Genomic DNA, 72,089 nt, shown 5'->3' with positions numbered 1-72,089 from the left:
CATTGCCATTCAGTAGAGAAGATGGAGCCAGGGCACCTCAGAGAAACATTTCTGTGGCATTAAAGATGACTTGCCAGAATAAGAGGAGCACCCAGACATTCACAAGATGGTAGTGCATGAGTGCTTTGGGGAAATACTCACCAGGCAAAGGTCATGTGGCAGGTGGTATGTTCTTGATCTAGGTCTGAATCTCTAACATTGGCATTTTGGAATGCTTCTGTATGCAGGGCACCATGCTTTCTAGCTTCATGGGTTTAGCAAGTTGTTTAATTCCTCTAAGCTCTTGGTAGGTTATAGAGGCTGTCTTAGAAAGTGTTGAATGCAAGGCACTGACGAATGGAAACAATAAATGCTCACTATAGCACTTTTAACTACTCACAAACAGTGTTGGCCTTGAGAAAGATGAAGTAGCACCGCAACTCCCTAACCAGAATGGCAAAGACAAAAAGATCACGTTTTAGAAATGACCTCTAGTATAACTAGGGTCAGATGATCTACTAAAGACTCAGGATACCAAGAAGGAAATAAATAGGGAACAGCAGCAATAATATCAATAGAAACAACCTCCAAATGTGGCTTTTGATTAAATATTCCATTATTTATCCAGTTTGGGTGATATCTGCGGAGACTGTGACTAAGGCTGGACATTTGAGTTACTTGAAGCAATTCAGCCCCACTTTAAGATGACACTTCAGGTTTGTAATTGACATCCACAGAGGTGAAAAAGGCTCAGCTAGTCACTTTGCCAATCAGTGGAGAACTCTCAGTGTTAACTAAGTTCTGGTTCCAGTTTTGTCTAGTGTACAAACTTCCTTCCAATAGAAAACAGTACCCTGAAACTAGAGAAACCTACAAGGAAGAGAAATTATTTACCTGCCTACATATGTCTTTTTATTATGATATAAAAAATACAGATGAGCTACAGTTAGACTATATGAAAAAACAGATTTGATTCTCAATCTATAATCACTTTCCTAGGATGATGGATCCCAGAAACAATGAGCCCCACCTTGGCCATTATTGATACTTTTCTTACCTATATCCTTGTTTTCCAACTTTGGACAACCTAAAAGTCAAATGTAGTCTCTGAAGTTCTTGTGACATATCTCAGTGAGAAAAGTTACCATTTAAGTTTGAGGACTGAGATTTAAGTCCCAGACTTATATTTCAAAAGCTGGACATGGGGATGCTTGGAGTCTCACTGCTGGGGAAGCCAGGACTGAGGCTATCTGGAGCTCACTGACTCACCCATCATATCTTATTTGGTGAGTTTCAAGCCAAAAATACTTCTCAAAAGTCATCCTGCCTGGTGCCAGAAAAAAAATAAGGCTCATCTCTGGTGGCCTCCACACACATTCATGTTGAGTTTTCTGGATATCTTATAGGATACTCTAAATGAATGAGTCCTCTTTCAGACTCCTTCATTCAGGGTACCCTGAAGGTTAGCATCCTTCAAGCAAGGCATTCTTGAAGATGTCCTCTTTTTATTTTCAACTGTGAAGGATTTCCATTCCTCTGCCTGCCTATTAATAAATGGTGTTTTCTTTTATCTGAATGGTCTTCATTGATCTCATGATCTGACTCTTCTTACCAAGTTTTACCTTTTCATGGTTCTAATCTCTTCAATGCCAGCAACATCAGATGGGGTATGAGTCTTCAAAACATGATCCTTTGGAGGGTGTTTCATACCCAAGCTATAACAATGTCTAGTCAAAAAAAGGTGCACGAGTGGAAGTCTTGTTTGGTTTTACAGAAAGCTGTTCTTCTGCAATAATGGACAGGCTTGTTTGGTTTTACAGAAGTTCTTTCCTCTACGTTAGACGCTGATTGTCAGTGGATTCATGTCTTCTTCATTCTTTTTCTCCTTCCTCTAGAGAATATTTGATAGAGTCTAAGGATATAGCATTGTTTTGGAATCTGAAGGTTGGGGGTAGATTGAATATCCTATCTAAACAGGACAGCTCCCCAAACTCTGAAGTTATCTGGCTTCAAGTTCAATAGAGTCAAGTCAATGCCCTATCATATACTTCTAACATCAGCTTAGTCTTGGTTGTGGCAACCCCTTCTCAGCTTTTGACTTGCTTTTCTCATCACTATAAAACGCAAAGTGATGCTAAATGATTACATCACTTTAGAGCTTGGAGAAAACCTTGTGCTGTGCATGTGGCAGCTGGGAATCTTTGGAAAAGCTGTTCTGTCACTTTGAAAGCTCCAGCACTCCTTAGCTGTAAAGTGAAGCATTTCAGTCTTTATGTGGTTGAGAGTGTGTGGGGATTGAGGCCCTTAAACACCTTATATAAGGTACAGTTTAATAGGCTGTCGATCATATTTACACCTTCTTCCTTTCTCCCTTTGGGACAGATGCCATAACATCCTCTTTTAATTTTAGAAAGTATAATAATGTGGAAATTTTTCTATAAACATTAGAATCAAATAAAATCATAAACTCCAGTTCTAACTAGGTAACAAGAAATAGAGTTTAAAAACTCACAGGGTGAAATTATAACGTAACTGAAATTGAGCAGGCCTCCAGCTTGTCTCATTAAATGGCACCAAACTCTGTAGCAGACTTCAGGGAGATAAGTCATGGCTATGTCATCAGACACCAGTGCAGAAAGAACAGAAAAACTTCATCAGAGGACAAGAAGGGCAAAGTTAAGTGGATTCTTGAAATGAGCTCAGTTCCTGTAGAGGGACAACAGAAACTACCCATTCATTTGGAAACCACAAAGAATTATTTCACTGAGAGAAATCAGTCTATATAATTTATGAATCTCCTTTTTTTATTCCTCTGCTTAGACAACAGAAACAGATGATATTGGATCCATTTTCATCTCTAGCTGAGCTAAGAATGTGATCAAAGGTGGAGGAACCTAATGAAAGCAATAGGAGATTGTTTATAATCCGCCAAGGGCTCAGACTCCTAGCTGAGACTGCTTCAATGTGAAAGCTATTTCTAAACACTCTAAGAAATGTATTTAGAAGAATTATTCTCTGGTAATGAAATACGACCATGTCCGCCCATTTCTATACTCCAATTTACTTTATTTTCTTTCCACTTTCTCTTTCTATTTGATAATCTATTAAGTCCAACTAATGCTACCCGTGTGTGTATGAATGTGGGGTCATCAACTGCAATGTGGGAAATACATTGTGGCTACACCCTAAAGAAGACTGATTCTAAATTGTTCCTCAGTTACTGGTGAGGCATTGAAAGATCCTTTTTCTGATCTTATGCAGGCCTGGTGCAGACAACATGCCCATTGTAAGCTCATGAGTGTAACATTCTTGGCATGTCCAGGGGAGAGCATCTCATGGCAGACTTCACGCTACTGACTCTTACATTCTTTCTGCTTCCTTGTCCTCCACGATGCTCCCTGAGCCATGGATCTCAGTGGATTGATAAAGATGTAGCATTTAGGGCTAAATAATAAGGGACACTTGATATTCTCAGCACTTTGGCTAGTTATGAGTTTCTGAATTGACTGTTGTCCACAGTGAAAAGAGGTTTTTCTAGCCAAGGTTGAGGACAGGCCAGCTCTGTGGGAATAAACACAAAGATATCTAGAAGACACTTTTCAATAGGTCTATCAGGCAAAGGTACAATAGTACGTTCTACCCTAGGTCCTCTACCTCACCATCCATGAACTATAAAGAGAAATGACTTTTGTATATATAAGTACATACATAAATATTTACATCAACTGGACCAGAATATGTTGTCCATATATTATCACTTTAATGCCTAACCCTTTATTACAATGAAAACTGAATAAATTACTTTTAACTCTTTCTAAATTGAGATTATTGGATTATTTCTGATTTGTATTTACTACAAACAGCAAGAGGTGGACATTCTTCTGTATTGCTATAGTTTGATTTCTTTCTGAGACAGGGTCTTTCTGTGTGTCTCTGGCTAGTCTGGCATTTACTGTCTTTCTGTCTCAGCATCTTGAAAGACTTGCCTTACAGGTGAGAACTGCCTCATATGTCTGAGATGTACAAGCTGGTGGAAAGCTGGTAGAGGGCCTCAGGAATCTTTGCTTCCAGTGTTGGTAATTCACCACTATCCCTTCCCATCCCAAGTTAAAGAACTTGATTCTGGTCAGTTTAATATGGTGGGCTACAAATGTGTGTTAGGGTTTGCTATTGTTGTTGTTGTGGTGGTGGTGGTGGTAGTGTTTTATTTTGTTTGTTTCAATGGACACAAGCTAGAGTCTGGTAAGAATAGGGGAACCTCAGCTAAGAAAGTACCTTTATCAGACAAGTCTTTAGGCAAGTCTGTGGGGTCATTTTTCTTGATTAATGATCTATGTGGGAGTGTCCAGTCCATTATAAGGGGTGCCACTCCTGGGCAGGTGGTTCTGGGGTATATAAAAAATCAGGTTGAGAAATCCACAGGAAGAAAGGCAGTAAGCAGCATTCCTCCATGGCCTCCGATTGAGTTCCTACCTCCATATTCTTGATTAAGTTCCTGTCTCTTTTTCTCTTCATGACATTAAACTGCAAACTAAGACAAGGCCTTTTCCCAAGGTTGCCTTTGGTCATGATGCTTATTACAGCAACAGAGAAGCCAACTGACAGGACACCCTTTTGACCATTACATTATTAAAGGTTCTGACCTGTCTATCTAACACTCTGATTTTTCTCTCTAGGGTACATGTGAGTTATTTACTTTTTTTGTTATTTTTTTTTTTTGTACTTGTGAGTGTGTGTGTATGTGTCTTGGTGAGTGAATACCCTGTGTATGGATGCCCAAAAGGGCTGAAAGAAGGCATCAGATTCTTTGGAGCTGAAGTTACAATGTAGTAGGTAGGAAGCTACCTACCGAAGGCACGGAGAAAGGGTGTGAGTTCTCTGGAACAGCAGCAGGCACTTTGATGCCCCAAGTCATCTCTCTACTCCCAGTGTGCATGCTTTGCAAAAAAAGAAATAAAAGGTTTACTTCATCTGAAGGGAAGCCAGTGTGTTCACTTTGCATGCTTTCTTAAGCCAAGATGCCTGCTAGCACGTTCCATGGGACACAGGAAGGAGTCACTCAGTGCAGCTATCCATACATGACCTTATAACCTGTCCATAAACTGATCCAGATCCTGACAGCAACCAGTGACTGAGCCCAGATGCAGACGTGCCTTCGCAGGACACCACTCACTCCGCTCATACTCTGTGTAGCCCTGTGAGACACAGCTGAGCAAGAGACCCAGAGAAACTACATCCAGATTCCTCAGCCACAGACACATGGAGATAAATGTCTGTTGTTCAAAGACCGTGTTCTGGTCTAATTTGTTACAAAACACCAGGTAACAAGTGCAAACAACAAACAATTAAATAGAGTAATTAGAAAATGTAGACACACGAATCTACAGAAGAGTGGGTTGTGAAGGGGTGTGTGGTGTATATTGTGTTTGTTGGTGTGTGTATGTGTATGTGTGCATCTGTGCATCGGCATGTATGTACAGAAAGCAGAAGCTCATACTAGGTGTCTGCTTTAATTATTGTCTGCTTCATTTTTTGAGACACAGTTTCACACTGAACCTAACTATGTCAATTTAAGTAGACTGGTTGGCCAGTGAGTCCCCAAGATCCATACCTCTCCCTTCCCAGTGACTGGATTGCAGACAAATTCCACCACACTTGATCTTTTGCACAAATGTTGAAAATTTGAGTTTAAGTCCTCATGAATGTGAAGCAAACTACTAACTAACTAAACTATCTCAACACTGTGCTGACTGAGCTATCTCAACACTGTGCTGACTGAGCTATCTCAACACTGTTCTGACTGAGCTATCTCAACACTGTGCTGACTGAGCTATCTCAACACTGTGCTGACTGAGCTATCTCAACACTGTGCTGACTGAGCTATCTCAACACTGTGCTGACTGATATATCTCAACACTGCTGACTGAGATATCTCAACACTGTGCTGACTGAGCTATCTCAACACTGTGCTGACTGAGCTATCTCAACACTGTTCTGACTGAGCTATCTCAACACTGTGCTGACTGAGCTATCTCAACACTGTGCTGACTGAGCTATCTCAACACCACTGTGCTGATCGAGCTATCTTAATACTCTCCCCGAGGACTGAGCTATCTCCCCAGCACTTAACTGTTAAGATAAACACCTTTAATTGAGGCTGATGGAGAATCAGAAAATTCTCATTCACTTATTCAAGATTGTTTTTTATTAAGTGTTTTCCTTTGTACTAGGTACAGTGCAGGGCTCAGGGTCCACAATAATGAAGATCAAATCAAAACAAAACATAAACCCAAACCAAACTAACCAACCATCCAAGTAACCATCCCTTCAAACAAACAACCTTAAACCACCACCACCACCACCACTACCACCACCACAACAACAGCAACAACAAAAACTAAGTAAACCCCCCCCCAAAAAAAAAAACAAACCTAAAATAAAACAAGCTTCCTCCCTTGCTTATTTTCTAGAGGAGAGAAAACAAAGACCAAAACACTAAATAGATAAACTCTAGTAGATACAGGCAGCAGCAGAGGGGAGAGACAGAGACAGAGGGAAACAGAGAGACAGAAAGACTGAGACAGACACACAGAGACACAGAGCTTGCAAATAGGAAGACTGTGTGGGCTTCTCAATGTTGGTGGTCAACATGGGCTTCTCACTAGCTTCCTGTCACCTTAGGGCTGTTTCCTAAAGTTCCATGACTTTCCACAGACGCAGAGGGGCACAAGATCCAGCTCTCAGTTCTGCTGTGCTCACTGGCACCCTACTCCCTAACCCCACAGTGGCAACAGGAGGTGGCTTAGCCCAACAAAGGCAGCATATTGGTTCAGGGTTCTGCAGCACCTAGCGAAGGAATGATGGATGCTGTGGTGGAAGGGGGACCAGCTTTGATGTGCGTGGCCTGGTTTGATTAATGAGCAGCTCTGCCGGGAGGCTACACTGGGAGTAAATTACTCTTTTCAGAAATGGCTGGATCGGCACTATTGTACTAATTATTTCACAAGCTTGGGGTCACTTCCAAATTCCCTGACACACACAAGGGAACAAACACCCGGGCTAACAGAAGCCGACAGAGCTCTAATTAAAGCAGAAATTGTTTGTGACTCTCTCCTTCTTCCCTCCGCCCCACAAGGCTGTCTCCCAGAGGAGAAGGCTGTCAAGTATTTCCTTCTTGCCCCAAGCCTGGCCTAGTATAGACCCCTGAGTTTCAGGAAACAGTATGAAGCCCCCCTAGGGTGCATGCGTGTGCTGAGCATTGACAGAAACAGATCCAAAGTGGGTTGTTGTTTTACCCCAATTTTATGGGGAGGTATAACACTAGTAGTTTGCTCATTCATCCCCTTGCTCATTCACTAATTCATCTCCTCACTCATTTACTCACTCATTCACTCACTCATTTACTAACTCAGTCCTTTGTTTACTTGCTTCACACTTTCTAGATACATTTTATGCATTGATCATTGAACAGGGAGGGCCTTGGCCTTCCAAAGCTTACAGCCTGTTAAGGGATACTGACCTGGACCAGAGAGTGACAAGAATAAACAGAAAGTGACATAAATAAATGTAAAGCAATGGTGAGCAGTGTCATACAGCGAGGACAGTAGATCTGAGGATGTGTCCTGGAGGATTTGACTCCGGCAGGGTCTTCAACCCTTGGAAGGTTTCAGAGCTAAGGGTCAACTAAATGACAGGTCTGGATTCTGTGGTCTAGATGCAGTAACATTGTGGGCACAAAGAAAGGAAGTACGACCAGGACTCCAGAATAGTAGCAGATTGATCTGGGTTTAGGCTTCTCTCTCTCTCTCTCTCTCTCTCTCTCTCTCTCTCTCTCTCTCTCTCTCTCTGTGTGTGTGTGTGTGTGTGTGTGTGAGTGTCCTGGGATGCATGCTTTTCTCTTGAGTTTCTTACCCAAAAAATGAGGACAAAATTTTTTAGTTTTTTAACTTAATTGAAAGATAATTGATTTATTTTTATTAGTATATAAATAATGTACTATATTATGAGACAGCATATACATCATTTGCATTTTCCTTATGCCTTGTTCCCTCTTTCTCATCTATCTTATCCTTCCTGTACCTTTTGACTTGGTCTCTTATTTACTTCTATTTTGGTACCCTTATGTTTTGTGCTACATAGATGTTCATATATTATACATGTAACATGTTATATATATCGCATACAAGTTACTTAGAATATATAATGTAAATATGAAATGTATTATATGTATTGTTTATATGTATATAGTGTATGTTTACATATGAGTAAAAAACCATGAGGTACTTGTCTCTCCATAATCTTCCCCTGTTCTCTTGTCTGTTACACTCTTCTTCCCCTAGTGAGTCCCCTTTTAACTGTCATGTGAAGGAGGTTCATTTAGCTCATGGTATTAGAGAACACAGTTCATCTTGAGGGGGAAGGACTGTCACATGGGGCAGTGAGAAACTTGTGGTATAAGTTGTTCATCTCTTAGAAGATTGGGAAAGATTGGGACTCTCTCCTTCTTCCCTCCATCCACAAGAGCAAGGACAAAGCTTATCCTGGATGGTGTGGCAGCCTGTCCTATATCTGTTCTCTTCCTTGATTTAGTTAGGAGTTCTGTACCTCTCCCCAGCAGCCTGGAGATGCCACAATGAACAAGAGATGGTTATGGAAGGGAGGTAGCACAGGAACATGGCTCTGGAGCCTTAAATTCCAAGTAAGGGACCAGTTGTCACCATGATGGCCTTGTGTTATTTTCTCCTTTCTTCCAGACTCACTGCTGAGCCCCAAGCTTCATAAGAGCCACCTTTGAGCTTCCATGACCTCTTGATCTTCCCCCAGATTCTCTCCAGCCCAAGCCCCAGGAACTGTGCTCCAAATATATTTTGTTACTGAGTCTCTCTCCCCCAGGAAGCCATTTTGCCTCTTAATCACCTCTAGGGGCAAAACCAGATTAGGAGTCTGATCATTGCAATGGATCTCCAAGGTTGCTTATAAGAATCTTGTGGTGTTCTTTAGTGTCGCCCACCCAGCTGACTCCCATACAGTGCTGACCTTACTTAGAGAGATTGGACATCTTTAGGGTAATAGGGTGGTATAGATAAAAGCTTCAATGTTCATATCATTTATTTGACTTCTCTTTCTAAGATGGCTAGTGTATATCTGAAGATAATCTTTAAATTTCTTATACCTAATCAACAACAGTCATATACTTTACATTTTTTTTTATATTGAATCATTTTGATACACCTTCTGGAAGGTGTGGCTACCGTCACTCTGCAAGCAAATGACTCAGTAGCTGGAAGTGTTGACAAGAGAGCACAGAGCTCTTCAATGTGTGTTGGAGCTGTAAATGAGCCCTTTGATGGGGCTTCTTATTTTTCTATCAGATCATGAACTACCATGTTCATTTTAGTTTAGAACTGATACCTTATCACACATCAAATGGCTACTCTGTGTAAGATTATGTCAAATAGGTTTCATGAGTTAATTTTTTTAAAATTAAGTTTTATTTATGTATGTGTATACGTCTCTTTGTGTTTGCAGGTGATCATAGAGGCCAAAAGAGGGCACTAGAGCTCTTAGAGACAACATTACATGCCTTTAGAAGCTGCTTTATATTGGTACTAGGAACAGAACTCAGGTCCTCTAAAAAATTTCATGTGCTCTTAATCACAGAGCCATCTCTACACTGCCCTCTCTGTAAACAATAACTACAATTCTCTCTGCACTGCGAAAACAGAGAGTAAGATGGATTCTGTAGTTGACCAAAATTACAAGCTAGTCAGTGGAGGAGATGGGATTTACATTCCAAGAATCATGAACTAGAACCATATTTTCTTATACATGTTTAACCTTTCACCTTTTATATGACAAAGAATAACAGGTTCATTCTTTTGTGTAGCACAATATCATTTGTGTGTGTGTGTATTTACATGTCTGTAGGAGCATGTGCATGTGTGAGTATGTGTGCATGCTTATACATACATGCATGTGGAGGCCTAGAGGTGGATGTCAGGTGCAGTACTCAATTCTTCTTCATCCTCCGCATCGATCCAAGGTCTTTTGGTGAACCCAGACTCATCTATTTCATTAGTCTAGTTTGGTAGCTTCCCTAGGATCTCCGTCTCTGTCTCCTGAGAACTGAGATATGGGCAGGATGCCACATCTTCCTGGCATTTATGTGGGTGCTAAGAGCTGAACTCAATCTTTGTGATTGTGCTTCAAGCCTCACCAACTCTATTTCAGCTCCAAAGACTTCCTTAGAAGGAGTTCACATGCTTCACTTAGTTTCCTCTCTTCTCCTTTCCTCTCCTTTCCTTTCCTTTCCTTTCCTTTCCTTTCCTTTCCTTTCCTCTCCTCTCCTCTCCTCTCCTTTCCTTTCCTTTCCTTTCCTTTCCTTTCCTTTCCTTTCCTTTCCTTTCCTCTCCTCTCCTCTCCTCTCCTCTCCTCTCCTCTCCTCTCCTCTCCTCTCCTTTCCTTTCCTTTCCTTTCCTTTTTTCTCTCCGCTTTTCTCATCTCCTCTCCTCTCTTCTCCTCTCCTCTCCTCTCCTCTCCTCTCCTCTCCTCTCCTCTCCTCTCCTCTCCTCTCCTCTCTTCTCCTCTCCTCTCCACTCCTCTCCTTTCCTTTGGGGGCTGGGCATGATTCCACTGCAGACTTCTTTGCACAGTTGGGGAAGAGTTCACTAAATGAGAAAATCAATAATGCACACAGATGGCTCTGGTGATGTTTATGCTATTTAAAAGAACAAACTATTCTAAAGCACCTGGGATTCATTCTTTCCCATAGAAAAGAAGAAAAACAGGGGGGAATTACAGGTCATTTTTATCTATTCACTGAAGTTGACTCCCTAAAAGGCAATCATTCAGTGTTTATGTTGGCTCTATCTGCAATTCCCCACACCTTCACAAATGCCAATTAAGAAAGGTTTACTATACTTCAATTTCTAGTAAATAGAGTATGTATGAGCACTAGAACTTTTCCAATAAATATCTATTGAGTGTCTACTATGTGTCACTAGGCCAGGGACTGGGATGAGGAAAAACAGAAGCCAATATGGCAAATGCTAATAACACACTTGTCTTTTGCTAGGATCTTGAAGAAGGAGATTATTTAATCTTTCAGAGGTCTGGCAGGTGAGTCTGCAGCTTTACAGACATGGAGACTGTGAACCAAAAAATATATTTACTTTAAAATTACTTACTTTCCTTCTCTGCCCCCTCTCCTTCCCCCTCCCCCTCCCCTTCTTCCTCCTCCTCCTCCCCCTACCCCCTCCCCCTCCTCCTCCTCCTCCTCCCCTCCCTCTCCTTCTCCTCCTCCTCCTCCTCCTCTTCCTCCTCCTCCTCCTCCTCCTCCTCCTCCTCCTCCTCCTCCTCCTCCTCTTCTTCTTCTTCTTCTTCTTCTTCTTCTTCTTCTTCTTCTTCGTCTTCCAAATGCATATGTATGCACATATATGTCTTCAGAGTCCAGAACAGGATATCTGATCCCTTAGTGCTAGAGTTAGAGGCATTTGTAATCTGCTCTGTGGGAACTCTGTGGGTGCTCAACACAGCTATCTTCTGTGCCATCTCTCGAGGCCCAAGCTGATATAATTATGATAAGAAAAAGTAGGGTGTCATAGACAGCCTTATAAAAATGTCAAAAATATAGTCTTTGCTTGGAAAGTGTTTTCCTATCAGGGAGAAAGGCAGGGCTGGGAGACATGGCAGTCAGCAAAGCTCTTGACTTGTAAGCACAAGAACCTGTGTAAAAGAAAGTCAGAAGTAGTGACATGAGCTTGTAATCTCAACTCTGGGACCCGAAGAAAGACAGATTCCCTCAGTTCTCTGGACAGCCAGGCTAGCCTAATCAGTGAGCTCAAGGGAAAATGAGAGATACTTTGCCTCAAAGACAAGGTAGACAGCTTTTGGAAAACTCATGCCTTAGCTTGTCCCCTGTACTCCACATGTGGGTGCACTTGAGCTCATTCACACACACACACACACACACACACACACACACACACACACACTAATCTGCTCCTACAGGAACATGTACATACACTTTTACCTGCAGAGAATGAGATTTTAGTAAGTTTCTGAAGGTAAGAGAATCCCACTGTTTTTGACAATAAGGGTAGAGGATATTGTGCTGACTGAAACAAGCCAGTCATGTAAGGACAATATTCTACTGACAGGTGATACCTGAGACAGTCAAATCCATAACTGAGAGAAGATGTCAGCCAACCATGTTTTGGGAAAGAGAATAGTATATTAGAACTGTCCAGAAAAACAAACCAATAAAAGAGACAAGATAGTTTGACTTGTGGAATTTTAGAAGAATCTTAAGATGTGCTATCCTAAGACAGAGACCCAGGAGAGCCTGCTTCAGCTTTCCAGTTCAAAACCAAAGGCCCGAGGATCAATCTGAGGGCAGGAGATGGATGTTCCAAGTCAGGAGGAGGGCACAAATTCATCAGTTCTCTGTGTAATGGTGAATCTTAATTGTTAACTTGTTGGGAGTTAGCATCACCATGAAAACAAATCTTTGGTCATACTTATGAGAGTTTATCCAGTTTTTAGTTGAGGTGGGGAGATCTCTTGTTATTGTGAGTGACACCATGCCACCATGAAAGTGACCCAGGCACTGGAATTGATCTTTCTCTGCTTCTGGACTGGACAACATAGCCAGCTGCACTCTGCTCCTGCCTCCAAGACTTTGTGACCACAGGGCCCCTCTAGTTGTGAGTCTCACACACACCTTCTTTGTTTTCTTGAGGATAACTTGCATTGATGGAACAGCTAGCTCATTCTCTGCTTCTTTGCTTTAGTTTGATCCTCTGGCAATTGAAATGTTCATGATCACACAATAGAGGAAGCATTTCACTCAGTGTCAGTCACAGGTCTAATCCGTTCCCCCCAAACATCCTCCTAGGCACACATAAGCATAATGTTTAGCCAGAGGTAAGGACAGCCTTGGCTCAGTCAAGCAACCACAGCTAATCAACCATCTTGAGTGGAGGGACTAACGGTTGGCATAAGGTTTTAGGTGAGTCTCATAAGTAAATTCTAGAGACCTTTCAGAAGGCATTGTCCCCAAAGCTGCCAGTCTTTCACTGTGTACTTATACAGGTGTTAAGTGGGTGGATATCCTGTGAAGTGTTCTTACAACAATAAATCACACTGGAAACAAAACAGAGCAGAAAAAATAAAACCCCCCAAACAAAACCAAAAGAAAAACCATTTTAACTGTGCAGAGGAGGGCTGGCAGGGGAGAGGTTTCAATGCCTATCAAATGCCTGCTTCTCATGCAGACCCTTGTCCTTCCACTGCTTGCTAAGCCTCTGGGCAAAGATGACAGAGAGCTGGTGCTGAGGGAAACCTAAGGGCTTTATTTTAAGACCTTCTGTCAGGAAAGGCCTTTGGAACAAATTCAACCACTCAACTGCATTCCTGAAGGTCAAGCAGAGAGACATGATCTGCCGGATTTCAAGAAAAACCTTTAAAAACTAAAAAGGGGTTGAGGAAAACAAACGCTTTCTGAGAGATCATTCTTTTTCTGTTTTTGCTGCACAACAGGACAAGATGAGAGAAAGTTCTGGTAGGAAGGAATTAAAGGGAGACAAGCAACCCTTCCCCCACCACAGTGACTGCAGACACCATTATTATATCGAGCGGAGGCTCTTAGACGGGGCCATATAATTGATTATTAATGTTGAGATTTATTTCAATAAATGCTGCCATTTCTGAGCAGCTGTTTCATGTCACAGCAAAGCAGCACGCAGAGTTGCTGGTTGTAGCCCGTCCTTTGTCTTTCCCTTTGATACATTGGGGTTGTTTTTTGGTGTGATGCTTGTGGAGGAAGATATGAAGAGGTTTGGCAGAGAGGACTGGGTAGGTACAGGGATAGGGCAAAGGCAGGGATCAGTCAAAGGCAAGGATGGAGCAGAGGCAGGGATGAAACAGAGGTGGGGATGGGATAGAGGCAGGGGTGGGACAGAGGCAGGGATGAGTCAGAGGCAGGGATGAATCAGAGGCAGGGATGAGTCAGAGGCAGGGATGGGACAGAGGTGGGGATGAGTTGGAGGCAGGGATGAGACAGAGGCATAGATGGGACAGGGACAGGGATGGGACAGAGGCAGAGTGCATCAATCATCATGTCCCTGCCCTCTGAGCCCAAAGACAGTGACCATATTGTTGCCCCCAATGGATTGGACTATGATACCATCCATGTACGCTGACTGGAAGCACTACTCTGAATTTCAAATATTATGTTCCCAATTTTGAAGATTCCAGGAATTCTCCTGTGATAAAGGTTTGGCTCTAACCTTGTTAACAGGCTAAGCTCCTGATGGAATGGCCTTATCAGAAGGTCAGGAGGTTCTGAGAGGAGGAGATGCATTGGTGGAGGAAGAAGGGTGCTGGGCTATGTAGCAGGGTTCTTCCCCACTTCTCTTATTCTTGCTTGCCATGATGTGATCAGTTTTGTGTGCCACAAAATTTTGCCCTGGAATTCTTCCTCACCCCAGGCTCCTTAGTGTCTCTGAAGAATAGTGGTTGGAATCAATGAAGGAAAATGTTTGAATGTAGGAGTGGATGGGCAAAGAGTGAAAGTGAAGCTTGATTCAACCCTGAGAGCTGCCTTTATTAGCGAGGGCTGATGGCAGCCCTATTGTCCTGGTCAGCTTTCTATCACTGTGATGAGCACCATCACTAGGAGTAATTTGGAAGGGAAAAGGTTTATTCCAGTTTACAGCATTACAGCTTACAGTTCACTATGGAAGGAAGGTAGCCCAGGAACTCCAGACAGGAACCTGGAGGCAGGAATGGAAAGAGATGTCATGGTGGACGTCTTACTCCTCATGACTTGCTCAATCTGCTTTCTCATGTACCCTGGTACCAGGGAAAGCACTACCCATAGTTGCCTGGCCCCTCTACATCAATCATTAGTCAAGGAAATGTCCCAGGGGAAATGCCCAATCTGGTGGGGCATTTGCTGAGTTCAGATTCCCTTTGTCCAAATGACTCCAGCTTGTGTCACACACACAAACCATGTACAGATCACTGTAAGACCCATGGGGTAACTGTTTGGAACACGCAGCAGACCCCACTTCTCCACAGTCATGGATCATGGAAGTATGAGATGAAGGTCTTGGAGGTGTTGAGTCTTCCTCAGAAGGCATCTCCTTTCTGGGTTCTTCACATCGCTGGCCTGTTTTGTGTGTTTGTGGATTAGAGTGTGATCCTGAGCCTGTCATTTACCTTTAAGATGTCTGTGACTATCCTGCATCCAAATACTCTCACTTTTCTCTTTTTACGTTTTTTGAGAATTTCACACATGTCTACAATGAAACACTACTAGACACACTGCCTCCTTGCATATCTCTAGCTGCCGCTGTGTCCCCTGATCATGATGCCACCTACCCTTCCTTTTGCTTTTAACTTAAAATTCCGTGTCATACTTTTAGGGCATGTCTTAATTCCTCAAAAATACTCTCTCTCTTTGTTTAGTCATTTTTATGAAAAATAAAAATATTTTTTGTGTGTTTATTATTGTTTTCATAAAGAGGCTAGTTTTTCTTTACTTATAACCTGGTAAGAGATGTAAGATGATATTTTTCATTTATCGTTTGAAAAATTTTATACATGTGTGTGATTTATGTTTATCACATGCACATCCCTTTAGCCTTTATCTCCCTGGGTACTCTCCCTGTCCAACACTCCACCCTCCCAAGTTCATGCCTGCTATTTCACAGGGGTGTTTTTCTTCTTCTTCCAATGCCAGGCACAGAGGAGTCCTATTGAATATCTTAGGGACTCAGAAGAAATCACCTTGAGGCATATTGTAGAGGAAGGCAGAAGTGGGGAAACTGGATCATAGATCGAGTTCTTGGCATGAAAGGAGATGTCAGAGGACCTAGGGCACCCACACCCATGACAAAGGAAGCGGTTCAGGTTCTGGAAGAATGCAAGTTATAAAAAATCCAAACTGAACCTTGGCTGCACTATAGGAGGGAAATGGGGATACAGAATGATGGGTGGAGACAACCAGAACATTCTCTTCACCCCTCCTGGAGTGAGCTGGAGGCTGACTGTCTTACTGGTCTGCTAGGTTTCCTCCTTTGCTCTTTCTCCCCCCCAGCCCCTTTCACACCCTTCTCCCAGATGTTCTTTATTAAAAGGAGACACTATTGCTTGCTGGGAGTTAATCTTAAGCCTTGGAGGAGGAGGAGGAGAAGGAGAGGAGAGGAAGAGAAGGAGGAGGAAGAGGAGGAGGAGGAGGAAGAGGAGGAGGAGGGGGAGGAGGAGGAGAAAGGAGAAAAGAGGAGGAGGAGGAGGGAAGAGGAGGAGGAGGGGAAGGAGGAGGAAAGAGGAGAAAGAGGAGTAAGAGGAGGAGAAAGATATTGGAATCCAGAGCTTTTTATTCCAGGAGAACAAAAGGATAAAATATGAATGCCTGCCACAGAAGTTCACAGGATTTAAGCAAGGAGCAACTAGACCCTAAAATTTAGACCTCAGAGCAAAGAAGTGGGGAGTCTGAACTCGAAGGCTGTCACAGCCAGCCTAAGAGTTTCAGTCATATCTTGTTAGGCCTATTCTGACTCCTCTGATCACACCAGCGTCTCCACAGGATGAGTCAGAAATGCAGGTACTGTGAGTTTAAGATTAGGACAGCCCTGGAGAGGTCTGCTCGCTTATGACCTGCTTAGCTGCTCCCAACACTTACAAAATAATTTCCCCTTTTATGTGAAGGCAGAAGGGTTTCTTCACCCCCAACCCCGAAGCTGGTGTTCTGCCTTTTAATTTTTTTTTCTCTCCCACCGAATAAAATCCTCAGTGTAGTGCCTGCCTGTGTGTGTAATCAGATCTGAACAGGCTGTGCTCAGAGCTGCATCCCAGGATGCATTGTGCAGGCACCACCGCAGAGCAAGCGCGCGGAAACTTTGGGAAGTAATGATGTTTGGAACACCAGCGGGCTCCCGGGGGTCAACCCCTAACTGAGTTCTTCCTGCCCTTCATGCAGCCCCTATTCCCCCCAAAAGAAGTCTGGCTTATTTACCATTTTAGAAAGTTAGACCTTTTCAAAGAGCTGCCCCAGGCAAAACAGCCTTTCTTTCCCATCTCTCTGAAACTAATGACTCTTCTCCGAAAGTTTTGACAGTGAGAGCTGTTCCGACAGCTGAGGGAGTTTGTTGGGAGCCGAGCTGGCGAGCAGCCCATAGAAATAGCTTGGCAGTGTGTTCCGGACTCCAGAATGCAACAAGTTCTGCATTCTGCAAAAGGAATGTCGGAGCTCAGCTCTGAGCAGGGAAATCCCCGGACTGGGGTCGTGTTCTTGAAGTTAGATGATGGTTTCGGCAGCAGTTTAGTCTCCAGGCTCCTGAAATACTTGAATCACTATCACAATAATAATCAGGATGATAATGATGCTTGAGAATTACAAGAAGGTGAGAAACGAGTTTTTCCAAGATTAGCATATGCGAGCTGCACAAAAGGGTTTCATTACATCTCCAAACAGGAATATAATGTACTTTGGTCATACTCTCCTTGTCTCTTACTAGTTTTCATCTCCCTCCCTTATCTTCTGACATTCTTGGCACCATATGTTTTAGTACTGTGCCCTTCTTTTCCTCTATCTTTACATATGAAAGTAAGTAAGCATCCACAGGTATCTTTGCTAATTTCATGTAACTTAGTAGTATCCAGTTTCCTTCATACAGAGTATTTTAGTAAATTCGTTTTATTTTTAAAGTATCCACAAGCACACCACCATTTAAAAAAATTTCAAATTATTTGCATTTGTGTGTGCCTGGAAGAGCTGTATGGGTCTATAAGTGTCTGTCTAATTCCCTGTGGCTGGAGTTACAGATGTTTGTGACTTGCCTGATGTGATGCTGAGAACTGAAGGCAGGTCCTCTGCAAGAGCAGTATGTGTCCACTTAACTGTTGAGCGGAGTAAAGCCTTGTGTCTTGCCAGCAAGGAAATCCTAGGGTGATGTCATTTCGGTTCACCTTTATCTTCGGGGACAGTGTGCAAGTTACTTAGGGTCTGACCCTCCAGAATCTTTGCAATATTATCGACATTACACATTGTTAGTGGTTCTTGAGGAGTCCCAGATTGCATTGGGATGGGGATCTGCATCTTGGTGTTAATAAAGTCTGTGACCTTTTCCCATGGGCAAGGTGATGTCTACACAGGTGGGTCAAAAGAATGGTGAAATTGTAATTATGACCCTAGTAGTTTATTTCACACAAACCCCCAAAACAACAACAAAAAATAAAAACAAAAAAACCCCAATAGACAAAATAAAAACAAACAAACAAACAAAACGCCCAAAGCTGGTGGAGACAAGTCATAGTTTTTCTTATTTGGGGACATGAGTCTGGAGCAAGACCATAATGCAGGTTAAGCAATGAAACTGGTTCATGCTAAAGATCTTTGCCATAGGAACTGGAGATACCATTGAAGAAGACAAACTTCTAGGTAACACACCAGATTCACCAAATCAGGACACTTGGGTTTTAAGAGGATAAGGTTACATCAATACACATGTTCATGGTGTTTAAAAGTGAATTTATCCCACCTGTGATTCTTTTTTTTTAAAAAAAAGATTTATTTATTTTATGTATGAGTACACTGTCACTCTTCAGACACACCAGAAGAAGGCATCAGATCCCATTACAGATGGGTGTGAGCCACCATGTGGTTGCTGGGAATTGAACTCAGGACCTCTGGAAGAGCAGTCAGTGCTCTTAACCACTGAGCCATCTCTCCAGCCCCCACCTGTGATTCTTAAATCGGTTTCAAATAGGGATGGTGGAGCAGCAAGGAAGAAGGAGTGAAGAGAAATCATATGTATCGTTGTTGTCTGTAGCAACTGTGACTAAATATCTGACAAGAAGTAGCTTAAGGGAGGAAGGGCTTGTTTTGATTCACGATATCAGCAGGGAGCAGATAAGGCGGGTGGGCTGATGTGAGGTGACTAGTCTCACAGCATTTGTGGTCAGGAAGCTTTGGTGAACAGTTGGTGAATAGGTAATGAAGGGTGGCAATGAAACTGAAAAGTGTCATCCTTAGTGACCACTTCTCCTGTCAGCAAGGCTCCGCCCCTTAAAGGCTCCATAGTGCTTAATAGGACCAACCAGCTGTGGATCGGTTGTTCCAACACGCAAGCTTTTGGGGGACATTTCATATTGAAACCACGACGCTAAGTCTGTTGTAAACCTGCCTTTTCGCAGCTCCTGTGGAAGTCCCTGTGTGGGTGTCATGAATTCAAGCCCGTCTGGCATTTGGGGACATTAGAATCAGGACAGTGGGTAGCTAGCTCCTCAGCACTGCTTGGTCGGTTTGACATCTCTCTTGACATCTCATTATTGAGAAGCCACTGAAGCTGCTAAAAGAAACTGCTTTGCGCATGCGCAAGATGTCAGTGTGCTCTGTGGTCTGGTAGAAACTAATGCTGAATGTAATTTATAGAACACAGCTTCCCCGGATTCCCCTTTCTCCACCTGCTTCCTCAACTCTTTCTCTTGAAACAGTATTTTACGTTTGCTAATTGATTTGTAGTTTCACTATAGACAACGGAACCTACTGTGACTTTTGCCTTAGGTAAGCTTATACCGATGGTGCAGAATAAGGCGTGCATTGGTTTTCTCCGTGTCTGCATAGAGCTTGGGTGCATTTCTGCTCAGCTTTTTCCTGGCTGCAGTTAGGCAGCCACTAGGCTGTATGGTCACCTGGAAGTTCAGGAAGGGATGTATTTTCAAGCCCACTTATATAAGTTGCTGCCAGAGACTTGTAGCTTTAGGAAGTATGGTGCATATTGGCTCCGTGACACCCTCAAGTCCAGAAGCTCTCTGTAGTTTTCTTGATGGACCACTTTTTACCAGTGCTTTCCAACATGCCTGTATGTGTTTTTGATGCCAGGAGAAGGCTGTATTGTCTATTATGTTGGAACCATTTACTCTATCTCACTTAAAAATTAACATAAAATAATAAGTTTCACTATTTATATTACTTTACTCTTATTCATCCTCCTTCTTTATATCTCCCCCCTATTCTCTTTCTCTTCACTGGCTCATCCCTGTCCTCCCATAGAAAGATTGTATGTCAACATGATCCAGAGACACTTGTATATCAGTCCACGTCTACTTCTGTCCTGTTCATGACAGCTAGGAAATAGAGCCAGCCTAGCAATCTATCAGCATATACTGGATTAAAATGTGGTATATACACACAGTGGGATTTTATTTAATTGTGCAACATATATATACCTATAATATAAAATAATCCACAGGATGGCATTCTAACTCTTTTGTCTTAAAAGGTAGCCTGATTAAGCCATATTTTATTTTATTTTTTTAAAACCAAAAAATATTTTTATTGGGGCTGGAGAAATGGCTCTGTGGTTAAGAGCACTGGCTGCTCTCCCAGAGGATCTGGGTTCAATTCCCAACACCCACATGATAGCTCACAACTGTGGCCCCAGTTCCAGGGGTGTGGGTGCTCTTATACAGACATATACACAAGTGAAATACCAGTGTACGTAAAATGAAAAATAAAGATAAAGAAATGATTTAAAGATATTTTTATTGAGAAAGTTTTCAAGCAGTATAGCTTGATTTTGTTATTTCCCTCCTGATTTTCTTCCAGATCCTTCCTCCCTACATACTTTTTTCTTTCTCTCTTAAAATAAACACAAGACAAACAAAAAGAAACAGTAGTAGAAACATAGAAAAGAGACACAGAAAATCCACAGAACCGAAAATCAAAACAAACAAGCAAAAACAAAAATCAACAAGATAAAATATGTCCAAACAAACAAAGCAAAAATTCAACAAAAGTCCACAAAGACGCCACTGAGTTCATTCTGCGTTGGCTGACTACTCCTTGGCATGGGTGCTGCTCTAGAGTGTGGGTGATGTACGCGGGGAGACTCAGCTGGGGAAAATTGTTTTTCCCTTTGCCTTTTGGAAATTTGCAATTGCAAATTAGAAATTGCAGATGCTTTCTTGGTTAGAGGTGCGGCCCCATGTCCACTTTTCTCTCTTTCAGTGCTTGGATCACATCAGGCTTGACACTTTGTGGATTTTGTGTGTGTTGCCATAGTGTTTGTGAATTCATGTGTGCATTAATTATATTTTTATTTAAAAATTAAACTTTTATGTGTATGGGTGTTTTCCAGTATGTATATACATGTACACATATGCATCATATACACATACACATATATCATACACATATTCATATACACATAGTTATGCATCATGAGCATGCAGTGAAGATAGTGTCAGATCCTCTGGCATTGGAGATACAGATGGTTGTGAGCCTCCATGTAGGTCAAACTTAGATCCTTTGGAAGGGCAACTAGTGATCTTCAGTGCTAAGCTATCTCTCCAGCTATAAAACATACTTCATTGGCTAGAGGTAAGTCATAGATACATCCACATTAAAGAACAGTGTGTTATATAAAGGCATTAATCAATAAGGGTTATGAAAGGGTTTATCTTCAAAGATATCCTAAAGGGTGACAGGTGGCTTCTGCATGCTTTGTTGATCAGCTCTTGGAAGCTTTTAAAGATGCAGTGCTTCTACTATCCATACAAGATAAATGGTACATCTAGGACTTAGGTGACATTGTCCAACTTAGAAAATTAGACTTATGTGCATTTATCTCTTTGTTCAGCCATTTATCTATGTCTCTACATGCAAATCTATGTATGTGTATGTATGTATGTATGTGTCCATATATCTGTCTGTCTGTCTGTCTGTCTGCCTTCCTGCTTGTCTGCCTATCTATCTATCTATCTATCTATCTATCTATCTATCTATCTATCTACCTATCATCTATCATCCATCTATTCATTATCTGTCTGTCTGTCTTGTCTGTCTGTCTATCTATCTGTCTGTCTATCTATCTATCTATCTATCTATCTATCTATCTATCTATCTATCTATCTATCATCCATCTATTCATTATCTGTCTGTCTGTCTTTTCTGTCTGTCTGTCTATCTATTTATCTACCTATTTATAATCTATCCTCTGTCAATCTATCTATTTTTGTAGTGCTTAGGATTGAACTCAGGGCTTTGCTCACACTAGGCAAGAGCTCTCTCCACTGATCTCCCCCAGACCAAGCATGTTCATTCAACCATTATTCTGTGGTGCTCCAGTATTTCTCCGTTGATCTTTGTATACTAGACTGTCTTCTAGGTCTCTCCACCAGCTGAGCCAGAAGCCTGAAGGAAAGAAGGCCAAGGAGAAGAAAGTGGTCCTGATCTCCACTGTTGTGAAGAAAAGGGTGGCCAAAAAACTGATCAGTCCTTTGTCTGAAAAAGGCCCAAGGAATTCAGCATTGAGTAGGATATCCAGCTCAAAAGATCTAACATGCTTCATCAAATGCCCTGCAACATCAGGCTGCAGTGGCAATGAGACATCTTCTATAAGCAGCTCAAAGTACCTCCTGCCATTAACCAGTTCACCCAGGTCCTGGACCAACAAAGAGCCATCCATCCAATTAAGCTTACCCAAAGTACAGGCTTGAGACAGCACAGGAGAAGAAGGAAAAGCTACTGGCCCATGCTGAGATGAAAGCTGCCGGCAAAGAGAACATCCCAACTAAGGGACCACCTGTCCTTTGAGTAAGGCTCAATGCAGTCACCATATTGGTGGAGAACAAGAAGACTCAGCTGGTGGTGATTGCCCATGATGTAGACCCCATTGAGCTGGTGGTTTTCCTTCCTTCTTTGTGTTGAAAGATGGGGGTGCCCTACAGCATCATTAAGGGAAAGGCCAGGCTGGGATGCCTGGTCCACATGAAGACACACACCACTGTTGCCTTTACACAGGTTGACTTGGAAGACAAGGGTGTGCTGTCTCTGGGAGCTATTAGGACCAATTATAATGATAGATATGATGAGATCCACCTTCACTGGGGAGGCAGTGTTCTGGGTTCTAAGTCTGTGACTCACATTGCCAAGCTGGAAAAGGCAAAGGCTAAAGAATTTGCCACTAAACTGGGTTAGATATACACTGCTAAGATTTCTGTACATAAATATATTTAAAAAATTAAAAAGACTAACCTCTTTGCAGCATTTGATTGTCTCGTGATTCCCCCAGTCTTATTCTTCTATTTCTTTCTTCTATTTTTCTATTGTGTTTTCACTTGTAATTTTCCTATTAATTACACTTGCCTCAGGGCTCCACCAATAGATTCCATCCTTCTCACTCCTTAGGCATCACATTCACTCCCACAGTTATAACATGTTCATCGTTTCCAACTCCTTGGCCCAAGCCCATCCTCAAACCAAGGTTTCTAACTTCTACCTTCTTCAACAGAACAACTTCCAAAGTAAAAATGGGACAGAATGGGGCTTGCCATTGATGAGTCGAGCCAGAGATTCTGGACACATTTGTGTTTCTTGCTTCTTTTTCTCCCAGAGTGTTTTCAGTCTCCATGAGAGCAATGCCAGTCAGCTGGGCCACTGATTTTGCTACTGTTATGAATTGTAATGCAAATATCTTTGTTTTCTAATGTTGACCCCTGTGTAACGGTCATTTGACCTCCAAAGTAGTCATGACCCAATGGCTGAGAACCACTGCCTAGCAGATGGAGGAGATGTGGTTCCTGTCCAGAGCTATATACCAGGTGAGCATGTTAGGTGAGTTTCTCAAGCTCAGAAAATATTTAACAGTCACATTTGTAGTGCATGACACAATGCCATAACACAGAAAGTATTTGTACAACTATGATTTATTATTTTAAATATCATCAAGCACATGATATTAATAAGGTTATTGTATGACCATTTTACTTCCTACTACCCCAAATGGAGTCTGTTCCACAGACAAAGCTAACTTCCTGTTCATTCACTTGATACTTACCATTGTACCTGATACCTGAGGTGTGTTCTGCAACCTTGTTATGTCTGTTGACTCTAACTCCCAACAAAATAAACAGGAGTCTTCTCTTCTGACTCAGCCAAGCAGTAACAAAGCCCCAGAAATAATGATGCTATGACCTTCAACTGTGAAAATGATCATATTAATGACAAGAGCATCCACACACATAGAGTGAAGGTTTCATTGGCTATCCTTGTCCCTAGCCATGGTCTGATCACCAGAGGTAAGGAGTGTAATCAGTCTTTAGAGTCCATTAGAGAATTTGTCTTTGCATTAGAATACAGGATGAATTATTCATTTGTGTGCATGTAAAGCTATGTCTGTATCTATCTCTGATCTTTGTCCTCAGTCAAAAGCACACAGCTTTTGTATACCATATAAAACTTCTATTTTTCTTGGATATAATGTCTTGGACATCTGTTAATGTCAGTACAGATAGACCTATCATGCTCTTTGACATATTTGTGTGACATTGAAGGTTTTGATGTTTATTTAACCACCCTCTCTTGATTGACATTTAATTTGTTTTCAGCATTTTTTCTTGAGCGTGCTTGTGCTTACATAACTTTCTCTCCAGACTAGTGTCTAGAAGCTAATTGCTGTGTCATGGAGATGTGCAAGTGTAAAGGATTTTAGACATGTTCTGAAATTTACTCCCAAATGGGGCCATACATCCCTATGTCTTTTCTTTATATGCATGTTCAAAGACATTCATTTCTCACAGCCAGTGTAGCACAGATCGTAAAGCTGTATCAAATTCCTTGACTTGAAGGAAAAATTGTCACGGGGGAAGGGTTTTCTATTTTTTTCTAGAGGGCTTCCTAGGAATCTCAGCCATGGCTATGTCTGAATGCAACAACTTTGTCAGTTCTCAGCGTCTTCTGCAATGGGATGACCCCTCTATGTAGTTTGTTTTGTCTTCCCAGGCATTTGACTTTCTGAGGAGAGATTCACTAATTTTACTGAATTCAGAAGAATCAGTAAGGTTTCCTTATCTCCTACCTTCTTGAGGACATAGGTTTCAGTGTCTATGTCAATAATTTCCAAGCCTGGCTGGTTTTCCTGTTTTCTTAAGGTGTTCAAAATACAGCAAAAATAACATCAACATATTTCTTAGCACTGACCCAGATCCAATGGGACCAAAGTATCAGAAATGAGTTAAAGGGATCCATACATTTGGAAAGTGTTCTGTATTTCTCATGCTCCTAGTATGTGGGCTGCAAACTAAGAACTATCAACACATTTATAGGTTCAAATATTGGTTATAGTACACCAGATAACATTCGTAGGACCTTGTACTCTGGAACTCCTGAGATTCATCCCCTAGATAGCTTCTACATGAGTTGGTGGCATTGTGTGTTCTTTCTTCTTTTGAACATCTAGTAGTTGCCAAAATAAGTGTAGCAGATGTCAACTGTGAAACACTGATTTATATCCAGCCATCACAGCTAAAATAGAGTTGAAACAGAACAAACCTTGCAGCTTTAGCCTGTTTCCATGGTGTTGTTTCTCCAGGCTCTGGTAAGTTGTCTCCTTTGTCATTCCACCACCTGTGAAATCTGAGCTACAGTGAAAAAGCATTTGAGGTCTCCAAGTAACAGATACAGATTTGGCTCTGCTTTGCTGTGAGATGAGCAGTCGACAATGGCAAGAAGGACCGGGCGAGGGTGGGAAAGGCTCCTAGGAGGTCACATGTTAAACTGTAGCCTGAGAGACCAATGGTCTAGACATCTCCCAGTGTTGTACTTAATAGTGATGTGGTACCATGTCTCCATCTATGAGATACAATGGTGATGACTGTTTGAGGAGGTGGTGTTCAGGATGTAAGTGGGAAATTCTTATACAAAGCACGGCATCTGGCATAAAATGTTCTGTGATTTATGATGTGGGAATTGAGTCTTAATGAGTCACTGAGGATTAAGTCAAAACAGAGAGAGAGAGAGAGAGAGAGAGAGAGAGAGAGAGAGAGAGAGAGAGAGAGAGAGAGGAGAGGGAGAGAGAGAGAGAGAGAGAGAGAGAGAGAGAGAGAGAGAGAGAGAGAGAGAGAGAGAGAGAGAGAGAGAGAACTTGAAAGTGGGAGGGCTGAGTTTGGGGAAAGGCTAGAACCACACTTACAGGACATTTGAAACTAGGACTTTGTCAGTTTCCTGTGGCTGTAACAGATTAGCATAAACTCAGAAGTCTGTTACCTCATACTTCTTAAAGTCAGGAAGCTGCACTGGTCTGAAGGAATAAAATGACGGCAATTGCACATAGCTCATTCTGGAAGTTATGGAAGAGAATCCATTCTTGTGTTCACTCCATCTTTGAGTGGCTGTCTGTCTATTTGTTTGCTCATCCTCTGTTCTTCCACCATCCAAGCCAGTGATGTAATTAATGTCACTTGAGAGGTTGTCCTTATTGTAAGCCCTGATGGTTATGATGGTTTCATGAGTTTCTTTGTATGTCTAGATGCATAGAAATATTCATTATTTATCTGAAGTTTTGGTTCATCAATTGCTTATGGATAAAACTATAGTGTTAGAAAATTTAAGGGCTGTAGACATGACTTAGTCACAGAGTGTTTGTTTGCCACTCACAAGTCTTTGGGTTCATGCTTCACTATAACAAAGTAGAATATTAGCCTTTAAATGTCAGAAGTATAACATCTTCCTATTTGTTTCCAACACTAATGATCCTGCCTCTTTCAATCACTATAAGAATTTTCATGATTGCAATGACTCTACCTAGATAATTCAGAATAATCCCCATCTTTTTATCATAATCCTACTCAGTTACAAAACCCCAACTGTAGTAGAAGATAAAGTATTCATAGGTTCTAGAGATATGGAGGTACATAGTTGCAGAGGAAATTTTCCTGCTTACCATGAAGATCAAGAATCTAAACCTAAGAGCAAAAACTTGACTCATCAGACATATAAATTCTGTCTGTCTATCTGTCTGTCTGTCTATTTCCCTTTGTCTTTCTCTTTCCATGTCTCTCATCTGTCTGTCTGTCTGTCTGTCTGTCTGTCTGTCTGTCTCTATCTATCTATCTATCTATCTATCTATCTATCTATCTATCTATCTATTTATCTATCTAGATAGCTATCATCTACACATACACACGTATATATATGTGTATATATATATATATGTGTGTGTGTGTATATATATACACATACATATATACACATATATATCTATATCAATATGTCTATGTGTATGTGTGTGTTTATATTCTATATGTAAGACCAAGGACATGCAAAAATAGTGTTCTTTTCCAGATTTGAACATTATTCACTAATGAATTTTTTTAACTTTATGTTGACTCTGTGAATTTCACATCATGTCCCACTTATCTCCTTGTTTTTTCATATCTGCCCTCTGACTTTGCAACCTTCCATAAAAATAAAATAAAAAATTAAATATTAAAGCAAAGCAAAACAAAAACAAAATTCTGTCATGGAAACTGTAGGGTGTCACAGTGTGTCCCACAGCACCCATTTTTGTCCACACAGTTTTACTTGCAAATGTTCATTGCAATGAATCTGTTTGTGAGATCCCTTGCTTCTGCTACACTTTCAATACTAAATATTCTCTGCTATTCCTCTCAGATATCCTGTTGTTTCCCTTTGGATTTGCAGGACCCGCCCCTCCACTTGCTTCAGCAGGTCATAGATGGGGTAGATATAGGAGAGGGCTAACTCAAAGCCTTGTATCTGGGCCTGGGTGGTAGCCTAGTTGGTCATCCTACCAGCTCTCCTGTACCCACAGCATCAGGGTGAGCTCTCTAGCACTGCTCTGGCTAGCTCACCCAATGTGGCAGTTGAAAGGGCAAGGCCAGCTCTCTAGCTCTCACATCCTGGGGAGGCCAGCTCACCCACTCCCTCCCATGCAGCCAGAGCCAGCTCTACCATGCTGCCCAGGTGAGGTGTAGTCTCACTCTCCCAAATGCTGCAGTTAGTGGGGGACAGGGCCAGCTCTCCTGAATTCATGACCTCAAAATGGCTCACTCTACTGTACTGCCTAGGTGAAGCTCAAGCTTACTCTCCTGACTGCTGCAACCAGTGAGGGCCAGTTCTGCACAGCTCTTATATGGTGGCAGCCCCGACCAGGGATGTACGCAGTGCATTTGGTGGTAACACAGGCCACAGACATTAACATAGATCCCTGCTACTGTGTGACCATAGACCCAGACATGGCCCTCAGTGTCAGCACTGTCCAGAATGTCATCAATGCCTTAGGTGGCAGTGCAGACTCCTCACATCAGGCTGCTACTCACAACCCCATGTCTCCAGGTCTACCTCTCGTCATAGAGTCTAAAACATTTTGCTTCTCTTTTTCTTCCATCTGCCCACTATATTCTTGCACTTTATAGTGACCCCCACTGCAGGAGGGCCATTTAGCAAGTGGGGTTCTGGGTGTCCTCCTCTGTACCCCCAGAACAATGTGGCTATGGGCAGGCTAACTAATAAAGCCAAAAGTTTGGGTGTAGGTATTATAAGACCTGGATAAAAATAGTACATTTCTCAAATTATTTTCTTCAATTCATGATTCAGCAAACTTTTAGAACACTCCTACTATGTTCCAAGCACAGACCTAGGACTTCAGGGCTCAGCAATAACAGAATAAATTCATGCTGCTGTGGAGTGGGGACTATTGTAAGGACACTGTGGACATGAAAGCAGGGATTACAGATTTGTGAAGTAAGTTTGTTAAAAATAGTATTCCATAACAGGTAAACCTTTAGCTGAGCCTTGAAGAATGGCAAAGCCATAACTCAATCAATAAAAGCAAAATAATGGGAAAATGGCCTCCTCCCTCACCTTCATCCAGGGAGTATGCTGACTCCTTCCATCATCACCTGGACACATGCCCATCATGAAAGGAAGATACAAATGGCTCAAAAGGAAGTAAAACTAGGTCTACTCTGTCTCTCAAAAACCTTTTTCCTGTCACTAAACTTAATCCAGAGAGTATTGAATTTGAGGATTAAAAACTCATCTAAAAGTAATTTTATCTAAAAGTGATGTGTGTGTGTGTGTGTGGGTGTGTGTGTGTGTGTGTGTGTGTGTGTGTGTGTTATGATGTCATTATGAGGCAAGGTGAGTCCAGCCTACCATTGGATGAGAAGGAAGGGTAAGCAGGAAAGGTGGAAGAAGGAGAGAGGAGGAGAGGAAGTGAGGAGAATCAAGCTGGCAAAAGAGGATTTAGACCCGGGTGATCTTTATTGGCAATAGGTAAATATGAATATTCTCAAGGGTTTCTATAGGTCAATATGACTTATCTAGGTGGATGGTTTATATGTTTGTCAACTGATTGCAAGCTTATTATGTGGATGGATTGTGGATCAAGAATTTAACATATAAATCTCTTTGATAAATTATTGATTTTATAGTCATGAGTTTACTGGGCTGTGGGGAATGTGAGCAAAGCTCCTGGCTCACAGGAAGACAGCTGAGAGTGGGCGGCCCATGGACCACATGGGAAAGAATCAGCCAGGGAGAGAGGATCCAGCTTGATAGCCCACAGCTCCACATTGATATGCTGTAGACTGAGGCTCCATGTGGATGTGCTTGGAGTGAAAATTCGAAGGAACCAGTAGCTGCAAATCCATTTTAAATTTTTACTGCAACACACACACACACACACACACAGAGAGAGAGAGAGAGAGAGAGAGAGAGAGAGAGAGAGAGAGAGAGAGAGAGGGAGGGAGGGAGGGAGGGAGGGAGGGAGGGAGGGAGAGAGAGAGAGAGAGAGAGAGAGAGAGAGGAGATAGCAAAAACTATAAGAGCCAGAGGATGGAGAGGGGGATTGAGAAATGTTGTGGCTGCTGCACACGTGAACTCATAGTAACTGGAGCTATCTGTACAAGACTCGAACAAGATGAAGCCTGCTAAAATTCCAGCATGGTGTGCGGGGATAGGGATTCCTAAGGGTTTATTCCCTAACTGAGAGGCTATTGCTAGCTGGTGGTTACTTGGGGAGGAAGTGTCCCTCTGGCCTATGACTGATGGAAGATTGCCCTAGCCCCACTGGCTGACTCCATACACAGGTGCACATGGGCTCAGTAGATTATAAAAAGCAGGACATGAAGTTGGGAGGGAAATGTACTGGAAGGATGCCTGAAAGGACTGGACAGATGGAGGATCTGCTGTATATGACTAAGATACATTTCATGCATTATGATAAAAACAGAGTAAATAAAAATATTATTTAAAAAAGCAACTCAGGTGCAGAAGCAGGGACTTAGTCCTCAAGTAAGGGACTCAAGAGATATTTCCATATTTAAGATAGTTTATAATTATGGGCTTTGCAACCTGGCAGCTCACATTGAAATGCTCTGTGTTAATAGGACCTCACGTCACCTCTCTTTGGTTGTTTTCCTACCTACAAAGTGAGATAATGAGAGTGTAGTGGTCATCGATTGTCTGTGCGGATTCAGTGAGATCTATCACTTCACACCATGGGAGTGAATCACAGGAAAATCCAAGACTTGCTCACAGTCATTGTTCCCTGAATTTCCACAGTAAGATAGGTGTTTGGTAAATATTTAATGACTCAGATTTTGTGTAATCTTTGATCAGCGAGAAGACCTCAATAGCTACACAGGGGGTTGTTCTTTCTTTTGTTTTTTCAGTTAAGAAACCAGAGTGCAAGATATGAGAAGGCCAAAGGGTGGATCAAAATGGCCCCATTAATAGTTAGAATCCATGTGTCTGGACTGTCAATCTAACATCTCCAGCCCACAAGAAAGCAAGGGAAGATACTAGGAATGTGGTTGAGGGCTTGAAGGATGGTAGGATCAGGCATGCATTTTACCAAGGACTTCACAGGGAATTCTGGACTCTCATCACTTAAAAAATAAAAAAGCCAGCACAGTTCTTGTCCAAGGATTCTACTGTGCCTTAAGGAAAAACACTTGAAACCCAGCAATTGTCCCTCTTCTGTGCACCATATAACTAGAAGAAAAAAAATAAGAAAAGTATATAAAATTTAAGAAACCTTGGAATGTGGCACATTGGCAGGGTCCAGGGTAAATCCCCTTCATTAACAGAGATAAGAAACACTTGCAGTTTACTGTAACTGGAAGGCGAGTGCAGGTGGCACATTCATCCTTCCCCAACCTTTAGTCAGTGGTTAAAAAGCCTTGGTCTCCTGATTCCTGGGAACTATAAAATACATCCCCCCTCCTCTCTCACACCCCAGCTTCCTAATGAGAGCAGCAGGAAATCTGTGCAAAGTTCAGGTTTCCAAAGTCAGAGCTGTGACAGACCTTCAAAGGAAAAATGGAAAGTGCAGGTTTTGTTTTGAGGGTTTAAGCTGGGTGATCTTTTAAAATTAGAATATAATGTTACATTCTTTTATATATAGCATTTTCAAATACCTTTTTTATCTCCCATCCCCTTGACCACCTCTTACATGTATTGCCTTGTAGTCCTATCATGTGTTATACTGTACTGTGGTCCCTTGCAGCTCTGTAACATGCTCTAGTGTACTGTGATCTCCTTGTAGCTCTATCACATACTGTACTGTGATCCCTTGCAGCTCTGTCATGTGTTCTACTGTAATGTGGTCCCTTGCAGCTCTGTTATGTGTCCTACTGTACTGTGATCTTTTGCAGCTCTGTCATGTGTTCTACTGTACTGTGATCCCTTGCAGCTCTGTCATGTGTTCTACTGTACTGTGGTCCCTTGCAGTTCTGTCACAGATCTACTTCCCTACTCCTGTCATCAACAACTCTTTTTTCTATCATGATCTCCTTTCTGATATTATAGCTTATACCTACACGCATTTCCATTCACACACATATATATACATTCATAAAAATGTTACAAGTTAAAATCTGCACATGAGACCGAACAGGTAATTTTTGTGTTTCTGAGTCTGAGTTATATTGCTTAATAGAACTCTTTCCAGAATTATCTGCTTTCCTAAAGAAGTTACAATTTCATTTTTTAGCTGAATACAATTCTATTGTTTGTATGTATCACATTTTCATTATCCATTCATCTGCTGATGGAAATCTAGGTTGGTTCTATTTCCTTGCTTTTGTGAATAATTCATTGAAACACACGGATGTGCAGATAACTTTGTAGTATAATATCTGGAGTCTTTTGGGTAGGTATCCAGGAGTTATACTCATAACTTGTATGATACCTCTACTTTTATATTTTTGACAAATTTCTATAATGGCTGAACAAGATTACATTCTCACCCAGTGGCAGTGAATAAGAGTTTCTATTCTTTACCCTCACCCAGTAGCAGTGAACAAGAGTCCCTGTTCCTCAGCACTTGTTACTGTTTCTTTTCCTGACTTTTTTTCTCATCCTTAAACCATGGTCTCTTGTGTTGTCAGATATCCAAGATTTTATTCAGCTACCAAATATCATCTAAACTGTTTAGCTGGTTATATCCAGGACCTACTCAGATGTCATTTGCACACATATGAATATACCACTTGCAACTTATGTGTCAGAACACTTTATCCCAGGCCACAGTCAATTTGCTTAACTAGAGGAAATTCTAGATAACCAAAATCAATTAGAGCCCTATTGTTTTCTATGATGAGTGTATTGGAGGTATCTCCCTCTCTTCTGAAAAATGAGATTGCAAAGAGGACACACAGGTGGCTTTCTGTCACATGTGTAACTCTCATTCCTCATCAATGAAGCTTCTTGTTCAGTAGATGAGGATCATTACAGAAAGCCACAATTAGTTAAAATGCAGAGGGTTGATATAGGGTTCCCAATTCCAATTGACACATCAAAAAGGCAAGCCCTATGCCTGGGCTCAGGGAACATGGTTGAAGAGGGGGAAGAAAGATCCCATGAACCAGGACCAGAAACTGCAGCAAGATCATGCCATCTATGTACAACAGGGAAGCTGTGCCCATGAAATCTCAACACTATAGTTTCCTAAACAAGACACACACAATGGCAATATCAAGTGACATGGCAACATAAGTGGAAGGAATCTCACAATCCTCACCTCTAGATTAAAGATACAGGGTACTGAGAAAGAATCATTCTTATCTAGGTATGAGCCCCCTGATAGGTTATCCAATCCTATAAACACGCATGCACGCATGCACACATGCATGCACAAAAGCACACTTAACCCAACAGGTTGTATATGTGTATTACAATAATAAAAAGGTTATCAAGTAGGAGACGCAGGAGAAGTCAGAGTTAGCCAAGAGATGGGAAGAAATGATGTAAATATATTACTCATAAATGGAAATATCAAAAGAAAATCTTAAATGTTTTTGCTGTCCATACTGTCTTGGCTATCTTTAACTGTCAACTTGGTTCTACAGTCATCTGAGAAACGAGTCTCTGTTGAGGAATTACTCAGGTCATATTGGCCTTTGGACATCTTTGGAGGACTGTTCTGATTGTAAATTGATGTAGGAGGGCTATGGTGGTTTGAATAAAAATGGGCCCCATAGGCTTATAGATTTGAAAACTTAGCCACCAAGGAATGGTGCTATTTAGAAGGATTAAAGGGGTGAGGAGGTGTGGAACAAGTTTTGGGCTTTGGGGTTTTAAAACCTCATGCCAGGCCAAGGCTTTTTCTCTCTGCCTGCAGATCAGGTTTTCTCAATTACTTTTCTAGCAGGATGCCTGCCTTGCCTTTCAGCATGCTTCTACCCCATCATGATGATAATGGAATAAGTCTCTGGAACTGTAAGCTAGCTCCCAATTAAATACTTTATTTTATAAAAGTGGTTGTGGTCATCTTCAAAGCAATAGAGCAATGACTAAAGCAAGGGCCCAGCCTGCTGTGGGAGACACCATTCCTTGGGCAAGTGGTCCTAGCCTACATAAGAAAGCTAAGAAAGGAACAGCATATAGGTGAGCAAGTGAGCAGCATTCCTTTGCTGGTTCTGCAGTACTTTCTTGGCGATGAGTGAGTTCTCTGGTCAGAGGGTTCTTTGCTATGCGGGTTTACAAGGAGGACTGCCTTCAAGCTCCTGCCTTGAGTTCTTGCCTTGACTTCCCTTAGGGATGGACTATGTTCTGGAGGGGTAATGTGAAATGAGTTTTCCCCCAATAGTTTGATTTTTCTCCACAGTTTTTTCTTTTTAATCACAACAGACAATAAACTAGAACACTAACCAAAATCCTGCTGACCATGACCCAGATTTCCCATTGCTTCTTATGATTAGGTTTCTGCTAATATCTGAACTGTCATAGTCTTCTTAGAAGGAGCCTTGGTCATGTCTTTAATCTCACAATGTCCAGAAAATTGTTTGCTATTCTACTTGTATCTTCTTTTCCCTGGAATTCTGCCACTCGACTCCCAGTTTAGAAGGCATCTCCACTTTTCTCTGCGGCACCTCTAACTCAGAGAACTGTAAGTTCTCTGAAGATTTGGGCCTATGGAGGCCTTTGTTGCAGTGTTACATTTGGTAGGAGGTTAGTAAATGAAACTGAGTAAGAACTGGGTACATCCCATACTTCAGAGTGAGTTGGTTCATGAACAAAGATGCAAAGAGGAACATTCACAAAACACCAGCTATGTGTCTGGAATTTCAAAAAAAAGTCCAGTACTTGTTAGTTTGTTTTCTTTTTCTCTATTCAAACTGCATTTTACATATGATGTTGTTATATAGAGGGGCTATTGCTCCCATTTTGTACAAAAAAAAGTTGAAATACTAAGAAATTAAGCAGCTGTGGGGATTGCAAGGCTAGTGTGTCTGACCACAGAATGATACTTTGCATATGTAAAATGCTATTGTCCATGTTTTTCTTTATAAAGTATTCTTTGGAGCCATAGAGAAAGAATGAAATAGTATCTGTTCTTGAAGAATTCAAATTTGTTAGAAGGGAAAAGTGTGACTTCATGAACTATGTAGAGTAACCTGAGACAACGAGAGACCCAAGGAAGGTGACAAAAACAGTGGTCTAAAGCTGGAAGGGTGACAGTGCACACCTTTCATCCCAGTACTTGAGAGTCAGAGGCAGGCAGACCTTTGTGAGTTTGAGGCCAGCCTTGTCTACAGAGCAAGTTCTAGGACAGCCAAAGCTACAGAGACAAACCTTATCTCAAACAAACAAACAAACAAACAAACAAAAACAAAACCAAAAAACCAACCAAAGAAAACAAAAAAACATAAAACAAAAAAATTAATGGTCTAAAGACTCTGGGGTTTTGGATGTGATGGATAAATGTTGGCCAGCATGCATGAAGTCCTGGGTATATTACCTATCACCCCATAAACTGTGCATGGTGGCATCTAACTATAATCCCAGCACTTGGCAGGAGGAGGTAGAAGGACCAGAAGTTTAAGGTTATCTTTGGCTAAATATGAGTTCAAGGACAATCTGGGATATATGTAATCCAAAAAAAAAAAAAAAAAAAAAAAAAAGAAGGAAGGAAGAAGGAAGGAAGGAAAGAAGCAAGGGCAGACTGGGTTGATAGGCATTTTATCTGAGCTCAAGACTGTTCTGTTTTCCCAGTGAGAAATAATAAATTGTCTAGTAGAGACCCTGAGAATGGAACTGACACTCTGAATATGAAATTCCTTTTCAAGAACTGAATTGCACACTTAGAGAAGAGGCTATAGAAAATATATTGGAGTTCTCTCATCCTAATTATAAATGAACTATATCTTGTTTGAGGCACTTCTTGGATGTCTTGCCATAAAAATCAAAAATTTGTGCTCAGATATAGGCAAAGATATGAATGGGCCTTCCCTGTGGTCACTGGGAAACCTAAACAGTCCAGGCTCTGCGTTGTAGGGAGGGAAATGGAACCAGCTGGGGGTAGAGCTGGCACTACTTCTATAAATATGGAGGAAAATATGTCATTCAGCATAGACAGCCTTCAAAGGAGAGATGTGTTGCAACACTATTTTTGCTACTTATTTATGCTCTCTGCACCCCTATAGCTCTAGTGGCAGGGCAGTTATATACTTCAATACTAGAACTATTCTAGCATACCTTAATCTATGTGTTTGCATGCTCATATAAGCACTCATGCCTGTGAATGTTTGCCTATGTGTGTAGGGCTAACTGAGGAGGTAACCACTCTATATGAGGGAAAGAGAATATTTTTTTAGTTCTTATAGAAAGCAGATCCCTCTTTCTATATGAAAAGAAAGTAAGGAGGAGGAGAAGGAAGAGGAGGAGGAGGAAGGCTGGATGTGATTTGCTTGCAGTGTTTCATACAGCTAAATTTTCTATCAGTCTTAGCCAATATCATTATTTTCCAGGTAAATAAGTTCAAGAGGTAGAATCATGCAGTCCAAAAGAATGTGGGGAGAAGACTAGGAGAGATTAAACAAGAATGCTAGCATCAGTCGTTTGGCAGTATGGGTTTTTATTGTGTATTTCTAAGTGTGGAATACAACAGACCAGCTAAAGAGTTGCTCAGTTTTGCACATCCAGAAATAAGGTCACATGAGTTAGACAGGTTGAATGAGTTTAGATTGCTGTATCACTCCCAACAGCAGTATGTTTTAAGTTTTTCTCTAGGTGGAAAAAGCACTGGGTGTGAAAACTGAGTAGGGTCAGCCATTGAAAACTGGACAAGAGTATGCATGCAATATGAGCACCTTGTGCAGAGAACACAGAGACAAAACTGTAGAAGATTTCTACAAGATTCATCTCAGCTGACCTATGCCTTGAAATCAGAGACTGTCCACCCAGGAACTCAAGGGCTCTTCTTCAGACCCGAGCCCTTCTGACAATGGGAAGCATGAGCTCAGAAAAAGTCACGATGGTTTATGAAACCAGCTGCAAAAACTCAGCGTTGAGCACCTACTATGTGTGTGAGTGCGCATGTGTGTGTTGATTCATGCAGGGTGCTCTTCTACACATGGTTTTGTAGACTAGAAAGATGAGGCTGAGACCTTGCATGAGTCACACGGAAGGAAGTGCACACAGAGTGCTCCAATGACACAACATATGATTAGAATGTGTTACAACACACTGAAGGACAGAACTGTGACACTCCTGTGACAGTCCTGTGTATAGGTCAGGTTGGGAAGGTCTCTAGGGATCATCAGACACTATGTTGCATCTAGCCCACCATTACTTCTTTTGCATACAACTCAGGTATAGGTAAATGCACTGAGACACAAGGGTAGATCAGAGTCGACACTCCCTTATCAAAGCTAATATTCATGAAGGAACAGGTAATTTGTGCAGGTCTATTGTGCAAATACACAAAGCGAAGGAGGAAATAATGAATTCTCTTCATTTCAGGGTATTTCAGCCTCGGTAGCATTTGATGATGCATGAGGTCTTCCCTGAGCCAAGGGCAGAGCGGAGACATCACTGAGCCTCTGAAGAGGGTGAGAGAAGGACACACAGTGGGTGGCTACAGGGAACTGGCCTGGCCTGGGAACAGAGCACTTGCTGATCACCAATCAGATGGCTGCCTTGCAAGACTTTCAGCTCCTCTCTCCAGGATCACAGGTAATAAGGTAGAGCTGATGTTAATGGTTTATGACACAAATTCATTTTGAGAACTATATGCTTCAGCCATCGCTTTTATTTTTCAATTTGGATCTGTTGGGTATTAATAGCTTTGGGGCTGTGTTTTCCATTTTAATCTTGCTTTTCTCATTTCCAAGTAGATTCCTTCTTTCAATTTACACAAACATTAAACCTCTATTTCCTGCCACCCATCACCTCCTTCTGGCTGCCTTCTTGTTCTCTCTGCTGACCTTGTTACAAAACTTCTCTTTAACGTATGCACCCATACCAGACCTACCTTCCTAGCCCCACTAGCTGCAGTTGCCTTTTGCTTTAGATACACTTGGCTATTTGTAGATTCTTGTCCACTTTTTTATTGCTGTGGTAAAATGTCTGAGAGAAATGATTTCAAGTGAGGAAAGATTCATTTTGGTTTGTGGTTTCAAAGATTGTGACCTGTGGTTAACTTGTTTCCTGGCTTGAGGTGAGGCATCTCATTATCACTTTGCATATATTTTGCATATACTTTGCATGGATGTCTTTGAACTAAGGAAATGCATGTCTTTCAGTGCATCTGTTTTTCATATCTGATGAGGCAGTGTTGAGTTCAGCAGAATCTGCTCTAACAGGGTACTCTCATTTGAGCCATCTAAAGAACAAACATCTATCTCTTATACTTCCTTCTATTTTTTCCAAACCCACAAAATGCATTGCAGGCCATTCAGCATCCTCTTCGATTTTGACTTTGCAGGGTGAAGATGGAGTCGAACCCACGAGAAGGAGAAGACACATCTGCCAGTCACAGAATCTAGTTCCAGTACTCCTTTGACCACAGACTCTGAGTAGCTTCATGCATGCTCCTACACAAGGTTTCATTTAGTTTCTCAGTCCTCAGAATGCAAGACGATGAGTTCAATGATATCACAGGCTCTTGAAATCTTAGACTTAAAAAAAAAGAAATGCATGACAGAATAGACATTAGAGTCTGTATGAGGTGGTGCACATCCATGCTCCTGGCTTTTGAGAGGCTGGAGCATGAAGATCACAAGTTTGAAGCCTGTTTGGGCTACTTTGTCAATCCCTGTCTCAAAGCAAGCAAAGAGAAACAAACAGAATCTAGGGGTAGCGTTACTCTTAGCAAAAGGACTTGACAAATACGCTTTGAAAATGAAGGCACTCCAACAAAGCAAATGAACCGTCTAAAGAATGTCAAACTCTTCGAGGGAGCAAACATCGCGAGAAGATAAGCACTAAACATTGTTATAAAATTGTAGAAGGAAAGGACTGACCCTGACCCAGGGGAATGCATGCATCAAAGGGAAATGGGGAGCAGTGGGCTTTGGATCTGAGCAAACCTTTCCCGTGTACTTCGCCATCACGTGATAACCACAGAGCCCTTGGCAAGTAACCAATACTCTCCAAGCATCACGGTTCACATCTGTACCATGGGAGAGAGAAGTACCCTATCAGATGGATATAAGACTCATGTATGGACCTGGTACATGGTAGCACCCTCAAATGTAATTCTTAGTGGTGATAAGAGCTTTTGTTAGCTATAATCATTGGAAGGAGAGTTTGAGGTGGAACTTAGAAGATGAATACTCATGGAAAAGATACAGACAGGTGAGGAATGGGACATCACTAAGGAAATGAACTGATGAGAATAATGGAGACAGAGCAGGCAGTGGTAGTGCTGATGGAAGCTCAAGCTTTGACCACCACAGACTCATTTGATAAACAGGAGCTATAGTTCCTCTCCTTCTATCAATAAAATGTCAAGGTACAGAGAAGTTAAGGAATGTATTCAAGGTCACACAGTTTATATATGGCTGGTTTGAGGTTGTGGTGTTCCAGAGACAAGTTCTATTCGTGTGTTTGTGGGATAGGAGGGAACTCATTGGCAAATGAGAGTGCATATGCATGAATGTGTGTGCATGTGAAGGCCACAGGTCAGCTTTGGATGCTGCTATTCACGGACCATCCATCTTTTATTTTGAGATGAGTTATCTCATTGGTTTGGTATTTAGTCATTGTGGGTTCTGGGTAATGACCTCAGGCTCTTATGCTTGCAAAGCAAGAACTTCAGTTACTGTGTCATCTCTTCAGCTCTCAGAGCCATGGTCTTAATTCTCATACTTTTCTATGCCCACAACAGCTTGGGGAGAAGCCTTACCTTCTAAGCTACTATCTTTGAGTAGCAAGTGCTCTAACTTAATGGTCTTTAGATATGTTGCATCTAAGGTTGCGTAGGTCCAAAGATCCTATATACAACCCTGGGCTGAGAGAAGGGCAGCAACCCCTGGGCTTGCTCTCTACTCTGGGAAGCCTCCACAGTGCCCAGGTTGCCTTACGGCTGAGTCATGGCTTTCATGATCCTGGCTGGCAAATTGGAGACACCCTTAATTGGATGTTGAAAAAACTCTGCCTGCTGCACAATGGCTCCAGCTGAAGAGTTATAGCTGTTTACTGTAACACACAGACAGTCCCATTAACAAGAATGATGGGAGGCTGCTCCATGGTATTACTCTTAGCAAAAGACTTGACAAATATGCTTTGTAAATGAAAGCGCTCCAACAGAGCAAACATATAACACTGGATCCCCACCCCCACTCAACCCTCCCCTTCCCAGGGAGACTTTGCATGTTCAATTCTTTTTATACATTATTCAAGGCTCCATTTTCTGACGGCATTCATCAATAGTGGTGCCTATGGCAGGGAGAAGCTTGTATCAACTGACAAATGTAGACAAAGCAGGCTGCTTAACCCAGGAACAGAGGGTCAGAGAACAAACAGGGAAATTGATGGTGCCCACCATATTTCTGCAGGACTATACGTCACTGCTTAAGACACAGGTAGGAGGTGATTTTGAACAGCTCAGTAAGGCCTACTTCAGGAATGCTGATGGATAATTCCCAGACAGCTTTTGTTCTGGGCTGTAGTTCATTTTCTCTACAAAGAGGCCAAGGCTTATTCAGGTGTCACCCGTAGCCAATTTGCTATCCCAGGTTCCAGAAACTGCAGGTGGGGTCTGCTGAAGAGAATGATGGAGCTGTCCAAGGTACCGCACTCAGTGAACACAGGAGAGAGTACTGGTACATCTGCCAGACTGTGTCTGTAGGGATATGAGTTGTGCTACCCCGAAGAGAAAAAAAGGAGTTTGGTTTTGGCATCATTAATAGCTGGTTCTGACCCTCGTTTATCACTGTGTGAACAAAGTAGTAACTGGATACTCCAGTGACTAACCTGGAAATGCAAAGAACAATGCGTTCTTGTCTCACAGGACTGAACTCATGATTGTTTGTGTTTATGTACAGGGAACACAATGTGTCCCCAGGAGGCACTTGGTGGATGCTAACTAATAAGTGTCCTGTGAGGTAATAACTTTGCTGGCACTGTAGGGGATTAAGGAGAAGCCAAACTGCCATCCTGAGACAGTTCAGAGAGGCAGGAATGGAAAATGGAGAATGCCTGCTTTGGGGTTTCAGTTAAGATTTGAATTTAATTGCATTAGTTTGAATCAGTTGTGCATAGGGAAGAGTTTCATCATGACTTTGTCATACAAGCTTATCATAGACTTCAATCATGTTCAAGTCCACACAATCCTTTTATTTCTCTTGCCATTATGGTCCCCAAAGAGCCTCTGCTGGTTTCACATCATTTCAATATGTGTGTCCACATTTATTCAGATTATGTGAAGGTCTGCATGCACATGCATGCAGGGGCACTTGGAGTCCAGAGAGTGGCCACAACCTCTGGAGTTGTTCCTCAGATGCTGTCTCCATCATGTGTTTTGAGACAGGGTTAGAGCCCACCAAGTGGACAAGGCTGGTTGGAGAGTGAGTCCTAGAGACATGCCTATCTGTGCTTCTCCCCACCAAGAGGACAGTGTGTGCCATCATACAACTGACCCTTTCTGTGTGTTCTGGAGATTGAGCTCACAGCCTCATTCTTGCACAGATCAGGTGGAGCCAGCTCACCAGCCTTCATGTCTTAGTTTTAAATGTTAATTCTGCATTTCACAGGTCTGAGTTTGGCTCTCTAGTTCCCCCTGGTCTCTTGCATGTGGCATAATTCCATCCATCTTTACAGTTACTTCATTGTACATGACATCATACCTTCTCTGTTCATCTCATGTGTTGACTGGCATGTAGGTAGGTTCTGTAATCTGGATATTGTGAGGCAATTCTGTCAGCTAGCTATTTATGAGAACTCCAAATAACTTCTGAGATTTGGTTTTTTGCTTTCTGTCAAATAGAGAAATTGATAGATAATATCTATAAAGCACAGGATAGAGTGTCCTCATAATAAAAATTAGCCGAAAAGCCAGTGAGATGGCTCAGTAGGCAAAATATATTGCTGCCAAACCTAATGACCTGAGTTCAGTCCCTGAACCCATGTGGTGGAAAGGGATATATGACTCTCATAAATTACTCTAACCTCCATACATGAGTAAGTGCATGTTCCTTCCACAAACATAAGTAAATGTATTTTTAAAAAATCTGCCAGGGAACTTCGGTGTGTGAAGGATCCTGGATGAAGTATGGAGAGGAGGGGAGGAGAAGCCCTCAACTTGTCTTCAGCTCTGAGGAAGACATGTCTGTGATGCTGTGACAGGCAGTATAATTAGGGTTTTTTTTTTTTTTTTTTTTTTTTTGTGGTTGGGGAAGGGTGGAGGTAGATGTAACCCCAAGTGAGAAAATAAAAATAAAACAATATAAAATAAAACAAAATAAAATAAAATATATTGAATGCTCCCTTGGGATTGCCCCACTTAAAATTCACAACACGCATTTTATTAGAAAATTGGCCTTCTTTTAAGACTGTCCCACACATCGAAAGGAGAAAACAGAGAGCAGAATAGTGCCGAGGGTTCTGTTTCTTCTACATCGTCCCTCTTCTGGAGAGGAAACCTAAGGTTCTCTGAAATTATATATATATTGCCTTTTACTTATTGTTGGCAGCAGCTATTTCCAGTATTACTGAGTTCCCAACAAAACATCAAAACACTAGAAAAAAATTCCTAATTTTCTGAGAAAAATTGGTTTTGTCATTTCTGGGGAGGTTACACTTAGAGTTACAGTGGCTGAGACAAACAGGTATTGGTACTGGAAGCAAAGCCCAGAGAGTTGTCACAGGAGACACACACACAGAAACATCACACACATCACACATATTGCATACACACATACATAATACACACACATCACACATATTGCACACACAAATACCATGTACATCACACACACACACACATACACACACACACAAGCACACACACACACACACACACACTCATACACACTTGGCTTCTAATGGCAAGGAGAACTGTTTGCCAATGAAGAGAAGCAGACTGGTGTTTTGGGGGATTCTGTGCTGCGGTTGACCCAAGTTACTAAGCATGAGGTTCAGAGGCGCTCACCTAAAGGTAGAATATTTACAAAAGCTTCTGAACCTTCAGACAGAGGGGCCATCAAGGCACAAACATTCCCACTGCTTTAAGAAGGACAGATCCTTCATGAAAACCATCATATTGTTAAAAATAACTGGCATGCTACTGTGCATTACAAAATGAATGTTAACTACATGCTTAGCCAAATTATCCCAAATACTGCTACATCAGCATCTTAGTCAATATTAAATGGTTACTCAGGAAACAGTTACTATTCCTTCATTTATATCAAGTCTTAGAAATCTGGTGTGGATTTTTTTTTGTTGCTTGCTCCAAGGTAGAAAAGAACTCAGTGTCCACATGCAGCTTGTGGTGGTTTTGTGCACTGTGGGGAGGGTAAGCCTTCCCAGGAAGCCTGCCCAGTCCTTCTAATACTTCCACATGCCACTCCCACTGCCCTTTTATGGCCCATGTATATTCACATCCCATGTATGTCATTCCCATTGCTCTCCCGTTTCCCATGTCACTCCGACTGCCTTCCCGTGTCACCATAGCTTGTATAAACTGTGTATCCTGTTGTTGCTGAATTTTATTCTCTGTTGATTCTTACAAAATGTAGTTTTTCAAGGGGTCTTTTTCTTTTTCATTTATTTGGAAGAAGGGGGCAGCAGGGTCTCATAGCCTCAAGTTTCCTGGGTAGTTGGGGGTGACCTTAGTTTCTACATCCTGAGAGCTGAACTACCTCACTAGGTTTCTGCATTAGTGGAGATTGAACCCAGGGCTTCTGTGTGCTTGAGAAGACATTCTCTCAGATGAACAACATCCCAGCCATCCCCAACACTTTTACTGCTGCTTTCTTGGCATACAGAAAAGTTTCAGTACATAGAATTAGCTCAGGAAATAGCTTTGTGTTCATAAGGGGAATATATGATCTATGAAACCAAGGCTATTAATAGAGCTTATGTTGGGGATTCAGGGGATAGAGGAATTACATCATCGACTACCCCATCAGATACCCTGTCTGATTCTCCCAGGCAGCATGTCTTCACTGCAGTCATTTGTAAACTTGGGGACCTCCCTCCATAACCCAGTTGTCTCCTGTTCCAGTTGCTGATGTGTTTTCTATTTTAAGTACTTCTAGTGTATGTACTTAAAGGAAAAAGAAAGACTCCATGTCTGTGGGTATCTATTCCTCATCTATGCTAATTTGCCTGTTCTTATGTAATTTGTAAGGTGGCAAAGCCTGACATATATTGCAGTCTGGGAAGCCAGGGCCGTTTATCAGCCCCTGCCTGCTGCAGCCATTGAATAATTCTCTGCTGCCTGTAAACAGCAGTCTGCCAGATTCATTAAGTCTGATGCATGCAGCCATTCGCCATACAGATAAACTTAGTACAGCTTCCTAGGGCAAGAAATCCTGCATATCTGGAGTTCCCAGCACTGGTCTTTGCCCCTTAGCCTGTGATGAAGGTATGGATGGACTTCCTCAGGGCAGTGTCAACCTTTGCCAGTCAAAGCTTGAATTCAGAAACTTCAGAGATATGCCCTGTTGTTGCAAAATGCCTGGTGTGTTGGTAACTATATAATATGCAGACCCCTCTGGGGCTCCTTCTAGCTCAGAAACCCATGTTGGGTTTATCTTTCTCCTGTATGGGGCATGGAATTACACGGGGGACAGGAATGTATCTTTGTAACTCTAGATTCTATCCCAGAGTCTAAGAAATATATACACTTTTGTTGAAAGAATCAGCAAATCAGATATAGTTTGCAAGCTTTTTTCTTTTTCTTATATAATTAAATTTATTCACATTTCTTCAACAAGTCTATGAGGAAGCTGTGATTTTTCACTTCTGACAGATAAAGTTTTTAAGTTGTACTGATAACATCCGAAAATACAAGACTCACTTGCATGTTGTAAAAATGAACAAACCATCTCTTTTCAAAGGTCAAAGATAATTTTTAGATATTGTACCTAAAGAACCAATGCAATTCTTTTATGCATCTTAGTGAGGCAGGGATGGACACTGATTCAGGTCCCACAATCTTGACTTATAGTCTTCTTCCCATTTTTTTTATCCCACGTACAGGAAACACACAGCACATCATTTTATCCTTTGAGCTATTAACCAGGTCTTTAAGTTCTTAAAAAAATTAAGTATGTTCATTTACTTACTTGGGTAAGAATGTATATGCACATATGCCATAGCATAAATGTGGAGGTCAGAGAACCACATGCTGGAGTTTCTTGTAACCACCCACTGGCTTCTGGGACTGGAACTCAGTTTGTTAGGCTTGGGGACAACTTCCTTTACCTACAGATCCCTCTCACTGACCCTAAACCCTCACTTCTTTACAGATAATCTACCTTGTGCAGAATTGCTCAAGTTACCTGCAATAAGTCATTGACCAATTGGACTAAGATCCATTGCCTCTTGGTGTTGACTGTCGAATAAAGACTTGAACTGTTTTTGTGTTTTCCAAAGTTTCAAAAGTGAGCTATTGTTCCTAGTACTCCCAACATAATGTTAAGATAACAATCCTGGGAGCTGCACAGGTATAGGCACCAGGGTTCAGATCTGTGGCATCCCTGTAAATTCTAGATGGGTGCTGTAACCTGTCAGGAGGTGTAGATACTGGGTCCTTAGGGCACATGATTAACCCTGGTTCTGCCTGTGGTCCTGTGGAATGGCTCCCTGTCTGTGCAGGAAAGTGAACAGCCTTCATACCAAGGGTGGCAGAGAGGACTGAAGGAGGGCAAGTTCATGGGCTGGCCAGCCATCATAAGCATGTGACTAATGTTTTTGATACTAGAAAATGCCACACACAGTTCCGAAGGCTGAAGCTGAGAGCAGCTTTGGAGTTGAGCCAGAGGCATCATGGGATGATCCATGTGGGATATTTTTGGAGGCTGAAACAATCACCTGGGCTTTTGGTAACTATGGGAAAGTTCCAGGAGGTTGTAAGGTGCCATGGCAGCAGTTGAAGGCTTTCTGGTGGTAAGCAGTAAAACTTGGATGGCTTGAAGGTGTGGAATTGCCAAGAAGCAGGCAGTAACTCCTTATCTATAGAAGAAACCATAGGAAGAGAAACAGTCTCTATGTTCTTGCTGGCTATAGAAGAAGAAATTTCTGGAACCCTGGAGGGCAGCCAGGACAGTAAGGGAGTGCAAACGTTTCTAAGTAAGTATATAACATGGCTCAAATATGTTCAGGAATGTTCTGGATCTTTTCTGGATTGTGTACTAGAGTCAGATGTCTCAGGCTTAGTTCTTGACTTTGGCACTTATGCTGGGTGACCTTGGAGTGTCACTTTATCAGTCTCAGTTTTCCCATCTGTAAAGAGATGTATCTATCTCATGGTACTTTGAGGACTTAATATGGGATAATTAATGCCAAGTTCTTAAGACGGTGCGTAGTGCATAGAAGCCCCTCCCCTAATACTCTGTGTCATCTCCTCTTCATCCCCATTTACTACTAACCACACAATCATTGGTAATTTCCATCACATTAGGATCAGCAAGGGGTGTGGTTGTCTTTCTTATGAAACTATTGTTGAAGCATTCTAAATCATCACAGTTAGGAGAAGGAAAAGAAATGTGTAAGTGAAAGGCTTCTAGGGGAAAATTCAACCAAATAGAGGGAATTGGTTTTTCTATATATAATTAAGAGAGAATAGTAAAGAAAGAAAACATAGGGGGCCTGACATCTTAAAATAAACAGGATGATAAACTCTTTACTGGCAAAGTAGCAATTCCTTTGTTGGATTTTTTGGATCTAGCTTTTATTAAGGCTGATGCTGAAAGCTGGCGTTTTGACAGGAACAAGGAGCGTTTGTCACTATCTGGGAAAAAGATAGATGTTGAATGACATTTTGGAAGAAATGTATACATTTTGAGTCTAAGAGCTCTTTTTCCTTCCCAGGAAAATTCCACTAGCAAATGACTTATTGGTTATCTTTGGCGCTCAGTTCTCATGGCTATTTGAATGAAAACAGAATGAAAATCTTTTTTTTTTCTTCCTCTTCTTTTTCTCCTCACCTCCCTTTCTCCCTCCATCCTTTCTTTTCTACTTCATTCTCCCCCCCTCCTTCTGCCTTTAACCTTTGATGGGATTAGAAGTTATCTTTGTGAGAAGCATCTTTTACAGGTAAGGGTACCATTTATTCAACCACAGTTGGATAAACCTTGGTTGATTGCAAAGCTGAAGAAGCTGAGTAGCACAGATATTTTCTACAGAGTGCTGATATCTACTCTGTGGGAGTGTAGTGCTTCTAACTTTAAGTTTCTCTTACTAATCCAGGTAAATCAGGAGAAGAGCAAGACAGAGATGAGGCAAGCCACTTAGCAGCTTTGGAATTCTGTAATAGCTGAATGTGAGGCATAGTGTGTGTGTGTGTGTGTGTGTGTGAGTGTGTGTGTGTGTGTGTGAGTGTGTGTGTGTGTGTGTGTGAGTGTGTGTGTGTGTTTGTGAGTGTGTGTGTGTGTGTGTGTGTGTGTGTGTGTGTGTGTGAGCAATTTATTTTCCATCTTTAGTTTTCTTAAAAGCAGGCATTCCAGAATAAGAATCCCTTCTCGATGAGATGCTGAGGTGAAAGCCATTAAAGTTACACAGCTAGATACTACTGTAAGCATGAGGCTGGTTTTTTGACCAGTTAAACATGAGACAAAGAGCTACATGCAATAAATACATGGTGAAGAACAAACAAAAACCCAAGAGGGTTCTACTGGAGCCCTGGTCCTGTGGTAGAGAGCTACTGAGCATTTATGAGACCCTAAGTTCCATTTCCAGCATTGCAAAGCACACAACAACCAATGTCAAGACAACTGCACACACCCAAAAAATCAACTTGGAGAAGCATGCTGACCAACTCCCACTTTCCAACAGAAGAGGGACCACATGTCTCTCTTTGATAGGTCTTCAGAGGCAAAGGAAACTGACAGCCATGTGCTGTGAGATCAAAAAAAGAGGCACACACCTGAGTGTGGTAGTGGACATCTGTTATATCAGTGGTAAGGAGGCTGAAGTAGGGCGTCATAAAGCTGAGTCTGGGCTACACAGTGAGACCTTGTCTTAGGGGAAAAATCAAAAGAAACAGGCAGATCCCAGACTATAGAGTGTAGTTTGTTGAAGACTTACTAGCACACACATGGGCAACATGCAAGCAAGATTAATATAGAACATTGAACTATATGCAGAGGAAGAACACTTAGACACAAGACAGGAAAAAGGTGATTTACATTGAACTTAAAATGCACTTGGTTTCAAGCTATCAGAAGGGCCTCAGATACTTAATTGTTTTCTTTTCTTGTGCCTGTGACAAAATACCCAACCAATGCAACTGGAGAAGGAAGAAAGGTTGATTTTGGCTCACAGTTTGAGGGGTAGAGTCCACCATGGCAGGAGGAACAGAATACAGGAGATGATGAATAGCTTTTCTCATCTACCCTTTCTGCTTCTTTCCCCTTCTCATTCCGTGTGGGCACCAGGCTCACACTTGGAGTTTAAGGTGCTTCTTTTCCTTCACCATTAAGCAGAAGTGCCCTCATAGACAAGGCCAGAGGTGTGTATCATGTGACTCCAGATTCATTGAAAGCGATAGTGAAGATAGCCAACAGGAATGCATTGTGGAGTCAATGGAACCTGTATGCCATCATTAGGCCATACATCAGGACTTCTGTGGTTCCATTATCTATAATATGCTGAAATACTGTTTATAAAAACAGAGCAGTATCATCCATGGGCAACACGAAAGCTATAACAGGATGGTTTCTCACTTGTCTTACACCAACATCAGAACTTCCAGGGAAGCATCAAGCAAAACTTATGTTTTTCTCAAAGGAGGTATTTTGGTGCAAGTTTACATGGATACTGCCCCTCAGTGAGCAGTGGTATTTCTAATGTGTCAATGCCAGTATTTTCTGGATTGATAACTATATCCAAAAGACCCCTCCCATTTTCTTTGTAATCATTTCCTGACTTGGTGGGTTTAAAAACTCTGCTATACATATAAATATCTGACAGTGCTGTAGTATTTGGGCTCATACTTTCTGAGGAATAGTCATGATTAAAGACTCCTGTGTCATTCTGGTGAGATGGCCTAGTAGGTAAAGGTCCTTGCCACAAAGCCTGCTGACCTTTGTTTGATTCCTGGCACCCACATAGTAGAAGGAGAGAACCAGTTTCACCTGGTTGTCCTCTCACCTTCACACATGTGCCATGTTACATGTAAATCCATACATATGTATATACATCACACACACACACACACACACACACACACACACACACACACACACAAAGTAACACAAAAATAACATCAAATACCTTGACCCATTTTTTTCCCTAGAAATGGCTAACCACATAGGACCACCTTGTCCCTGCCTAATTCTCCAAAATACCACTGCACATGTCCTCAGGGCACAATGAGATTTCTTTCATTCTTATCCATGTTTTTCACAGACATGTGAATGACCTCCTTGTTTACCTGACATCATAATGTTATAACATCTCCTGGACCTTTCCCTGGGGATCACTTGTTTTTGAATCTTTTGTTCAAGTTTGATGGTGGGGAGATGAGAAGGTCTTCTTTCTTTCCTTGGAGACATTTTCCATTAATGGATGCTCTCTAGATTTCCGTAGCCTAAGTAAAATCAGTTTCTTAATTGTCTGGTATATATTATCTTTGACAAAACCAGATTGGAATTTTTTTTCTGGACCAAAGGAGAATTTGGGTTGCCAGTCAAGGTCATAAAGGAAAAAAGAAAAGCAGAAAGGAAGAAAAAAAAAAACCACAAGGTTTTAGGGAATCAGTAGGGATGGCCTAAAAATTAGCTAGAGCTAGACTAGGGAACAAAAGGAAAATTTATATGCAAATGAATCGGCATCCAAAGCACGCTGCTCTAAGCCAAGCCTCAGAGCTTCAGTAAAAAGAACAGGGAGGATATGGAGTAATACACACTGTCCTTGTTGGTCCATAAGTTTTCTTTATTTTATTATAGTGTTATATCTTATGGATATGTCAACACTGCGGGAACCCAAGGCTCCATTATGAGTTCAGGAGCAGTGGGTTGGGAGTTGGGGAAGGTTTCTAAATGGTTGTACCATCAAATGGACATCCTGAAGCACTGGCTTTCCTCAAGATTCCATTTTAAGAGGCAGAAGTATCTATGAGTTTCAACCCTGACTCCAGGAGCCACTGTCAATGACTAGTGAGCCAGCCCAAAAGTCCAGTTTCTTTGCTTAAAGGTCTGAAAAGATGGGAACAATGTGTTTGGTCCAGAGGCAGCAATAAAACTAGGGTGAGGTTGGACTATGGCTTGCAGCTGCCCTTGGATTTTTCTTCTCCTTCTCCATTCCATGTTTTCATTTTCCTCACTGATGTCTCCTGGACCATTTGCTGGGTATCACTTGTCCTTGAATGCTTTGTTCAAGGCCTACATTTCAGAGATCAGACAGAGGTCATATTTGACTTATTCTGATGGATGAATGAAAGTAGGCAAGACAAGAGGGAATGAAGTCAAAATAAGGGTGTAAAAAAGAAAGGGAGGGAATGAGGAAGGGGACAGAGAGGGAGAAAGAGATAGATACATGTCTTGTCTTTCCTTTCTTTTTCTTTTTTCCCCAGCAAGTCAGGCAAGGGACAATGGACAGATCCTATAATTAATTACAGAAAACCCCACCCTTGAATTCCACCTCTGTTTCTTTCCAGCTGTTGAATCATGGGTACACTTCTTGTATATTTTAGTTTCAACTGTTTCCTAGTTTTGAACTTGAGATTGTTGCAATGATTAAGTTAATGCTTTTGCCTGGCCCCTGCTGGGTATTCTGTTGGACACATTAGTCTCTCACATGAATTCTCTAAGAAAAACCTGTGCTCTTTAGTGTCCATCTGAGTTGCATTATTCTGCTCCCCTTGGTCTCAAGAAAAGCTCAAGTCCTTGTTCCTCTTCCTTCCTGTGTGTGGCTGTAGGAAATGTGTATTGAAATAGTGTTGTGTCAGTTTGGTAACTTTCAAATTCTTAATATCTTAGAAGTTGGTGGTTTTAAGTCTTAAAAATTTTTAAAAACAATTTAAATAATAATTTCATTAATTCTTTGAGAATTTTACACAATATATTTTGCTCATATTTACACCCCCAGCTCTTCCCAAACTTTACACCCAGCTTGTGTTCTGAATTGGACTAGATTTTGTTTAAAATATAGCTTTCCAGATCCTGTTTGGTAGATATTGGAGGGTTCTAGGAATCCAATAGTTTCCAGGGCTGGTAATCCTTAGAACTTAATTTTGGAAACCTACAACTTTGGGTTCAGAGTCTAGCACTAACCCCAAGACTAACTTCATTCTCTTATGGTCTCTGAATTCTGCTTTTTACTGTCAGCATAGACTCAGTCAGGTTTCAAGCTGCAGCTGACCAGTCAGCTCTATTTCCCTAGAAATGCTGCTTCTCTGAGTTCTCAAACATAATGGCCTTTTGGTCCACTTTGCCCCCATTGGGTTGACACTTGGCTCTGCACATCAATGAATTCATTCTTAGATGTCAATGAGCACTTGTCCATTTAGTGCAAAACAAATGGGCTGATGGTGCTGAGAAAGCCTGAGATGATACCAACAATCAATCAAGTGCTCCATGGGTCTACCTAGCCCTGGAAGGCAGCCGATCCATTATGGCTGATTAAGACCACGAATGACAGGAGCAAAGGCCTTGCCTGTCTGCAGCCCCTGAGACAGGGTAGAGGTTAGCTTCTGACTTTGTCTAAGGACATGGTTGTTGCTTGTCACCATGTTCCTCTTCTCAGTCACTTACTCCTTGATCATTATGTTGGTTTATGATCAGTGTATGTAGCTCACTCCACAACGCCTTCCTATGTCTCTTCAGTATCCCCATTTTAATTCTCATAGTCTTCCCCAGTTTTCAAAGCGAAGCGTCCTCTCACACCAGTCATCCCACTAGATGTAAGATTCATTGAATAGGAGGAAGAATTGTAGTTATAGTTCTGTGGTGTGACTTTTTTTTCTTTATACAGGACATTAAAACAACAATAACAACAGCAACAATGCCATAGTCTATTTAATAGACCAATTAGATTGCTGGGTTAGCATACAGGAATATGGACGACTCAAAGGCAGCTGCATAAAGATAAGCCCACACTAGTATTGGGATGACTCACAAAAAGTACATCTCTAGAGCTCCTTGGTTGACTCATGGGCAGCTCAGGCCATTAAAATCTTTTGTATCTAGTGATTGTTACTATCTACAGAACTACTTATGAATCTTAAGTTTATAAGACCTGTAAATTCTGTTTACTTCCTGAGCCTTATGAACGTTCTTCCTCTCTATGGAGGGGGATATTTCAATTTGGCAGACACAACTATAAAGTAAGTTCATAAGAAAATCCTGTTTTCATGATGCTTAGAGTATTTCTTGAAACACTGGGAAGTCTAATCTAGTGGGGTCAGCAAACTCTTTGCAAAGGGCCAGATATAAAATATTTTAGTCTTTGGAGTACAAAAAGTCTTATAGCAGTTACTCAGCTCTGCTACTATAACAGGGGAGCAGAACAGGCACAAGGTAAACAGAATTGGGTGTGGCCATATCTCATATGATTTTATTGACTAAGACAAATGGCTGGATTTTATTTATGGGCTTTAGTGTCAAAATGCTCAATGTAGACCATTGTTATAAATGTACTGATTCAATAATTCAGTAATGAGTATCTCCACATGCCAAGCATAGAATATGGAATATGGACATTCTGCCTTCATGGAGCCTCTGTGTGTTAGGATGGTGTACTGGCTGGTTTTGTGTTAACTTGACACAAGCTGGAGTTAATCACAGAGAAAGGAGCCTCAGTTGAGGAAATGCCTCCATGAAATTCAGCTGTAAGGCATTTTCTCAACTAGTGACCAAGTGGGGAGGGCCCATCCCATTTTGGGTGGTGCCATCCTGGGCTGGTAGACCTGAGTTCTGTAAGAAAGCAGGCTGAGCAAGCTAGGGGAAGCAAGCCAGTAAGTAGCATCCCCCCATGGCTTCTGCATCAGCTCCTGCTTCCTGTCCTGCTTGAGTTCCAGTCCTGACTTCCTTTGGTGATGAACAGCGATATGGAAGTGTAAGCTGAATAAACCCTTTTCTCCCCAACTTGATTCTTGGTCATGACGTTTGTGCAGGCATAGAAACCCTGAATAAGACAAATTGGTACCAGCATAATGGGGTATTCCTGTGACAACCTGACCATGTTTTGGGGAGGACTGTGGAAGGACTTTGGAACTTTGAGCTAGAAGAGCTATTGGCATATTAAGAGCTCTGTGGGATGTTCGGTAGAAGCTTGGAAGATAATGTTGAGAACAGTGCATAGGATGGAGGCCTGGCTTGTGAAATTTTAGAGGGAAGATTAAAGACTTTTTGATCAGGGCTGTTACTGTTTTCATTGTGCGGATTCTGTGGTTTTGGTTAGATGGGGCTGAAGAATCAGCTGTGATTAACAAGATGCCAGAACTACGAAAACAAAACCTTTGCATTACTGGGACTATTGATGCTACTCACTTGGAGCTAAGAAATTAGTGGTGATTAAGAAGAGACCAGCATCACTGAGGTGAAATCTTCTGGGAGCTGTTTTGTGAGAGCACAAAGAGGCTGTGTTTCAGATATAGCCAAGGTTGTACCCCGTGCTGTGGCTGGAGTTGGTAATTTGTAAGAGTCACCCAGGTGGTACTGGTTTTGACGGAATGAAGGGGTCATGGAGAGCAGCTGAGGCTCGGCACTGTGAGAAGTCATGGAAGGCCATTGGTGAAGGTGCAGCTTCAGTGGCAATTAGTGCCCCAGGACTGACAGTAGTGTTTTGGAGATGCTAGTACCATGAGATGATCACTGAAAACAGCAGTGGCAGTGGAGAACAGGTAGCTGGAGCCTAGAAGACAAAGTGTGTGCTACAAAGGGCAGAGTTAGAGAAGTGACTCAAGCCCTTGGAGGAGCCCAGAAGTTTGTAAGTGGATTCCCAGACACTGGATGGCTAGAGATTGATTTTTCTTTGACTGTGTCTATGCCTTGATATCTTTTCCTCTTGAAGGAAGAAGAGGAGCCCACAGTTTAGAGATTTTGAATTATAAGAAGACTTTGATTTTTTAAAAGAGACTGAGTATTTTAAAGGTATTGCAATTTTAAAATGTAAGAATTGGTAAAGACTGTGGGACTCTTAAGGTTATCTAGATCTTGAGCATGAACAAGAAAGTAGGGGTTGAAGCTTAATATTGATTTGTTTACCTGTCAAGTTGACAAGGGGTCAATTGAATTGGCTGGTTTTGTGACAACTTGACACAAGCTGGAGTTATCACAGAGAAAGGAGCCTCAGTTGAGGAAATGCCTCCATGAGATTCAGCTGTAAGGCATTTTCTCAACTAGTGATCAAGTGGGGAGGGCCCAGCTCATTGTGATGCCATCCCTGGGGTGGTAGACCTGGGTTCCACAAGAAAGCAGGCTGAGCAAGCAAGTGTAAACTGATAAACCCTTTCTTCCCCAACTTGCTTCTTGGTCATGATGCTTGTGCAGAAATAGAAACCCTGACTAAGACAGATGGTCCAGACCACTCCTTTGCATTCAGTTATATGCATAATTGCTCTTAGGATAAGTGCTCTCTGAAAGATAAAGGCAAAATATGATTGATGTGACCCAGAAAGAAGGGAAAGAGGTGGGGTGGGAAAGTGATGGACCATCAACCAGAAGGAGTAACAAGGGGCTCATCCTGAGTGAGAGAAACTTGATAAATCAAGAGAGTTTGGCTTTCTGTCATTCTGGAAAGGAGAGTAATCAGGTTTCTTTTGGTATGTCTTAGTATTTTATACCTTTCCCCGGAAGCAATGGGAAGTGTCCACAGTGTTTTAAAGCAGGAGAGAGCAACACTAGGAGATTTTGGATTCAGAAAAATTTATCTGACTAGAGTTTGGGGAATAGATGGCGGGTAATAATAAATCAAGGAAGCCTGGGCAGATAGTTCCAATAGTATTTTATCAACTTCGGCATAACACTGACACTTACCCTACATTTCTTTTGTTCTATCCTCACCCACAAAGTCAGATAATTAAATGTTCATGCCTGAGGTCACCATACAGAGGCCAAAGCTACCCACTTACAATGAACTCCTCTTATTATTAATTTTATTAATATGACTGAAGGAGCTGGGGGAAACAACTCAGTCATTAAAATCCATGCCATGCAATTATGAGGACCTGAGTTTGAATTCTTAGTATTGACTGTGGCCGTGCATTAATTTCATTAATACTAGCACTGTGGAGGTTGACTCAAGTAGCTCCCTTGAGCTCACTGGCTAGCAAAGTGAGGCTCTGTCTCAAGAATAAGATGAAGAGTAACTGAGAAAGAAACTTAACTTCAGCCTCTTGCTTACACACACACACACACACACACACACACACACACACACACACACACACACACATACACACACACACACACACGGGGGGGAGAGAGAGAGAGAGAGAGAAAGAGAGAGAGAGAGAGGGAGGGAGGGAGGGAGGGAGGGAGGGGGGAGGGAGGGAGGGAGGGAGGAGGGGGACCCCAGTGTTTCAGGGGCCTCGATAGCCACATTAAGGGTCAGACTGCATGGAGCTTGTTAATCATATGGGGTACCTTATGACATCTTTGGAAGCACAATTCTACCTCTACAAGACTACATTTTATGGTGACTTGGACCTTCTGAAGATTTGCTTATGGCCAATTTGAGCCATGATCATTTTGCTGATACATTTTGAAGATGATATGCCTATAACGCTGCTGGGAATCTGCATAATCATAGGCATTTGTCTCCTCCACTCAGAGTGCATTGATATGTAGCAAAACAGACCTTCCAGATGAAAAGAGCAATAATTTCAGGTTTTAAAAGTCATTCTCAGTTACTATTTGGCAGGAATGCTGCAGTCACACTTTCTGTTACTACTAACTGCAAAGGCTGGACAAACTCCTCTTATTTTCCATTGGCAAACTTTCATATCAGTCTTTCTGCAATGTGGCCATTTAGACAGTAGAAAGAAATGGAGAGCTGGCTGCTGAGATGGCCTCTAGAGACAGAACCTCCTGGTGGTCATACCCTTTAAGACTCCCCTTTCATATTATACTAGACTTGATAAATGTGACCAGTGAAGTGACTATGGCTTTCAGTGTGAGGATATAAAAAACTGGGGAGCTTCCATTTTGTCCACAGCATGGATGTTGGATCTCTCAGTCAGCAAAAAAACTAACCTCTATATTCTGAGGATCTTCTTATGGCAAGAAACTGGAACCCCTGGTTAATGCTCATATGAATAAACTTGAACATACATTCCAGACTCATTCAAGCCTTCAGATGATTATAGTGCCTTGTAACAGTTGACAGGAAATTGCTTGGGAAGCCTCAGGCTGAGGTAGATAATAAAATTCATCTGGATTCTGACCCATGGAGAACACAAGATAATCAATGTTTCTTGACTTAGTTTTGTGTTTTAAGAAAATGCGTTACACAGTAGTAGCCAACAGATAGCAAAAGATGAAAAGATTGGACTGCTTTCATTATTCTGGTGTGAATGTCAACAAGACTGATAAAAAGGATCCCATTGTTAGAATGCTGGTAGACTGGTAGAACCTAGCTGGGAGTTAGAAGTCTAAGTTATGACAATCAACAAGCAAGTGGCTTTTGTTTTCTGGACCTTATTTCCTCTTGATATTAAAACAAGTGGTTAATCTAGACAAGTTGAAGGATATACCTTTGCTGGTTCTTAGATGTTTGTGGTGGATCTGATGAATACCTGTTTTTCCACATGGGCACACTTGCCTGCAATTGCACACACAGCTACATGCACTTGAAATGAGAAAAGTACATCGAGCTGTGCAAGTGTTGAGCCACAGGGTATGTGTTTTTTCCCATTAGATTTCTTCATTGCTAATAGGGAATATCTGATATAGACTTATTTAGGTGAGAAGATATTTCCTTTTTTTCTGACTTCGGTGGTTTCTGTTATGGTAGCAACAAGGTGTAGTTGAGCACAGGAATTCACATCATAGTAGCCAGAAGGGAGGAGGGGAAAGGAAAGAGTGGGAATGGGGATAGAAAGAGAGAAGAAATAAGGAGAAAAGGGGTAAGGAGGGTGGGAAAAAGAGGGATGGGGAGAGAGAGAGAGAGAGAGAGAGAGAGAGAGAGAGAGAGAGAGAGAGAGAGAGAGAGAGAGAGAGAGAGAACTGAGATTTGTTTTAGGGTCTTCTGCCTTTTTTCCTTTATTCTATCCAGCTCACACTCAGGTTGGGTCTTTGCAACTAGTATTAACTAATAATACTCTTTGAAAAGAATCATTTTTGAAACATCTTTTATGGTATGAAGCTTTCCTATCAGATAGAGTGTTTCAACTCAGAGGAAATCACTACACAACACAGATATATAAATAAATGTGCCTTACTAATAGAAGAATGGGTGATGGGTTACTTTCAGGAGCATGGCTGACTCAAAGGCCTCACAAAAAGCATACCTAGCATGGGTGATGACTCACCAAAGCTGAAACCCTGGAGCTCCCTGCACAATTTGAAGGCATATTGATTGGCCAGAGTATCTCCTGTTCTGAGCAGCCATTATAGTTTATATAAAGTTTGAGAGAACATGGCCTTGTGCATCTGGTAAACTTCAGGAACTTCCTAAAACCTTTGGATTGTTTGCTTCCTGAGTTTTATGAACATCACTTTGAAAGGAGCTTTACTATTAGATTGAATGTTTCAACCCAGAGGAGATTGGTACAGAATTCAGATGTGCCAAGAATTGTGCTTTGACAATCTTCCAGGCATTTCTCAATCCAGGCAAGTTGACAGTCACGATGATCATTTTAGGCACTGTAAAATACCAGGATGTTTTTACATGATGTTTCTACTGTCACCATTTACTTACCTGAGAAAACTGAAGCTCAGCAAACCTAGTATTGCTCAATGAAAGCTTAATTTGCTCAAGGACACATTGTTCATTCAATTGCTGTATTACAAATGATCTCTAGGTAGGAACCTTAATATAACACACATTCATTATCTCAAAGTTTTAGTGGACCAGGAGTCTAGGTATAGCCTGGACAGTATTTTTCTCCTTTAGGACTTTACAATGTTGGGATCAAAGTTTCATATTGAATACCTCTCCACTGTAACTCAGTGTTCTTGCCCAATTTACTAGCAGTCTCTGGAAGAATCTACTTTTCTGTTGGTATAGGACTGAAACTCAGTTCTTAGAGAAGACAGTCAATGACATGGTTCTTTGGTAATTTAAGAGAAATTCTCATAAATAACCAAATTCCATCTTGCTCTTCTATTTGCTTTTGCTTGATTAGATCAGGCCCACTAATATAATATCTGATAAACATGTCTCTGGTAGGCTTTGCCTTTTACCTCCATTTCCTCTTTATATTACATTCCTAAAGCTAGCCTCTAAAGACTATTCCCTTATTTTGCCTCTTTCTCCTCCAGAGGCTGACTACCAATATCCAGGTATTAAAGTATTGAAGTCCAGCAATCAAAATCCCCTTTTGGGTATTCTAGTTAACATTCCCAACTAAAATTGAACACCTCATCCTACCATGGGGGTTCCCCTTTTTCCTTTATAACTGCCAATTATCTACAGGCCAGATCTATCCTCTCTATCCAGAGGCAGTCTTTTGTACTTCTGGGAAAATATCCCTTCTCCCCATTCCTTTGTTTTCTTCCCATTCTCCCTTGTCCTCTATCTCCTATCTCTGTCTCTGATTCTCCACCTTTTGTTTCATTGGGGAAAATAAATCTCCTGTGTGCTGAGAACCTGGTGTATCTTGTGCCAAGGCCAGTTCCTTTGGTCTTCCTTTGGATTTATTAATGTGAGGTAACTTAGGACTTCAATTATACACTTAAAGCTCTTTTATACTTGTCAACATAAGGCAAGCTCATCATCATTAAAGTGGTGGGTTATTAAAGTCACTGGTCCTGTCCACACTCAAGAGGAAGGGTATATGAAGGCATGTACTCTGTAGTACCTGTATATGAGGAGGGGCAGTGGGGATTGAGGTTACTTTAGGATCTTACCTACCATATTCAGATACACAATAGCCAAAAGTGCCTCAGATTCAGATACTGGTCTGTTTGACTCCAGTGATCGTGCCTTTAAACCTGCAAGCCTACTAGGAAAGAAAATCACACCAGTGATCTTGATGCTTAACAATCATGCTTAAGGATAGTGGTCTTGGTATCTATCACTCTACAATTCAGGGTATTTCCATTATTAGAATCAGAAACATAAGTCAAATCAGTTTAAGGAAGCAATGGAATTTGACTTTCAGCAAGGGACTTTGGTGAAGGATCTTTGCCAGTGTTCTTTGGGATCTGCGTTTCTTATTTCATTGACCTGTGCTCTTATTCTCAGAGATCTTCCTGCTAAAAATCACCAGTGGGAGCTACATGTTTATACCCTTCCCTTTGTTCTTTTCTGGCTATTATGGCAAAATATGCCAACAAGAGCAACTTCAGGGGGATAGTCATTTTGTCTTATAGTTCTAGAGGAATATAGTCCACCAGAGCTGGGAATTCTTGGCAGCAGGCAGGAAAGGTGGACCTGCAACAGGAGCCTCTCCTAGCTTTCACAGCTAGGAAGCAGAGGATGAGCATGAAATGGGACTGGGCTATAAAGCTTCTAGACCTGGGACTTGTTCTCTAGCAAGACTTCACCTCCTAAAGGTTCCACAACCTTCTAAAACAGTGCCTTTATCTGGATACTGAGAGTTTATACACATGAACCTCTGGGAGAGACTTCCTATTCAAACAATAGTCTTTACAGCTTAAAATCCCACAGAGAAAAGGGGGTCTGTCTTTAATAGTGTTCATACACCAAAAAACCCAGGAAGATGGAATCTTATTCTGTTTTGGACTGTGCTAGCTAGATGTCCAGTGCTATGACAACATCAGCTCAGAAGCAGGAAAGGTGTGCTTTGATCTGTAGTTTCAGCCTGTAGGGTCTGTGCAGAGGCAGCATATCAGGGCAGAAGCACACAGTGAAGGAAGCTGCTCCTTTGACACTGGCCAGCAAGCAAAGTGCACCCCCAATTTTTGTATGTATGTGCAAGTGTAGGTGCACCTCTAGGGGTTGTTGATCTGAACCATCTATCTTTGTTTTGAAACCAGGTCTCTCACTGGCTCTGGAACCTACCATCACGACCAGCTTTTACATGAGAAAGAAATTCAGATTCTTGTTTTTGTTCACTGTACACTTTCACCATGGAGCTGTTTTCCCAGTCCCACAAGCTTACTTTTATTACAAAGTAGTTGCTTTACTCATTAAGCTACAAACCCTAAATGGAGTTCTAAGGTCAGTGTCCTACTGATCTAGTAACCTCAAAATATTCTCACTGCTGAACACTGCAGCTTTGGGAAATCAAGCTTTCAAAGCATGAATTTTGGGGTACATTTAAGAATCAAACCATAACAAAGATCCAAACTCCATCTGGGCTAGACTGGCTACCTCCCTCTTCTGGAAGGAACAGAAGACACCATGATTAATAACCTTACTAGAGGCAATACCAAATATGTAAAAAGTATGTTTCTAAAAGAAGAGTCAGACAGTGTGACCGACAGGAAGAAGTGATGCTGGGCCAATGAAACCATTGTTCATAAGCTAAGTCTAAAGGTCAATTTCTATCTTCTCTCTTGGGGAAAAGAAACATGTGTACAAGAGCTTCTGGGTGTGTATGAGGCCACAACCTTCAACTGTACAGAAGTAGGAACTTTGTGCAAGTTCCTCACTCTCTCCATTCTCCAAGCCTCCAAATTACGGAGATGAGGAAGGGCTGGAGCTAATTCATTGAGTGAACAAATGATGTGCTTCCTTGAGCTAATCATTTCTGAAGCTCGGTGGTGAGTTCATTGCTGATTTAGATTCGTTAACCTTATCTTAGCCTGGGGAACTTTCTCCACAGTAATCCAGATTTTAAATGAGCTCACCTCCAGGCGAGCCACATTAGCTTGCATCCTTCTTGTTATGGTGGCCTCACCCGGAGGAGCTAATACAACTTAATAGCATGGTTTAGAAAAGGCGGAGTATATCCTAAGGATGGGAATAACCTTTACTTTATGAGTCTTTCAATAAAGGTATGGGGGAATCCATTGAAAGGTCTGACACTCCTCAATGTCTTGATATCAGACCCTCTCCTCACAAGGGATAGAATTCCCTCTGGGACATGTCTACCCCTAACTTCTTCAAAGGATATTATCTCTGTCATTTGGCTTTGTGTGTCTCTGTGACATTATTTCCACCTTTTGTGAATCTCCTGGATCTTTTATCATTTATTTCCCCAAAGCTTTGACCTCATTTGGTCTGCTTTCTAAGATTTTAAATTTTGGAACTTCTCCAAAAATGAGCCTTTGTCTAGAAATGATCGATGGTATTGATAAGTCAAGGATCTTTTCATTTGCTTCCATAAAAAAGGGGGAAGTAGAGTCATGCTCAGCTTTCTACAAAATTTACAAGCTAAAGGAATTGACTCCATCCTGGCAGCAATGTGTGCATGGAACAAGCAATGAGGAATGTCTGAGCATTAGAAGAACCCAGGGTTTGCCTGTCCCTCCTTCATTATACAAAACCCACTGACTTCTCTGCACACTCCCAACCCACAATACCTCAAAGCCATAGGAAACAGAATTCTTGGGGCTGAAAACAAATGAATAGTTAAAATGAAAGGATGCAGAAGGGTGACTAGCCTTCTCTCAGGTTGCCCAAATATATTGGTGGAGTGACAAAGGCTTTCTTTCCCCCACTCCCTGGTATAATGGTAGGTAACTATTAAGAATGCTGTTTATGATCTCAGTCTTCTGGAATTCATGACTTCCTCTCCTTTCTCACCTTCTGTTGTCTTATCCATTTTACAGTGAGAGCACTGGCGCTAATGTCACAAAGACATCACCTCTTTCATAAAACAAAAACTTGCTGGGTGCTCAGTGCTCTGGTGACTTGCAACTTGCAGATAAGGAACTGAGGTTTAGATATTGTCTTGTCCTGGAGTGCCAATTTTAAGTGAGAAACTCCTGGACATCCTGGTCCAAATGCCCACAGATGGACAAAGATCCAGAGGATGTTATCAGATAGTAATTCTCATTATACATCACTTTCCATTGTTGTAAAGGAAGATTTGATATTTGTCCAACATTTTGTCCAGGAAAGGAGTCAGACTCACATTAAGAGAGTTTCTTTGAGGGAACAAGCCTTTATAAAGACCTTCGTTCTCCCAGGGACCATTATCAGAAGGAGTCTAGGCTGGCATCCCTTAAGCCGAAACAAAATAGTGACTTCCATAAACACAAGATTCCTGCAAACCAACCTGGACCCAATTAAGATGACCAGGCATGTGTAAACATAGAAACTTTATATTTCCATATCTCGTTGTGTGCTGGGTATCTACCATATTTTCTGTATCATGGTGTTTGGACAGCACACAATGGACTGTAAGTCATATTGTCCAGTTACAGACAGCCACCAGAAGCACACAAAAGCAATTTAACAGAACACTCTCAGAAATATTCAAGCTAGCTCGGGGAGGTTAAGAGCTGTAGAGATTAAGCCTCAGACATCTTTCCTTTCTTGTTTACTCACCAGGTAATTGGGACACTGTCCAATCTGCTGCTACAAATGGGAGCCCAGGAGGATTTGGTTTATGTACTTGCTGCTCAGGAGCTTGGGTTGGTTGGTTTCTATTTGTGTATTGCGTTCTGCAGTTTATTTGCATGGGGCTCAAACCTGTCTATTATTACCTACTTCAGAGTGACAATGGTTTCCTGATGGAAGCCATGTTGTCAGTTAGTGCTGTTTCCTCACTTGGTTGAAGTATGAGCTTCTGAAACGAGCCACATTGTTTGCAGAGTCCTTGTCTTTGGCAGCTTCATGTCCTTATAACAGTATCTGGGACAATCAACTTACATATATAAGAAAAGACTTATACTGGCTCATAATTTCAGTGATTTTTGTCCATGGTTGCCTCATACTGTTTCTTTGGGCCTATAGTAGAACAGAACATTGGAACATCATGGGAGTAGGATGTGGTGGCTGAATCCTGTGAACTGCATGGTGGTCAGACTCCATATCCTTTACCTGACAATGCCTATAATGACCTTACTCCCACTAACCAAGCCACACTTCCTCAAACTTCTATCATCTTCCAATAGTAGCATGAGTTGGGGCAAGCTGTTTAAGACATGAGCCTTTGGTGGATGATCATCTAGACTGAGGGTGTGTTTGCCTGGCTCAAGAAACTTAAAACAGTGAAAACCCAGACAGCATCTGAGTGTAGTAAAACATGCTACACAGTGGAGATGAGAGGACTCCATGATTCAGGCCAGTCTGAGATAAAACTGAGAACCCATCTGTCCTTATTAGTTTTATCTGTGGACTTGCCACAATTTAGAACAACACAAGAAGTGTCTCAATTAGGGAATTATCTAGATTGGGTTGGCTTGTGGCCATGCCTGTGGAGGTACTATTTTGTTTTTGATTATTCATCTTTTGGATTAAAAATATGATTTCAAAAATTCTTTGAATCTTTCATACATTTTAGATAGTGTATATTGATCATGCCCTTTCACTGTGACCTCCCTCCAACTCCCTGTAGTGTTTCTTACCCTGTATCCCTCCCAACATCGTGTCCTCAATCTCCCACACCATTTAAGGCTCAGGGAAATTTTCAGAAGAGGAGGAGAAATGGGAAGGGGAGCTATGAATTCTGACTTCTGGGCATGACATGGCTGTTTTACACACCATCTTGCAATGGCTGTGGTTACCCACATATGACATGCACATGATCAAGCCAACAAAACTTTCAGCTGAGATCATGGAGGAAGCCATGGTGTCTTAACGCCAGCTGAAGAGCCATTAGCATTTGATAGTTGAAAGAGAAAGAGTTACTCTAGAACATGGCTTGGTTATTCATGTCCCAGTGGATAGCCACAAACATATGAGCCTGTAGGTAGCACTAATTGACTTAGGTGGTTATTAGTAACAAAAAAAATAAGGAGTTGTCACGATTATTGATCGATGAGGGAAGACGCAGTCTGAATGTGGGTAGCACCATTCCCTAGGCAAAGAGAAAACTCACCTGGAATGTGGGAAGTACCATTTCTTAGGCAGATATTACTGAATTGTATGAGAATGAAAGAAGCTAGCTGAGCAGAAGAAAAGCAAGCCACATCTATGCATTTACTTTTCTCTGCTATTAACTGTATTTCATGTGAGTTTGTGGGCTGACTTGCCTTCGGTAACATACTGTAACCTGGGATTGAAAGCCAAATAAATGTTTTCAGCCCTTATGCTACCTTTTAATTTATCACAGCAACAGAAATAAAACTATGACACTGTCTCAAGAGGGGGTGGGAACAAACACAGACATAAATAAGCAAAATCTGTAATGGTAGTAGGTCTATTGGCATGTGGTGTGTAGATCCCCGAAAGGCTGCTAACCACCTTACACTGCACAACACAGAGCTCTACACGTGGTGTAGAATTCTAGGACCTACATGCTAGTAGTACCAAGACTGAAAACCTTGATCAAGATGATCCTTCTGGGAAGGGTGGATGGTCTGATGCAGGAAGCACCTCCCATAGCTGGGTGATTATGGTCCAATTCTGATGGTTCATTCACTGCAGCTCTGACTCAGTCAACTCCAGGAAACCTGGGGCCTTCCACATACCACTACAGCTGGAAGGTCTTTGGTTCTCTCCCTGTTCTAAAATGTTATGAATCCGTGACTGCCTCAGGGGTCTTCTCTTCTGTCAGAAATGTGTTTTCCATCTTGCTTATAGATTGGTTTCAGGGGAAATATCACGTTAGGCCTTTTCCTTAGAGGGCCCTTGACCCTCAAAATTATTTTGAAAAAGTTTTCTATTTTGCAGAGGAACATTGTGTGCAAGGGGTTATATCTCTATCTTTGGAGAAAGTATTGCTTCACATCTTTTTTTTTTTTCTTTTAAAATTTAATAGTATGAACTCAACCTTACAATCAAGAGAGAAAGAGAAAAAGACAAGTAGCCAGAACTAAAATCTAAATTGAGGTTGTAGAACCCAACTCTCCAGTCCTTCATGCTATGTGAAATGCCTTGACTTTACCACCCAGTGATGCTGAGAAATGAAATGTCTATCAAATAGTCTCATTAAAATAGTTTTAGCAAAAATGTATTGATTTGATTTTGTGTTCCAGACATGGGTTGTGTCTCAAAAGCATCTTGTGTTAAGGAAGTACTGTATAAATATGAGACTCATTATTAAGAGTTCATGAAATAACATGCAAGGTGGGTAAGGGAATGCCAACGGATGGGCAAATTAGTTAGAGTGCAATTTACAAGGTCCTCTCATGTTCTCTTGGGGTCACTGCACACCGGGATACATGATCATTAAATATGACCCTCAGAGGCACTCTGTCGAGAGGAAAGGAAATTACTCAATTTTAAGACAAGATTTTAAACAAGGGCCAAACCGTTTTATCTACTTGAATTTGGGTCACTAATTATATCCACTGATCTTCGAGTAATGAATCATAAATTGCACAATGCCAATGAACACCCTTTCTGTCCCTTTTCATCATGAAATGAGATTGCTACCACTTTCTTTTAGCGGTGTCAATTACATGTCGGTAAAAGAGACTAAAGGGAGAGGAGATGGTGGTGAAGTTTTAGAGACACTGAAGTTCAGATCTCTGATGTACTGATGTTGTGTGTCTTTGCCCCATTTTGTCTTCCACTATGATCTTATTTTCTCATTGTTACAGGTTACCAGGATATCTGAGATAGTTTTGCAAGTCATTCCCAACTCTCCAATTTCAAGACTTTAAGTAAAAAATGTATTTGTGACATTGAAGAAAATACACCATTAAAATGACTGAACTCCATTTTTTCCAAAACTAGGTTATATTTTTAAATATTTTCAGAATAATGTCTTTGAATCTACCTGATTATTATTATAATAAAACAAGTTTAAATAATAGCATGGGGGGTTTTGGATAGTAATGAAAGTGTCTTCATAGATCCTTCATAGGTCTTCATATCCTCGTCCAAAAATGTAGCGTGTGAGATGACTCAAAATATGAAGAACTCTGTATGTGGAAAATTCATGATCTCACAGCTGGAATGATGGTATGGTACCTATGCTGTATAAAAAATCCCTGATCTCACAGCTAGAATGATGGTATGGTACCCATGCTGTATAGAATAATCTGTAGACTCTGAAGATAAAATGAATGAAGCAAGTGAATTTTATGTTCAAACTTATATCCTATCCACATGTTTATGAAACTGTTCCCCAAAATTAAAGTCTAAACCACCTCTTGTTCTAAACACTTTGAATGAGGCTACATAGGTGGTGTGTGTGTGTGTGTGTGTACTTTTGTGTTTGTGTGTGTGTTACATGTGCATATGTCCATGAATATGCCAGAGAAGGATGTAGGGTATCTTCCTCAACTGCTTTCCACTTCCCACTGAAGCAGAAACCATTTCAGCGAGACTGGGTGTCCAGTAAACCTTCTGTGCCCTGTTATTTCCCCTCCCTGCTTCATTGCTGTATTGTAAGTCAATCCCAGTGGTTTTTCTTGTTTTGTTGATTGCTTTTGAGCCAGGGTCTCTTTATGGCATCACAGATGTCCTAGAACTTATTCTTTGGACCAGGCTGGTCTTGAACTCCTAGAAATCTACCTGCCCCTGCCTCTGCCTCTGCTTCCCCATTGCTGGGATTGAAAGTTGGCTCATGCTAGATGCTGGGAATCTGAATGCAGTCTTGTTTGCTTAGCAAGTGCTTTGACTCAGTTCTAACTACACAAGTTATTTTGCTCCCCTTCTTCCTCCCTTCTTCCTCTCCCCTTGCCTTCTCCTTCCCTATTGTCGTTTATTCCCTTCTTCTCCTTTCTCATCATGTCCTCTCCCTTTCTTCCTCTCCATCTTATTCTCATTCCCTTACTTCTCTCTTTGGTCCTCTCCTCTATTCCCTTTCCTGTCTATACAGTCATTCTTTCTTCTGTACTCCCTTCTTACAGTTTCCTCTGTGAGACAGTTATCAGTGGTGGGGTTAGACAAACCCAGTAAGAGCCTAGCTAGACAATCAGGAGAAGTTGAGGGCTGTTTCAATTGGGAATTGTGTATTCATAGTGCAGAAAAGAAGTGGATGGGTTTGGGTAATTTTAGGATTGACCATGGAGCCCTTGGTGATAGATTAGATGGGGAAAGGGGTTCAGTAGAAGAAAGAGGCATCCAATGTTGTATTATATCCTGAAGTCCAGGTATGAGCTGACCCAGTCTTATGCTTAAAACCTGCAAGTCTTCAAAGGGGTCTCAAGTCCCTGTCCTACTGCAGGCAACCCTGTGATATTTTCTTATTTCTAAGGGACACTTTAGACTAAACCATCCTGAGAACTAATCTTCCTCTCCTTGGTAAGTGGTGGCTTCATACCTAGAGGATGGACACACACACACACACACACACACACACACACACACACACACACACTTCTCATCCCCACCTCTGGTAACTTCATATAGGATTTCCCCATAGCTGATGAGACAATAAATTGAAGATATTTCTTGCTTGGTATCGTACTGATCATTTTTACATTTTACCAATAATTTCTTGAATATTTAGGGTTAGTGCATAGATGTATATGTATGTGTATTTGTATATATATTAGATGCTGAGAACATGTTGTTGTCCAGCTCACACCATGCTCCCTGTAAGTGATTTTAATTTAGTACCATGAAGAAATGAGCACATGTCTACATTAGGGCATGTATGTGAAAAACATAGGTAGCCTAATAGTAACCACGGTTAAACCTGTTAACAGCACATTTTTAAGGCCAGGAGAACTTTATAGAGGAGGTGACACATGAAGGACTATTAGGAATTGAATACAAGATTTCATGTCAGGGTATGCTGTGGAAAGCCACATTATGCTTTAAAAACGTTTACCCCTTGGTCAGGAAAATCCACTTTGGAATTATCCTCAATTGAATTTTAAAAACCAACAAAAAAACAACAAACAAACAAAATCCCCCCCCCGAAAACAGTAGGACTGCAAATGTTTGCCTAAAGATTCTTTTCAGAGACTGGGAGATGGCTCAGTTGACCTGGTGCTTTGTGTACAAGCAAGAGGAACTGAGTTTGGATCTATAGAACTCACATAAAAAGCGGTGAGCAGTGATAGCTGATCTCAGCTTAGGGAAGGCAGAGACAGCAATATGATGGACCAGTGGGCTCCAGGTTCAGAGAGAGAACAAGTTTCAAAACAAAGGGAAAGATAGATGCCAACTGAAGATGATATGTAATCAACTTCTGGTATCCACATGCATGTGCACATGTGTACCTACCTACACACACACACACACGAGTACATACATGTACACACCCAAAGATGTTCTATGCATAACTTTTTAAATAAAAATTGGAAAAAGGTACCCACAAGAGTGATGAATATGGTATAGTCTGTAGGTAAGGTGGTTTCCTGTGTGGAAATGACAGTGATTAGTTTACTGTGTGTAATGATATCTCTGATACAAGGAAACACAACAACAACAACAATAAGAGCAACAAAGGCCCCAGATAGCTGCAGCATGGCCAGTGGGACATTGTGTATGTGGTATCGTGCATTATTTAATGCCTCACTATATCCAGGAGATGTCTAGGTGCTAGACACTGAATATAATATTACATGCTTTCCAAGGAAACTTTCCTCTAAATTACCAAGGACAGAGGGTAAATACACACTGAATATTTAAGAAATAAAAGATGAAAGTGGGAAATAATTCTTAGGGGATAGGTGGGAGAGAGAGGGAACCAGGGAGAACAAAATAGAAAAGCAATTAGCCAATAAGTCCTGTTTTTTCAGGGTGAGCCTGGTGCTGTTTTTGACCATAGCTTGAGCAAACAACCTTGCTTGGCTTATACTTAATCCCTCATGAAGTCTTTCAAAGTGGAAAATTTCACTGTGATTCATTTTTTTTCCAGATGTAAATATATGGCAATAATACAGTTATAAGGCTGGCATTGTATTAAGCCATAAATTATATCTGACACATAATAATGTTGAATTACTCTGGAAGTCCATCAAAGTGCAGTGGCATTGCCAACAAACAGGTTGCTGTCACTTGCTCCAGCCTGTCACTTGCTGTGCAATGAGTAAGTTGTGGGGATAGTGACTGTCAGGATCAAAATGGAGTAAACTCAGCTGAGATTGTGTGATGTGATTTTGGGGCTGCAGGCTTATCCAATCATTTCTTTGCTCCATTATTAGGGGCAGATCAGTAAAGCTTTGCTGGAGACTTACTTAGCACAATTTTGGGTTCTGGAAGCAGGTCAAGAGGCCTTGTTGTCTACAAACACAGAATGTCCGGATTTGGAAATGAAATGCATGACTCATTATGGAAAGAGAATCAGCTTGCATGATGACTCCGTGGAGACTTAGTTTCTTCTTAGCTGTGCCATCAAGACCAAGGGTAAAGTTGGGCTTCAGAAAGTAACCTAAATAGAGAAGGGAAATTAGCCAGAATTGATGGGACTAGAATTTGTATATGGTAATTCTAGCCATGTTACCTTTAATGTAAAGGAGCCTAATTTGTTGATGGGTTCAAAGAGTCAGGATGAAGTCAGTTGGAAAATACTTGCAGAATAAAGATGTTTATACCTATATAAACATCTGATTTTTATATACAGAAAGCCTATATAGGTTTCTTTTGACTTTTGTTTTAGAACAGGGACTCAGGTAGCCCCAGTCAGCCTTGATCTTACTGTATGGCTGAGGATGGCTTTGAATTCCTAATTCTTCCATCTCTACTTTCACAGCATCTGGATCCCAAGCTTGTGATCCATGCTTAGATGTGTATTTGGCTTCTGGGGACGAAACTCAGACCCCCATTCTCAGAAGGCAAATGTTTTACTGAGTAAGCTGCCTTAACAGTCCTCAGCTTCAGGTTTACCATATTGAAGTCGATAGGTGGTAAGGTCCTATAAAACTAAGCATGTACTTGTTTGCCGAACTGTGTTTGCAACCATGCCTGAAATGCTCAATTTTGTGTTATGTGCATCTCTACATGATGGGAGCATGGGGGAAGGGATGAGAGTGGTTGAAATTCAGTACGGCTAGTGAGAGAAATGAAAATGTTCGGTGTTCAGAATAAAATAGGAAGCAAAAAGCTGGAGGTGAGTGTGAGGTAAGAGAAAGATCCAGGCTTACTGTGTGTACTCTCTTCTAGAATCTGAGGTACTGTGGAGCTTGGACTCCGAAATGGGTCCCCTACCTACATTACAGCGCTTGAGTTTTCTGAGGTTGAGAAGATAGCCTGCCTTGCAAGCACAAGGACACAAGTTTAGTCCTCAGAATCCATATAAAATCCACATATCCATATGTGACTGGCCCACATGTACATTAGAAGGTAGAGATGGGAAGACCTTTGGGGCTTGCTTCTCAGTGAGCCTTGGCTATTTGGTAAGTTACAGGCCTGTGAGAAACTCTGACTCAAAAGCCAAAAGGAATGCCTGGCTCATGACATCTGAATTGACTTCTGCCCTTCATATACATGCACATGAACATATACACTCTTGCACATCCATATTACAAAAAAAAAAAAAAAAAAAAAAAAACATGTTTGGCTTTTTCATTGGAGCAGTATGGAGCCATTGATGGTTTTAAATGAGAAAGTAGTGGTATCTATTTGAATTTTGCACTTATTCTTCTGGAGAATGAAATGGAGGAGGAAAAGTAGGGTGCTATAAGCAACAGTGTGAGAGGCTTCAGGAGGATGGATCCCATGCATTCCTATTTCTCACTGTGGGTGTGGATCCAGGAAGCTGAGCTGCCAGAACATCAGTGGGTGGAGGGACGTAGTTCCATCCTTCAGTTATTCAGGAGCAGCAATCAGGTGCCACAGAAAAGGGCAAACATTTATCTGCCCCATCTCCTCAGCACTGTCTTCGTGCAGCGAAAATTGTGAAGTCAATAAGTGGGAGGTGTGATTGATTTCATCTGGTACTCCCCAAACCAAGGGTGGTCAAGGCAGTGATGCAGACCACAAGCTGGCTTGGGAAGATGAGAAAACCAACCCCAATTTGGAAGGCAGGTCGTTCCTAATTGAACTGTTGAGGGAATTTTGATAAATGACCCCGCTAAAGCAGCAAAATTAATAAATCATGCTTGAGGCTGAAAGACTGTTTCCCGAGGGACAGCAACAGCGCACAAATCCCATAGATGCTGGTGTTTTGGAGGTTGCTAGGGCACACACCAGGAATATGTGATCTTTCTGGGCTCTCCAGGAGGGTTGGAGGGGCCATAACCCCAGTTAGCACAGTCACTATTTGGTTCTTTTCAAAATAGCAGAAACTTGTATTCTGCTAGCAAGGACCACACTGCTACCTAAAACAGGCTGAAGATGTCCTTTTCGGAGTTAGTGATGGGTGAACAGGTTATAATGGAGAGGAAAAAGTTCACACCAATGCAGAGCTGTATTCCAGAGGAGAAAAGAGACAAGGGCATTTTGATGATGCGATAATCTCTTTCTTTCAAGGGTAGGCACCCCTAAGATATTCATTCAAATATCCTTTCCCATGGTTTCCTGGACTCTGAGCTGGTGCAGTCTGTCCCACCAAGTCAAAGGCATTTGCAAAGAAAAATAAGGTCCAACTTAGCACATGACCTTGCATAGCACTTGGGGACCATTTCTAAGTGCACACTCTGAGCATCTATCTTTTAGAGAAGAACAGAATGAGTTCTCTGGGAAAATGGGATGTATTGTAATTCTTCTACTGTTGGCATTCCTGTTCCCTCACAACAAATGACGTGATGCTAAGAGAGAATTTAACCTCCCACCCTGAGTATTTGCAGTGCTGACCTGGGCAATGAAGTAATAACCTCAGGTACTTAGTACTGAGACAGGATTTGGAAGGCAAGGGACCTCTCACCAGCCACTCTTGGGAAATATCTCTTTCACAAATATATAGGAACATTCTCCTATTGCTCATGTTTTTGTATGTGATATCTATATGTGCAAATATATGCACCCATGTGCACATGTTCAAATGCCTGAGGAAGGACATCAAATGTGTTGCTCTATTTTTCTCCATTTTGTTCTTCTTAGACAGGATATCTCACGGAATCTGGAACTTACCATTCTGAGGGGAGACTCATTAACTAGAAAGCTCAAGTGGCCTTCCTTTCTCACCCCTCCAACTGGGGTTGTAAATACAAATGTGGCCACACCTGACTTCTTATGAAGGTGCAGGATATGCAAACTTGGGTTTCTAATGCTGAAGCAAAAAATGCTTTGCCCCCTCTATCTCATTTTTCTAAGACCATTAGAACCCAAGGGAAAGGAAGTGTTGAAGAGTTACTAATTAAGTATTAAATTTTAAAAAGTAGATAAACTTGTGAAAGGCGTAAAAGACCCAAGCATCTAAAGAATAGTCTAT

Source organism: Micromys minutus (assembly GCF_963924665.1).
Source record: "Micromys minutus genome assembly, chromosome: 31".
NCBI classification, from domain to species: Eukaryota; Metazoa; Chordata; class Mammalia; order Rodentia; family Muridae; genus Micromys; species Micromys minutus.
This window is presented reverse-complemented; position numbering follows the sequence as displayed.